Consider the following 72,089-nt stretch of genomic DNA (forward strand, 5'->3'; position numbering starts at 1 on the left):
TTTCATTACAAAAGAAATGTGTTAACTTCGGTAATTTCTCTGTTCAAATAAAATGTCCTTATTTTATGTAGAATTAAAGTCAAAAGTTGATTTTTCTTTGGTGCATTTTAGCTTACCCTAACCCTTTTCCGAACCATAATATAATTCTACTAACCTGCTAGGTTAATTATCCTAATCTGCTGCGTAAGTTCTCCTAATGTCACGCCCTGGTCGAAGTATATTGTGTTTGTCTTCATTTATTTGGTCAGGCCAGGGTGTGACATGGGTTTATTGTGGTGTGTTTTGTCTTGGAGTTTTGTTGAGTGTTGGGTGTGTGGCTTAGTGGGGGTATCTAGCATAGTCTATGGCTGTCTGGAGTGGTTCTCAATCAGAGGCAGGTGTTTATCGTTGTCTCTGATTGGGAACCATATTTAGGCAGCCATATTCTTTGAGTGTTTTGTGGGTGATTGTTCCTGTCTCTGTTTTCACCAGATAGGCCGTATAGGTTTTCACGGTTGTGCTTTGTTTTGGTCGTTATTTCATGTCTAGTTAATTTATTAAAGAACATGAATAACCACCACGCTGCATTTTGGTCCGCTTCTCCTTCGACAGAACCGTTACACCTATCCTGCTACAGCAGAAGGAGCCCCCCCCCCCCCCCCATCCACATCGACGGGACCGTAGTGGAAAAGGTGGAAAGTTTTAAGTTCCTTGGTGTACACATCACAGACATACTGAAATGGTTCACCCACACAGATAGCATGGCAAAGAAGGCGCAACAGCGTCTCTTCAACCTCAGGAAGCTGAAGAAATTTGGCTTGTCACCTAAAACACTCTCAAACTTTTACAGATGCACAATCGAGAGCATCTTGTCGGGCTGTACCACCTAGTGCGGTCTGCACAACCCATCACCAAGGGCAAACTACCTGCCCTCCAGGACACCTACTGTATCTGATGTCACAGAAAGGCCAAAAAGATCATCAAGGACAACAACCACCCGAGCCACTGCCTGTTCACCCCGCTATCATCCAGAAGGTGAGGTCAGTACAGGTGCATCAAAGCTGGGGCGGAGAGACTGAAAAACATATTTTATCTCAAGACCATCAGACTGTTAAACAGCCATCACTAACATAGAGAGGCTGCTGCCAACATACAGACTCAAATCTTTGGCCTCTTAAATAAATACACTTAATAAAGGTATCACTAGTCACTTTAAATAACACCACTTTAGTAATGTTTACATATCCTTCATTACTCATCTCATATGTATATACTGTATTCTATACCATCTACTGCATCTTGCCTATGCCGCTCGTCATCGCTCATCCATATATTTATATGTACATATTCTTATTCATCACTTTACATTTGTGTGTATAAGATAGTTATTGTGAATTTGAAGCACAAGCATTTTGCTGCACTTGCATTATCATCTGCTAACCATGTGTATGTGACCAATACATTTGATTTGATTTTGATTTGATTTAACGGCAAAATGTAATTTGACAAAAGCTGGATGCCTTCTGTCCATGAGCTGGCAGAACTCAGGGTGAAATAGTCCATTACAAATATGAACCAGTTCGTGGGTGATTAATGACACTTGTTTCTACTATTTATGATACAAACGTGGATTATATTAATACATTTATTGATTATGAATTATTATTTGGCTTTATGGATTAATTTACATATTTGGAGGCCTTGTTTGTGAACAATGTGGCCTCATTAACCTGGGCACAGTGGCCAAGCAAAACCCCCTTCCATCCCCATTTGCTTTGCAACTTTAAAGCTTCCCACATATTTTGCTGCTGCTGAACCAACCTACTGAAGCAAGACAGAATGACAGCAATGAGCTGAGCAACCCATGACAGCTCGAACCACCCAGTTTATAATTCCAGCTCACAATGCCCCTTGATGATGTGAGGCCTGAAGCATTTGCCTCTTCTGCCTAATAGTAAGTCTGCCACTACTTCCAAGCCTAATGATCAGAAAAACACACAAGATGACATCCATTATATCCATGCATTTTAGCATCCATTTGTGGTAAGAATGAGTTGGATTCTGTCAATTTGGTCAAAGTATCCAGAGGTGGATTTTTTTTGGTATGTATCTGCTGCTCAGAGGGAGAGTGCACTGCGTGTTTCAAGACTCGGGACGAAAGCGGTGTCCTGCTTTTTGCTCTCTGGAGCAGAGTGCCGCTTAAAGCAGTGATAACTGGGTTGGGGTTAAGTGTTAAGGTGGATCAATTGAAGTTGGGAATCCTTGGTGTCTGTGATGCACGCCGTTTGGTGTGACGCAGACCCGGTGGTGAGCACGAGACTGACGAGACCCTGTCTGTCCTTCTGAGTTTTGGTGCAGTGTTTCTAAAATCATGTTAGGATATTTAAGTTATCCTGTAAGAGCTTTTGTTCCAAACCCACTAAGGTGTTTCAGGTGCCAAGTTTATGATCATATTGCAGCAATATGTAGAAGGGAGATTCAGAGGTTTGAGAAGTGTGCAGGAGGGCATGGGGCAAAAGTGTGTTTTGGTGAAAGAATTGGAGAGTTTCAATTGTGGGGGTGGCCATGTTGCTGGGGATCAGAAATGTTCTGTGCAAGTGAGACAGATTGAAGTTTCCAGGGCGAAAGCAGTGTAATATGTGGTGAGGAAAGTATAGGATGGTCGGCAAAGGGTGAGGGAGCCTGAGTGTCACGTCGTGTGTATAGGTGGCAGGGATGTCAGACGCAGGAGAATCAAACTTGGTATCAATGGAGTAGTTTAATAACTTTACAAAAACACATCTCCAAAATCATAGTACATAATAACAGCAAAGTGGGTACAAGGACCCATCGCGCACCAATACAACCAACACGAACATCAAAAAATAAACAATCTCTGACAAGGACATGAGGGAAAACAGAGGGTTAAATACATAACAGGTAATGAATGGGATTGGAACCAGGTGTGTAGCGAGACAAGACAAAACCAATGAAAAATGGATCAATAATGGCTAGAAGACCGGTGATGTCAACCGCCGAGCACCGCCCGAACAAGGAGAGGCAACAACTTCGGCAGAAGTCGTGGCACTGAGAGGATCACTGAGTAGTAGACCAGTACAGAGGGACCCAAACAGTTTGTGCTTTAGTAAGGTTGGCTTCTTGGCGTTTATTGCTGTGGTCATTAACTGTACCTCACAGTTTTTATAAGGAACTCAGTCCAGCTTTCAACTTACTCTTGAAAGTTGTAATAGTAGAATTACATGTTTTTTATTGGCTAGTGCATCATCAGCTTTCCTCTTGTCATGTCAGTGATTGGGTACCTTAGAGGGCTATTTATTCAGTATATTTCTATATTCAGTGCAGTGTTCTTTATACAGTATTGTGCCCTCCACAGGATTAATCCCAGGTCAGGGATTAATCCTGTCAGGACCAAAGCCAGGACCAAAGTCAGGACCAAAGCTGTTGCTATTTTGACCACAAGAGAACAGCATAAAACTTGTAGAGCAAAGCCCGTTGATACGTCCCTGCTATTTATTCTTTGATAATATAACATGAAACATTAAAATAAAATAGTTTACAGGATAGATCAATAAACTGCTTATTTGTAAAGGTTGTCAGGACCCGGTTGCGAACCTGGGTCTCCGGAGTGAGAAACAGTCACTTAACCAACTGAGCCACGAATAGTCAGCAGAACCCAGAAGATGAGGCAGACACAGCAGTACTTAAGACGGTGTATTTAATAAAGTAAAAAGGAGAAGTCCTTCAATACAAAAAATGGCAAATCCAAAAGGTGGTAGGAATAGCACAAAAAAGCCTCAAGAGATACTCAAAAACAAAAACAGAATTCCACAAGAGCATCCACCGGAATCGACAAGAATACACAGAACACTAGGGCTGGGTGCTAACATACAAACACAGAGCACAGTACTGAGGGAAACTAAGGGTTTAAATACAATCAGGGGAAACGAGGCACAGGTGCAAATAATAATGGGGAACAAGGGAAAAAACATGAGGTCAAAAAGCACAATGGGGGCATCTAGTGACCAAAACCCGGAACAACCCTGGCCAAATCCTGACAGAATCCCCCCCCTAGGAACGGCTCCTGACGTTCCTACCAGCTCTCTCAGGGTGGAGGGCCCTGAACTGACGAATGAGGTCAGGGTCCAGGATGTCTTTGGCAGGAACCCAGGAGCGCTCCTCGGGACCGTAGCCTTCCCAGTCCACCAGATACTGCCAGGACCGCTGCACCCGGCGGGAATCCAGTATCCGATGGACGGTATAAGCCGGCTGGCCTCCAATGACACGAGGCGGAGGGGAGGTCTGTCTGCTGGGACAAGGGGAGAAAAAACAGGTTTTAACAATGAAATGTGAAATGTGGGATTAATCTTAAGGGATCTGGGTAAGTGTAGGCGATAAGAAACTGGGTTAACTCTCCTGGCAACTTTGAAGGGACCGATGTATTTTTGGGACAGCTTGCGAGACTCCACCCGTAGAGGTAAGTCTCTTGTGGAGAGCCAGACTCTCTGGCCGGGGCGCAGGGTAGGCCCGGGACGGCGACGTCTGTTGGCTTGTTGTTGGTACCTCTGTGAGGAACGCATAAGATTAAGACGGGTCTTCCTCCACATAAGCCGACAGCGTCTGACGAACTTCAAGGCTGAAGGCACTCTGACTTCTGCCTCCTGGTCCGGGAACAATGGAAGAGCATAGCCAAACTGACACTCGTGCGGGGACATACCAGTGGAGGAGGAGCGCAAGGTGTTGTGCGCGTATTCGGCCCAAACAATAAAGGATGACCATGTGGACGGGTTGTCACGAGTCATACATCGGAGGGTGGTTTCCAGCTCTTGATTCATCCTCTCTGTTTGGCCGTTGGACTCCGGATGATAGACTGGCAGAAGCCCCCATGAGTTGGCAGAAGGCCTTCCAAAACCTTGAGGCGAACTGGGGACCTCTGTCAGAAACCATATCTTGAGGAATGCCGAAGACTCGGAACACATGATTAATTACCAACTCAGCCGTTTCCTTGGCAGAAGGTAACTTAGTCAGAGGGACGAACCTGGCCGCCTTTGAAAACCTGTCGATTATGACTAGGATAGTAGTATTGCCATGGGATGGAGGAAGTCCAGTAATAAAGTCCAATGAGATATGGGACCAGGGTCTGTGGGGAACAGGTAAAGGGTGAAGGAGTCCTTGAGGGCGGAGGTGAGAAGATTTGCCCTGGCAGCACACGGGACAGGCATTGACGAAAGTGGCAACGTCTTCTCTTATGGTAGGCCACCAGAACTTACGCTGGATGAACTCCAAGGTGCGACCTACGCCCGGATGACAGGTGAGGCGAGAGGAGTGCCCCCACAGAAGGACCTGAGTCCTCACTGCCTTGGGGACAAACAACCGATTGGCAGGACCTCCTTTCGGGTCCGGTTCGCTAGCTTGAGCACGTCTCACGGTATCCTCAACTTGCCACGAGATCGGAGCCACAATCTTAGCAGCAGGAAGGACAGGCATGTCCGTGTCATCTCGAATGGCAGGAGCGTAGACTCGGGAAAGGGCATCCGGTTTGAGATTCTTCGACCCGGGCCGATAGGTGAGGATAAACTGGAATCGATTGAAGAAAAGAGACCATCTAGCTTGTCTAGAGTTCAACCGCTTCGCCTGCTGGATATACTCCAGATTTTTGTGGTCCGTAAGCACTTGAAACGGGTGAGAAGCCCCCTCGAGCCAGTGTCTCCATTCCTTCAATGCCATCTTAACCGCTAGGAGTTCACGATCCCCCACATCGTAGTTCCTCAGTCGGGGTAAGCCGGTGTGAGAAGAAAGCGCACGGATGAAGCTTCTTGTCTTCACCCCTCTGAGACAGGACAGCTCCAACACCAACCTCTGATGCGTCTACCTCCACCACAAATGGTTCATCCGTAGTCGGTAGTATCAGGATGGGAGCAGAGAGAACGCGCTGCTTGAGTCCTTGGAAGGCCGTCTCAGCTTCTCTTCCCCACAAAAACCTTGCATTGCCACCCTTGGTTAAAGCTGAGAGAGGGGCTGCCACCAAGCTGAAGTTCTTGATGAACTTGCGGTAAAAGTTTGTGAAGCCCAGGAAACGCTGAACTTCCTTAACGGATTTGGGGGTGGGCCAATCCGCTACCGCCCCTACCTTCCTGGGGTCCATTTGGACTCGACCGGGTTCCACTACAAATCCCAGGAATTGTACTCGGGAGGAATGGAATTCACATTTTTCCGGCTTAACGTACAGATGGCTGTCCAGGAGGCGTTTGAGTACTTGTCTGACATGCTTAGTGTGTTCTTGAAGGGAGCTCGAAAAGATGAGGATGTCATCCAAGTAAACGAACACAAATATGTTAAGCATATCCCTAAGCACATCGTTTATGAGCGCTTGGAACACCGCTGGGGCGTTGGTCAGGCCGAAGGGCATCACCAAGTATTCATAGTGACCAGTAGGCGTGTTGAAAGCGGTCTTCCACTCGTGACCAGGTCTGATCCGCACAAGATGGTATGCGTTCCGCAGGTCCAGCTTAGTGAAAACAACTGCTTCCTGGAGCAGCTCGAAGGCTGTGGCCATAAGGGGTAGCGGGTAACGGTTACGGACGGTTATGGCATTGAGTCCCCGGTAGTCGATGCAAGGACGTAATCCACCGTCTTTCTTGGCCACAAAGAAAAACCCTGCTCCCGCCGGGGAGGTGGATGGACGCATGAGGCCTGCTTCCAGAGCGTCCTTGATGTAGGTATCCATAGCAGCTCGTTCGGGTGGAGATAGGGAAAAGATCCGACCCCTGGGGGGCAAGTGCCCGGAAACAGGTCGATGGGGCAATCGTAAGGTCTATGGGGTGGTAGCATGGTGGCCCTCTGTTTGCTAAACACCAGTTTGAGGTCATGGTAACACTCGGGAACTCGGGTCAGGTCGATGGATTCTAAAGACTCGGGAGTAGAACTCGAGGAATTCTGGAAAATACAAGTAGCTTGGCACGTAGGACCCCACTGCTTGATAGTGCCCACAGACCAGTCGATGTGAGGGTTATGGCTGTGAAGCCAGGGGTATCCAAGGACGAGAGGGAACTCGGAACAGGAGATCAAATGAAAGTTCATCAATTCCTGGTGTTGTGAAACTGAAAGTCGCAAGGAGGTAGTGACATGAGTGACAAGTCCAGATCCCAAAGGGCTTCCATCCAATGTAGTGACCCTCATGGGTTCACTTAGAGGTTCAGAGGGAACGCCATTCTCCTTCGCCCAGACACCATCCATGAAGTTACCTGCGGCTCCAGAGTCTACCAAGGCTTGAAGGTGAAGCTTGTGGTTGTCCCAGGAGAGGGTGACTGGAATGAGCAGACGGGAGTTGGACGGATGGGAGGAGGTTATGTTTCCCGTTACAGTTCCCCGGTCTGTACGGGACAGAGCGTTTCCCTGGAGCCCGGGACACGTGGAACGGAAATGGCCCGGTTTGCCGCAATATAGACAGCGTCGCTCCCTCATCCGGCGGTCTCTCTCAGCCTGGGAGATGCGTCCAATCTGCATGGGTTCCGATGGAGCCAGCGAGGATAAAGGTGGGGACTCAGAGCTGGGACTGATAGGGGCTAGAGGTCTACGGTTGAGTTCTCTCTCTCAGACGCTGGTCAATGCGTGAGGCCAACTTGATCAGGGACTCGAGATTGTCCGGTGGTTCCCGAGTGGCCAGTTCATCTTGGATAGTGTCGGAAAGGCCTTTCAGAAAGCACACCGTGAGCGCCTCGTTGTTCCAGCCACTTGCTGCTGCCACCGTGCGGAACTGGATGGCATAGTCCGTCACGCTGCGCCAACCTTGGTGGAGAGTCAGGAGCTGTTTGGCTGAGTCAGAACCACTGCTTGGGCCTTGAAACACTCGTTTGAATTCCTCAGCAAAGGCAGAGTAGCTGGCACAGCAGGAACTATGGGCATCCCACACAGCAGTAGCCCAGGCCAGGGCTTTTTCCGACAGCAGGGTGATGATATAAGCGATCTTAGACCGGTCGGTGGGAAACGACGAGGGTTGTAGCTCAAAGGAGAGAGAACATTGGGTGAGAAACCCTTTACAAGCACTTGGATCACCTGAGAACCGTTGGGGAGGTGGAAGACGAGGTTCAGCCAGGGGGTTAACTGCCATGGGTACGTGAATCTGAGGTACTGGGACGGGAACTGTTGCCGGGGTAAGACGATCAGATATTTGCTTAATGGAAGTCAGCATCTCCGACAGAAGATGAGAATGTCTAGCCATTAAGGCCTCTTGCTGAACCAGGGCGGCTTCGTGGCGTTGGACAGTCTCCTGGTGGTGGGACAGCATGGCAAAAAGGTCCTGGGAACTGGCTGCCTCTGGGTTCATTTTTGGCTCTGTGTTTCTGTCAGGACCCGGTTACGAACCTGGGTCTCCGGAGTGAGAAACAGTCACTTAACCAACTGAGCCACAAATAGTCAGCAGAACCCAGAAGATGAGGCAGACACAGCAGTACTTAAGACGGTGTATTTAATAAAGTAAAAAGGAGAAGTCCTTCAATACAAAAAATGGCAAATCCAAAAGGTGGTAGGAATAGCACAAAAAAGCCTCAAGAGATACTCAAAAACAAAAACAGAATTCCACAAGAGCATCCACCGGAATCGACAAGAATACACAGAACACTAGGGCTGGGTGCTAACATACAAACACAGAGCACAGAACTGAGGGAAACTAAGGGTTTAAATACAATCAGGGGAAACGAGGCACAGGTGCAAATAATAATGGGGAACAAGGGAAAAAACATGAGGTCAAAAAGCACAATGGGGGCATCTAGTGACCAAAACCCGGAACAACCCTGGCCAAATCCTGACAAAGGTAACATGTACTTTCCCCAAGCCATTCAAAATCATTGCATAGAAATGTTTTTAATGTCATATTTATATATATATAACTCACACAACCACATTTATGGTGTCATCCAACATTTCTATTCCCCAGAGTTTTGTGATGAACCATAGAGAAATAACTCCCCTGTCCAGGTAACAAACCACTGTCAATCAGTCCATGAATTGAATTACCACATCCGTCCTGTGCCCTTGTCATAGACATAACATTTAAGTTGTAACTCCAGGTAAATCTACTGTCCTGTAGATCTGATGTGGTAATGTTAGTTAGTTGGCATATTTGGTTTGATAACATAAATAGTAGCAGGTCTGGAAAAGCTATCCCTCTCTTTCCCCTAGTATGCAGTGGAGGAAAAACCCATTGTCTAGTCATGTTCACACCAACACAATGGATCTGTGTGTTATTTATTTTCCTGACATTGGAGGCAGGGCAGTGTTGCTCTGCGGTGACACAAAGGCCTGGCTTGTACTTCCTGACAATCATAAAATGTATCACAGGAATGATATAAAGTTTTATGTTCCTGTGTTCCAGCCAGTGGAGGCTGCTGAGGGAAGGACAGCTCATAATAATGGCTGGAATGGAGTCAATGGAACTGTATCAAACATGTGGTTTCCATGTGGTTGATACCATTCCATTGCGTATTCTAGCCATTACTATGAGCTGTCCTCCCCTCAGCAGCCTCCACTGGTCCCAGCGTAGTGTTTTAATTCAATAATATGGCGGTGGGGTATATGACCAATATACCACGGTTAAGGGTTGTTCTTATGTACGACACAACACGGAGGGCCTGGACACAGCCCTTAGCCGTAGCATATTGGCCATATACCACAAACTCCCGAAGTACCTTAATGCTATTATAAGCTGGTTACCAATGTAAATAGAGCAGTAAAAATCTATGTTTTGTCATACCCGTGGTATACGGTCTGATATACCACATCTGCCAGCCAATCAGTATTCAGGGCTCGACCCACCCAGTTTATAATTCTAGTTATGTAAGGCTCAGCATGTTAAGTACAGAGATGGGGATGAGGCAGAGGGCAGGGCATGAGATCTACATTTTTATACAACTATAAATCATTTTCCAAAAGCCTTAATGATATGAGGTTGTTCTAGCAAGTGCTCAACGGGGTTCCATTTCAATTCCAGTCAAGCTAATCAAATCCATGGCCTGTGTGGTCCAGTGGTTACAGCGACTGACCCTGGCACTACACACGTATGCCAGAGTCGGAATGGGTTTGAATCCGTCCCACTACCTTTTGACTCACCCTCTCCCATCTTTCCAATCTCTTCAATAAATAAATAAATTACGAAAGGAGTGTCTTCACCACTCCTCAAAAAATACCTTTAGAAAGTAATCCAAATTCTAATTCCAAATGTTCCTAATTGAAAAGCATTATAGAGAATAGGAATTGGAATTTCAGTCTACTTCCTGAATTGACTCGCATTTCAGTGGTGCTCGTGCATTTTACCTGGTCGTGCAAGTGACAAAATTATCTTTCCTTTTAAGACTGCATAATATGTAAATGATCAATTATTCAAGGGTTTTTCTGTGGGTTGTACACACAACGTATTGCCAAAAGTTCAACTTTCCCTGCACAGGGACTCAATCTTCAATGAATGACTAATACAGTATAGATAAACTTCCTTCTTGACCTCACTGTTACAGTACATAAAGCTTTACATTTGTCTCAGAAACCATCACTCACGCCACTCCCTTCTCCCCAGCTTCATTGGTTTGGTCATGGTCCGATACAGAGGAAAGATTATATAGCCTTCACAGATACACTAAAATAACAGATAAAAAAATAGCAAAAGTAACCATGCTTAAGTGAAGTGAAGTGGTGAATCAGTTGACTCATAAGAACTCTAATCTTATTCAATATGCACAGGATGTTCAACCGCTTGATACAATATGTCAATTCTTTGGGTAACTTTATGAATGCACATTGTATTTGCCATTTTCCAAGCATGTTGTTCTTTCTGACTAAATATTTATTCTAATCAACAAATATTCTGACATTTCCTGGTCATTAATCTTATCGGGATCTGTATTGTTTTTGTTTCAGTGGTGTGTGATTCACATTTGAGGATTAGAAATCTGCTTAAATTGGCACTTTGCACAGGGCTGGCAGTCACTGTTACCCTTTGTCAGGTGTGGCTGCCTGGATGAGGTAAGGAACATTCTGCATGTGACCATTCTGCAGGATGTGAATGAAAATAAACATGTTCCTGTTTCCTCAACAATAAGCATTTATGAGGATCATTGAGAGGTAAATGTTAACACTATATGTTTACCGCTTTGACTACACCTATGAATGTTTGACACACACACACACACACACACACACATTTCATGGGAAATACCCCTCTATTGTTATTATGTCTTAGTTTAGTATATTTCATATAAACACATTTACCGGAGACTAAGGAGTCACAGTGCTATAAACATGTAGTGGTATTTCACATTGGGTTACAAATACAATAAGATTAAATACATTCACCTACAGTAAAATATGTATTATGTTAATACACTATACAGTTTACAGCAAAAGTGGGTGGTGAAGTATCCAATGTCATTTAAAGAAATCATGAGTCAAAATGCACATAATATAATATATATAAATAATAATCATCAAAAAAATAATGTAATATAATATACCGTTTAGCTGATGCTTGTAAGCGACATTTTACATAATGGGTGGTCCTGGGAATTGAACAATACGTTTTGATAGTAAAGGCCCCCAAAATACTGTGCTGTTCTGTATGGCCATATTGAAGAAAAAAAACATTCTGAGTGACAATAAGAAAAGGTAAGTTAAGGTTCCAGGTCATGAACTGACTGGAGGAAAGGATTTCACCAAAGTGTTACTGGTATTTGAAAGTAGAATGCATGTGCCATGCATAAGCTTTTCTGGCAGGTCGATGGTAAAACAGTGCCATGCACGGCTCTGGTTCCTCCTCAGCTATTGTCTGTTGTTGAGCAGAGATACTGATGCTAGGATAGATAACATGTCTGGTTGGAATAGAGCACGTTTTTTATTTTTTTTATCACCTTTATTTAACCAGGTAGGCTAGTTGAGAACAAGTTCTCATTTACAACTGCGACCTGGCCAAGATAAAGCAAAGCAGTGTGAACAGACAACAACAGAGTTACACATGGAGTAAACAATAAACAAGTCAATAACACAGTAGAAAAAAGAAAAAACATACAGTACCAGTCAAGTTTGTACACACCTACTCATTCAAGGGTTTTCCTTTATTTTTCCTATTTTCTACATATATGAGTATATTATATAGAATAATAGTAATAGAATAATAATAGAATAACAGTGAAGACATCAAAACAATTAAATAACACATGGAATCATGCAGTGAAAAAGTGTATGCACGTGCGTGCTTACAGGATTACGTACCTGCATACAGAATGTGCATGCATATGATGTGCACGTGTTTGTCCTGTAAGACAGTGAGCAAATCCTCCTAGAAACAGACAGTTACCCACTTGTGTCCTGTGTCTCGTGTCCAGCCCAGCAAGGCACATGTGGCTCTGCTCCAGGTGTTTCACCAAAGTGTTCTTGGTAGAATGACAGGTCGCTGGCATGTCAGTCCAAGTGCCATGCCCAGCTCGGGTTCCTTCTCAACTATTGTCTCTTGTTGAGCAGAGATGCTGATGCTTGCGTAGATAATGTGTCTGGTTGGAACAGGGTAAATGTTGAGGCCGTCTGCTCTCTTTTCAGGTCCTTACTACTGAATAGTGTCTGTTCCAGGTGCGTAGGAGTCAAAATAAGAATATTGGAGGCGATGGTGACCTGCAAAACAAATGTGTTTATTTGAACATCATGGTGCCTAAAAAAATCATGCAAGAAAGTGCATAAATAAACTTTTCGGCCTCAGGCCATCTTCAGTCCATCCTCAGCATCCGGTTGGAACAGGGCACATGGCTCCAATATTCACTGCCAAACACACATTTATATATACAGTATATCAACTACATAGACCAGGAATAGATTTTGTCTATTTAAAGTACTTTTTGTATTGCACTCTGTTTTAAAAAAGAAACAGAAAGCAGACATGGATGTTAGATATTTCCTGCCATTTTGTCTGTAAGTGCCCCAAGTAAAATCCATAACCTCTGACCTATAGCGCCAGTTCTTATCTGCGAACATTGTGTGAAAGTTCATTGGAACAGCTTAGGGGAACAGCTTTCTAATTAAATGCTGGTCATTACTAATATCACATTCCCTAACCAGTATCTAACACAGTAACATTTGTAAAATATTGACATGAAATACATTCTAAATATGAATTAGTACCTGAAATTATTCAACACGGATGTAGCATCAGCTTGAGTCAATTGTAATGAATAAGCTGGTGAGTTCTATGGTCCCTTATAGGAATTCCTAGACATTACAAATCAAACTATGCACAAACAGACATCAATATAGCACACTGATCGTATTATCACATTCAGAAAAAAGTATAGCATAATTAGCATATTGCTTGCTGGTAAACATTACGATGCTGTATCATTATTTAGTTACTCAGTGGAGGCTGCTGAGGGGAGGACGGCAAATGGAATAGCATCAAATACCTGGAAAAGATGTTTGATGTATTGATACCATTCCATCTATTGCACTCCAGACATTTCCACTAGCCCATTCTCCCCAATTAAGGTGCCACCAACCTCCTGTGATGGCACGAAGACCCATTTAATTCTATCGCAGTCTCAGATAAAGACGTAAAAACACTATACGTCCTCCAAGATAAGTTACAGTGTCATCCAATTTGTATGATATTGTACAACCGGGTAAGACATATGATACTATATACTTCCTCCAAATCTTATGACATTGTACCACCAATATTAATTTCACAATGTAATGTACCATAAAGTAACATAACATACTAATTGGAGGAATACAAATTTACATTCCAAATGCCACGAATTGCACTGAGGCCATTTTGCATAGAGAGGAGCTCACAACTGCTGAATCACATTAATATCCACAATCCGTAGATGGCAGCTAAAAATCGATGCACGAAAGGTGATAGTGTGTGTTTTTTGTTGTTGCGGGGTTGTCAGATGAGTGAGCTTTAGGTTGCTAGTACTGTTGTGGGCAGAATCAGCATGGTTACATTGCACTTCTAAATTAAATGCCTAAAATGAAACTAAAGTGTATTATAGCATCAATGTCACTCCTATTACCTCTATGAGGTGCATGCATGCATATGTGCTTACACTGTAAAACCATGAAACATGTGACACGTTTATAACCTAAATGTCTGTATTTAAAACTTAAACAACAGACATTTAGATTTGCCAATAAGTGACATTTTAGAATGGAAGATTAAAAAGATAAAAATATAGATGTGTTAAATAGAAACAACTCGATTAATCATAATTTTACAAGCTTCTATGAAAAGCTATATAAATCAGAATTATACAACAGCAGGACTGATCTTACTGCCTTAGACTCAACAACCCTAAAGCAATTATCAGCAGATAACAAAATGATCACGAAAAACAACGAGTTAGGGATAGGCGGGACGCAAATGTCTCAACTGGCCAATTGCCAGGGAAAATGCAGAGCGCCAGATTCAAATAAAATACTATAAAATTCAAACTTTCATTAAATCACACATGTAAGATACTCAATTAAAGCTACACTCGTTGTGAATCCAGCCAACATGTCAGATTTTAAAAATTATCTGATGATAGCACCAGCAGTAAACAAAAGGGTTAACATATTTCAACCCTGCAAGCGCGACACAAAACACTGAAATAAAATATAAAACATGCATTACCTTTGACGAGCTTCATTTGTTGGCACTCCAATATGTTCCATAAACATCACAATTGGTCCTTTTGTTCGATTAATTCCGTCCATACAGTGGTGCAAAAAAGTATTTAGTCAGCCACCAATTGTGCAAGTTCTCCCACTTAAAAAGATGAGAGCGGCCTGTAATTTTCATCATAGGTACACTTCAACTATGACAGACAAAATGAGAGAAAAACATCCAGAAAATCACATTGTAGGATTTGTAATGATGCTTATCCCCTACAGTTGAAGTCTGTGGCCCACGGAACTGTAATTAGCATAATTTAAAAAATCCACATAAACATGTCTCAACTTAAACTCTTTTTTTGTTGTATGGGCTGCGTCTCAATCCACTGCATCTGTGGATGTCGCCCTTCCGCATCTCTGGTGAAAGGTGGCAGAGCTAGAGCGGTGTTTGTTATCGCAAAAATCGGTCTTCGGCCTACAAACTATTTTCAGTTTTGCTCTACCACCCCCACAAGCTTCACCTGTTTGAAATTTACTGCTCGACCATACAGATACTTGTATGTGTGTGGTACATAGATGGGGTAGTCATTAAAAAAATTGTAAACACCATTATTGCACACCGTCACGGCAGATTTCCTCCTCTTCCTCTGAAGAGGTGAAACAAGGATTGGACCAATATGCAGCGTGGTAGGTGTCCATGGTTTTTAATAAGAAAAACTAAACATGAACACAAATACAAAATAATAAAGTGAACTGGTAAGGAAACAGTCCCGTGTGGCACAAACACTGATACAGGAAACAATCACCCACCAAAATACCCAAAGACCATGGCTGCCTAAATATGGTTCCCAATCAGAGACAACGATAAACACCTGCCTCTGATTTGAGAACCAATCTAAACCATGACTTACATAAACACCTAGAATGAACACAACCCCATAAATCGACAAAAACCCCTAGACAGTACAAACCCCCTAGATGAGACAAAAACCATACACCACCCATGTCACACCCTGGCCTAATCAAAATAATAAAGAAAACAAAGATAACTAAGGCCAGGGCGTGACACACACAGTCCATAACACAGGGGTTGAATACGTATTGACTCAAGATACTTCAGGTTTTCATTTTTTATTCATCTGTACAAATTTTGAAAAAGTTATTTCATTTTGACATTATATGGTATTGTGTGTGTGTAGGCCATAAAATCTCTATTTAATCAATTTAAAATTCATGCTGTAACACAACAAAATGTGGAAAAAGTCAAGGGATGTGAATACTTTTTAGGGACTGTATATCACCTAAGTGTTCAGATTTTAAACATTAGTGTTTACTTTCCCATTGTCCTGTTTAGTGTGCATTTCGTCATTAGAAATTAACATGACTTTTATTCTTATGATCTTTAGGAATGTCTGTCACCTTACCTATATTTCAGCACAACTGGAAAGGACATTTGATTCAAGAAATATTTTCAATCGCATGGTGTTATTGCTACTCGACTGTGTTGCATTAATTTCTATGAACTCTCTGAGTGAAAAATATGTGGGAGGGGCCAAATTGTCATATTTCCCAGAATGCTTTGTAGGTGGATTTTTTTTAAATAGTTTTGTTTTAATATTTGTTTCCTCATTCACACTGATTGATGAATTTATCTTATAAATGTATCTAAAATAATCCAATCTGTGAGGGGTTGGACTTATCGCACCTATTACTTGTTACAGTTTAGATGATTTAGGTAGTTTTACCACAGCAGTCATCCCGAGTGCAGGTTGTTGGGGATAAAATATTTTAAGTCATGGATGTTCTCCCTCTGGCTGGATTCCAATAGGAATTACCAATAACTTCACAAACCACTATATTGTGACTTGCAGGTCGGATTTGGCCCATGATACAATATTTTCAGACCACGATGTTGAGAATAACTAGGCCATAACTAAAGGCCTTATGAAATGTATAATATGTGGTCATAGAGGGGTACTTTAAATGTAAACACAATCACTTAGGCAGTCACTTGGTGAAGGCTTCAGGAATGGAAGGAATTAAAAGCAACATCCACGTAAAAAAACACTGTCATAGGAGGGTATCTCTGAAACGTGTTTAAAAAGTTTAACAGTCAGCGAATAAACATGTTCTGGTGTTTACAATCTAAACGCTGTGACACGTTTTCATTGAAATTCTAAATGCCTTGACGCGTTTAAAGTTACACTATGCAGAAATCACTCCGTCATTTTCTGGTTGCTAAACCTGACAATTTGCCTAATTTCAGTTTGTGACAAAATAAGATAGTATAATGTATAGAATCATTGTACCATCTTAATCTTTGTGAAATATGGTTTCCATAACCAAAAATGTTTCAGCTGCTTGAAGCTGGTGTACAAAACTGAAAATAAAAATAAGAAATATACCGCTTCTTCGTTATATACAGTATATAACTCACATTTTTTGGGGGAAATTGGTCCGGTCCCCCAAAAGGTTACATATTGCCACTTTAAAAAGTGTTACTGAAAATGTTCAGTTATGTGTTCAGATCCTCAACACTTGGTTTTACAGTGTGTGTGCATGCATGTGCACACACGTTATGTTGTCCCAATAAGACAGCGAGCAAATCCTCCCAGAAACAGCCAGTCATCCCCCTCGTGTCCCGTGTCCAGCCCAGCGAGGCACATGTGGTTCTTCTCCAGGTGTTTGTTGACATCCACTCAGGTCCTGACAGAGCTGACCTTTACAGATGGAGTCTGGGGGGAGGGGTCCTGGCATCCCTTCAGACGCTCCCAAAGCCTGCACCCCTCAGATCCAACCCCCTATCACCACCCTCACTTTGAAGAGACACCTGGGACTGTCTCCCCCATCTAGTCATGACGGGGGAAATTAGAACCGGATGACAGGTGTGGAGTGATTGCACATGCAGCAGGAGGATTTTTATTAGGAGTCAGATAAACAGAGCCAGAGGTCCATGGCAGCCAGGGGAAACAAAACAACTTGGCTCAGTTAGGAAGGTACAAATGGGGAAGGTTGGTATTAGTAGATTATTAAATCAAATCAAAATCAAAATGTATTTGTCACATGCGCCAAATACCTTACCGTACCGTAGACCTTACTGTGAAATGCTTACTTACAAGCCCTTAACCAACAATGCAGTTCAAGAAATAGAGTTAAGAAAATATTTACTAAATAAACTAAAGTAATAAATAAAATAAAAAGTAACACAATAAAATAACAATAATGAGGCTATATACAGGGGATACCGAGTCAATAGGCGGGTGTACATGTCCTCTGTATCATCACAACTTTTGGTGATATTTCAACAAAGCTATTTTGTGGTAAATTGATGAAAACATTTGAAATTTTTAAAATATACAAGTAGGAAAGCCTCAAGATAAATAATCCACTTGTTTAGACAAACATTTTGATACTTTTTGAGTAAAGTTGGATGAGTGTGTTGAGGGCAACTAGCTCCTCCCCCACCTACTAGGGGGTATCTGTTACTCCTTTATGGTTAGCGCTAGTTTACGCTAAATTGCTAGCTAGGAACTTCATTAGTAGTAAATGCTAGCCAGCTAGCTAGTTAGCATAAACTGCTAGGACGGCTAGCTAGCAACCTTACTACCAGATCGTCTGAGGTAAAATACATAAAGATAACGTAACATAATTGCAGTTGTAAATGTTTCCACTAGTGACTGATAGCTTTACAGTTAATGTTACTTTATAGCCTTTTGGTTATTTTACACAGAATTTTATATCCTATAGCTCGATAGCTAGCTACATTTTTAAGAGAAAGCTTTTCAATTGGCATCTCTTCCCCTGTTTTAAATCACAGGAGGGGTCTGGATTAGATGTGAGCAGTGCAGGAGGTGGGTTCGTGAGTTGTGCTCCAATTTTACTGTGGATAGTTTTATTTGTGACGTGTACAAATGACAAATGTGCAATAGCAGAGCATAAGCGAGTTGCCACATCAATGTTACACTGAATTAATTGGTTAAGTTATTGTTATTAAATGTTATATTCCAATGAATACTTTTTTTGTATGAATTAAAAACAACTGTTGAAAACCTTTTGCTCCTGAATGTCATTTTAAAGACTGCTGATATTTAAAATATTGTATTATACAAATAATATTTAGTGCAATTGTACATAATGGATTGTACAGAAAAGAAACAAGAAAGAAATAACAAAGACAATTAATGTGCAGGTGAGTTTAAAAAAAGGGACTTTACAAAAAATAGCCAATTATTTCCCTTTATAGTGTATTTGCCTAAGCATGACCTTCATCCACATACCATTTTTTTCCCAACCCTTGCTTTTTTGTGTCAGTGTCAGCAATTAGAGGGGGTGCTAGTTACCCCTCTAGTACCCTATGCCTACAAATTAATCGAAGAGTAAATCTAGGCCGAGCCTGCTGCCTACCCATTACCAAACCCTTGTTTAACTTTATACATTGATTTATTGGTTCATACTTAATACTGTACTATCCCCCGTTTCTTCTGTAATTGATTTATGTGGGTGGTGAACTGGGTGGTTAAAATTGACCGATGTAAAAATATATCGAAACCGTCCAATTCACTTCTAGACAAGGCATGCAAAGATGTATTCCCTTTAGCCTACAGCCCACCGCCCACAGCCAGGTACAAAGCGCCACCTAGACGATGATTTTGTTGTATATGCCACGTGTTTTAAATATTTATTCACGTGCACAACCGACGAACTCAGCGCAACCCGGATCGCTCCGGCGGGCGGCTGGTGTGATGACCGACTCCGCCTCTTCTCCCAAAGTATAAATTGTACTCACGCAGCCGATAGAGTGTAAAACAAGAGACTGGAGAGGAGACCAGTACCAACGAAAATAAATAGGTCAATAATCTCAGACATGGGAGACCAGATGCGCTATGCCATCAGTGTCCGGATTATTGGAGTGATGCATAAAGAGGCATCTAAAATCAAGGTAAACCACAATATACATGAATAGTGTAATGTTTGTGTATTATTCCATTTGTGTGTATATAAAGTTATAAATGTTTCCATATCTGCATTCGTTGAATTTTTACATAATTATAAATGAATGTCATTTTTTTAAATTATACAGATGTTTATGACCTCTGTTCTGTGGTCTGATGAGAGTGAAGTCATTGTCTACAGATCATTATTGGATTTTAAGGAGTTTCACGTAAGTTTAAAACTTAACCTGTACATCAATAAAGAAAATAAAAAAGGATTGATTCATCTTTATCAGCGGATGTGTTGACAATTAGTCATTCAAAACCACTATCCCTGCTCTTTTTTCAACAGAGGCAATTGAAGAAGAGGTTTCCCCTTGAGAATCCTTTCCGCAAGAGAGACAGAGTGATTCCCAAATTCAGAGGTAAACCAACATCAAAAAAAGTCTCATCTTTGCCTCACAAGATACCCCCAAGCAATTTCAACTCTCCTTCATCACTCTCCTCTCACCTCCTCCTCGGGTTCATGTTGTTCTTCTTCCTATTTTTTAAATATTTTTTGTAACCTTTATTTAACTAGGCAAGTCAGATAAGGACAGATTGTTATTAACAATGAAGGCCTACCAAAAGGCAAAATGCCTCCTGTGGGGGGAGGGCTGGAATTAAAAATAAAATAAAAATATAGGAAAAACACACATGACAAGAGGGACAATACAACACTACATAAAGAGAGACCTAAGACAACAACATAGCAAGGCAGCAACACATGACAACACAAAATGGTAGCATCACAACATGACAACATGGTAGCAGCACAAAACATGGTGGAAACATTATTGGGCACAGACCACAGCAGAAAGGGCAAGAAGGTAGAGACAACAATACATCTTTCAAATCAGCCAAAACTGTCGTAAGAGTGGCCATGATTGAGTCTTTGAATGAAGAGTCCAACCTGAATGAAAAAGTGTAACCCTTCAATTAAAAAATATAGAAAACATTTTCCATTCTTTCTCTTCACTAAATATGGAAGACATTTTCCTTTCTTTCACTGCAAATACTGAGTGCGGAGCTGACCTTTTTCATTTTCCTCTTCTGTCTACCCCAGCCATAGCTATAAGGAGAAAGATCCAGAAGAAGGATCCTAGTTGGTCAATGCGTCGGATGAATTTACTGGAAAACTACTGTAGCGAGCTGCTCAGGTGTGACCCCGTGGTGAGCTGCAGTTCAGAGGTCACCCAGTTCTTCATGCCCAAAGACCACGACCTGCAGGCAGACTTCACCAAAAACAGGTAAACACTTTACAAACATCCCTCCTTTTAATGTGGGCGTTTCAGCCTATCAAGTCATTCTTCAGCCTTCTTATTTCACTACACTTATTACTAAAATCGTACTGAATGAGACCGTCTACTCTACTTACTAAATGACAACAACATTTTATGCACCTAGCACTCAGGCCGTCTCATGAAAAATACTTTCAAAGAGTTGCAACTTGCAAGGTTGCCTCTGTTCCTCTGTCTAAAGAAACACACAGCAGACAGAGATGGGCACAATTACTAAATACAATTACAAAATAGAATAAAGATGCATAAAAATAAATGACAAAATACTTAAAATACAGAAATACATTTGCAAGTTGCCTGCCGAACAGCAACAACATTCTCAGTAATGGTTACAAGTCACTCTGGATAATTGTCTGCTAAATGACCAAAATGGAAATGAACTGCAAAGCACACTGGGTATTATTATTAGCCTTGTTCCGGGGCGAAGCTCATTAGAATACTACTCGGCATGCTTTGCAATTGTTAATTTTTACATATACATTTATATTTAGTTTAGCAGACGCTCTTATCACACAATAGTGGCACCCGAATTCTGATATTATTGCAGGGTGAATGGGGGGCACAATTGTGAACTGCAACAACGAAAAGTATAGAAAAGTATTTTGTATTTTGAAAATACAAATTACAGCTTTCGAAAGTATCTTGCTACAAAATACATTGGAATGTTCAGCCCAGTGTAATACAAATTACATAATACTCAGAAGTAATTGAAATACATATTTAAAATACAGGTAACATAAATACTGCCCATCTCTGCCAGCAGGTAAAAATGTTAACAATGTCTGGTTGTCTCCTCTCCAGTGTCATGATCCTACCATCGGGGGATGGGCTGGAGGACATGAGCGGGCAGCGTCTGAGCCTGGGCAACGTGACACACCCTTTTGTGAGCCAGTCTTACTGCTGTGTGGGGCCCTACAACACCAAGGACACTAAGAACAGGCCCTTTAAAGTGGCCTTGGATGAGAGGCTGGATGTGCTCATCAAAGACCCAGCAGGTTAGAGTCCTCTTTGATTTAGTTTACAATTTTAACATAGGTTAGCCCACATTTAATTTCTCCCTCCACTGTTAACCTTGGATAGGCTCCACTTTCAAGCTTTGTGTGGAGAATCATGGAAATCAAGACTAGTCTAATTAAGATACATTTATGGGATAATAGATACTTGCATCCTCCATCATTGTAAATAAGAATTTGTTCTTAAATGGCTTGCCTAGTTAAATAAAGGTTAAGTCAAAAATAAAATAAAGAAATATCATCGCATATACTGTCTCTGTTTATGTGTGTTCATTCAGGCTGGTGGCTGGTGGAGAACGAGGACAAACAGTTGGCCTGGTTCCCTGCTCCTTACTTAGAGATGTGTGAGGCAGAGAAGGATGGAGATGAATTGGATGGAATTCCCTTGGGGGGTAAGATACTTTTTCATCTATATTGATACACATCCTGTTCACAGACCAAACTAAATCACAGTAGATGTTGTGAAAGTTTGTTTACTATACTAAGCCTACGATGTATTACAGTTGGCTTATGGATAAAACCATTCCAGACATTCAGTTTTGTGGTTAGAAAATTCCACAGCCAGCCAGACACTAGGGGAAATGCTAGTTAGCTGCTAATGTGGCTATCAAACAGAACTACAAATGACATTATGATCTGGATGAGACTGTCGAGGCAAAGGTAAGAATCTCTGGATTAACTATCAAATGTTAACTAAATGTACAGTACACTGAACAAAAATATAAATGCAACATACCATAATTTCAAAGATTTTACTGAGTTACAGTTCATATGAGGAAATCAGTAAATTGAAATAAATCAATTTGGCACAAATCTATGGATTGCACATGACTGTGAATACAGATATGCATCTGATGGTCACAGATACAGTACCTTAAGAAAAATGGGCCTCAAAATGGGCCTCAGGATCGCATCACAGTATTTCTGTGTATTTAAATTGCCAATCGCTAAAATGCAATTGTGTTTGTTGTCCGTAGCTTATGCCTAACCCCACCACCAACATGGGGCACTCTGTTCACAACGAAGACATCAGCAAACCGCTCGCCCACATACCTCATTGCACACACGGTTTGTGGTTGTGAGGCCGGTTGGACGTACTGCCAAATTCTCTAAAATGACGTTGAAGGTGGCTTATGGTAGAGAAATAACCATGAAATTCTCTGGCAACATTTGACATTTACATTTTAGTCATTTAGCAGACGCTCTCATCCAGAGCGATTTACAGTAATGAGTGCATACATTTACATGTAATCTGTTACTCCCCAACCCTGGTAATGATCATGCAGTATAGTAAGCTTCTTGATATGCCACACCTGTCAGGTGGATGGATTATTTTGGCAAGGATCTAAACAAATTTGTGCACAATTTGAGTGAGATAATATTTTTGTGCGTACGGAAAATGTACCTGTTAGCAAAGGTGTCAGCAAGAGATGACATACAGGAGCTTTCAGGGATTTGTTGTTTAGCATCATGTCTACTTTGATGATAATTCGAATTTTAGAATCTGAGCGTAAATAGTGCCGAATATATTGATAAAAGTCACCTTGTCCGAGAGAGATTTGCATGCTTATCAAAATGTCATGCCAGGGCAAGTCTACACAAAACACAGGCCTTATTTTAAATGTTTCTAAAATCCCCTATGGGGAAAAATGAATGGTGGAAAAACAATTGGAACTATTTCCCTGTTTGACTGCTGTGTTTTATGGGTATTAATGACTCCACTGTGAGGCTCTATACGATTGCATGTATTTAAGTATATATTTCTTGTTGTGGGGCCAGTAACATTTATAATCTAAAACAATTCTACTTAAAAAAAACTTTTTAATCTATTTTTCATTTTACATATTTATATTTAGCTCACATAATATAATGTAAAAGTATGCATTAACGTGACTGTAATAGAATACAGTTGGCAAAACGAATGTAGACATGAGTAAATGCATTTCTATAGTTTACAAAATATGCAGGCACGGTGACTCCAACACAGCGCCTCCTGTCAGACATGTATTGTATATAAATCATGGAGAATGACAGACTGACGTTGCATTCCAGATTACAAGATTGCATTACAAGACATTCTGTCATGGTTTTGAGATTCCTCAAGATCCAATATCAATAAATGCCCCGAAGGCTTGCTGTAGATGATGTAGAAAGGAATCTTTGTTGTTTTAACCTGCTTCCTGGTTTGTCCCTCAGGAACTCTCTACTGCGCTGTGAGGAGTTACTCCACTAAGAAGCATGACGAGGTGCCTGTTCCTATTGGCTCTGTGGTCGAGGTGCTGAGGAAATCCGACGACGGATGGTGGCTCATCAGGTCTGTTAACTTGTAGCCTGACTATCTGTCTGCCTGTCTGCCTCTCAGAATGCTACACAGACAAAGCAACCAACACTGTGTTTCATTGTCGGGTCTGTAATACAAGACAATGCAGACAATGTACAACCTCTCATTGTCTTAGCTGAGATAGTGTGGCAGCAGGTATGTGGGAGGAACTGTTGAATGCATTGTCGCTACAAACGTGATTATGGCCACCAAAAGTTAATACCTGAAATAAAATGACATAAATCAGGGAATCCTGTGGTTTTCTTACAGAGGTATTTGGTAACTAATAACAGTAAGGAGAGTAGGGATAACATAACACTTGTTGGTGGATCCCTTTGACAAATGACGATTGATGGTGACGAACGGCGCCACTTTCAACGTTCTGACATGAGGGTCATGACCAGAAGATGTCCTCTAATCAAAAACAAACTCTTTGAACCCTGAGTGACAACTCTTTTCCCCTCCAGGTATAAAGGCAGAACGGGCTACTCTCCCTCCATGTACCTGCAGCCTTACAACAACCCACGTGCTGGCCTCCACAACCTGCAGAGAAAGCTGCACAGCTCCTCTCTCAATCTGGCAACCCACATGGACAGCTCTACTCTCAACTTGGCATCCAGCAGAGACAGCCAATATGGCAACTGTTACCCACCCACACTGTATGAGGAGACAGGGCTGCAGCAGCACACATCAACCCAGACCAGGGATGATCCGTACCGGGCCTCCTGTCTCCAGAAGACCCGCTCTCTGGAGCTCCTGTCTGAGACCCGTCCCGACATGGCCGTCCATCCATCCCAAAGAGAGAGAGAAGACCTTGAGTTAAATCCGGATTCAGCAATCCGCAAGAGCAGCATCAGCTGGACCAAGTCCTCCTACTCTGACATCAGCTCGTCAGGCCGGAATGTCAGGACGTCTTCTTCCAGCTGCAGTGAGGAGGAGCCCCAGAGCCCCCCAAACAGCCCCAGGTCTTCACCCCAGCTTAGGGAGAACAACAATGGCTGCAGCATCCCAGAAAAGAGTCTGTCATCCAGCCCTATCTCCAGGTCTGAGACTGGGTCCTGTAAGATGCCCACCACTGCACCCAGGGTTCCCCCTCGACCCAGAGCCCAGGAGATCCTGACCCGGTGTACCACCATGACCCGCAAGGCTGCCTTGGCCTCCAGAGGGAGGCTGTTCTCCTTGCAGGACCCCGTCCAGACCCACTAGAAAGGCTGGGAGCGGTGGCGGGGGACCTGGGAGATGGGGTTATGGGGAACCGTGGGTGGTGGAGAGTGGGGTTTTTGGGGTTACATTATTCTCTCCAGGTTGACTTTACATGAAGCGCAGTACTTTGAGTATGGCTTGCAATACTAGGGTTACATTTGCATAAAAATGCCTATTCTGTATGTTACGTTAACCATAATTCCATCCAACCATTTTTATACAAATAAAGTACCTGTTGAACAAAAAAATCACTACAGGACTGATGGAAACGGTATAATCATTAGTAAACTTTCTAAATCTTGACAGAACAAAATACATAAAGCAGGGGAATACATTTTTGTCTGTGAAATACACTCCATGACCAAAAGTATGTGAACAACTGCTTGTCGAATATCTCCTTCCAAAATCATGGTCATTAATATGGAGTTGGTCCCCCCTCTGTTTCTTTACCAGCCTCCACTCTTCTGGGAAGACTTTCCACTACATGTTGTAGCAGTACTTCCATTCAGCCACAAGAGCATTAGTGAGGTCGGGCACTGATGTTGGGCGATTAGGCCTGGCTCACAGTCGGCGTTCCAATTCATCCCAAAGGTGCTAGATGGGTTTGAGGTCAGGGCTCTGTGCAGGCCAGTCAAGTTCTTCCACACTGATTCCGACAAACCATTTCTGTATGGACCTCGCTTTGTGCACAGGGGTATTGTCATGCTGAAACAGTAAAGTGCCTTCCCAAAACTGTTGCCAAACAATTGGATGCACAGAATCGCCTAGAATGTCATTGTTATGTTGTAGTGTTCAGTTTTCCCTTCACTTAATCTAAAAACAGCCCCAGACCATTATTCCTCATCCACCAAACTTTACAGTTGGCACTATTGGGGCAGGAAGTGTTCTCCTGACATCCACCAAACCCAGATAAGTCCATCGGACTGACAAATGTTGAATCGTGACTCATTACTCCAGAGAACACATTACCACTGCTCCAGAGTCCAATGGAGGCGAGTTAAACCACTCCAGCCGATGCTTGGTGATCTTAGGCTTGTGTGCGGCTGCTCGTCCATGGAAAACCATTTTAGTTATTGTGCTAATGTTGCTTCCAGAGGCAGTTTGTAACTCAGTGAGTGTTGCAATCAACTGAGGACAGATGATTTTTACGCGCTTCAGCACTTGGCAGTTCCGTGCTGTGAGCTTGTGTGGCCTACCACCTCGCGGTTGAGCCATTGTTGCTCCTTGACGTTTAGACTTCACAATAACAGAACTTACATTTGACCGGGGCAGTTCTACCATGGCAGAAATCTGACAAACTGACTTGTTGGAAAGGTGGCATTCTATGACTTCCACGTTGAAAGTCACTGAGCTCTTCGGTAAGGCCATTCTACTGACAGTATTTGTCTATGGAGATTGCATGGCGGCGTGCTCGATTTTATACACCTGTCAGCAACGGGTGTGGCTGAAATAGCCAAATCCACTCATTTGAAGGGGTGTCCACATACTTTTGTATATATAGCGTAGATCATGCACCAAATGCAGTGGAAATGCTTTAATGTGCGTTTGAGGAATAATCCTCATGTGGCAGTAAACTTTCAGTCACGTGATGTTATGTTGTGTAGTCCTCCCACTACGACTTGGAAAAGCACACAGTTTATTAGTCTACAGATTCAATTAGTAATGATGAACCTCACAGGGTGGTGAAAGTGCATGGTGATGATGAGCTTGATACTCCTTAAAATATCCTAATTTTATGCTGGTGACATGTTGATCGGGGCTTGGCTGTCAATTGACAAATAAATATGATCTTGCGTTTATCCATAATCAGATTTAAAAGATGGGATGGAAACACATTGTACTTATTTATTTTATTAGTTAACTGAAAAATTATATGACAAAGTGATTTTTATGTGCACTACGTAATTACGCACAGCTTTTCACTTTCATGAAGCCAGTCTTTCGACAAATTGATGGAACTTTAAAATGTGTAGACAACTTTCTGATGTTATTTATAATTGATAAACTATTGCTATTTAATTATACTTATTTAAATTAGCATGAAATGCCCACAGGTTATAAAGGAAGAAATGAATTGGCTACTCGTCTTAACCTTTTAAAGCCACACTCCTTCATTTGTGCATACCCTTAAAGAGTAGGCCCCATACAAAAAAAACATCATTTGACATGCAAATAATACTTATTTTACTAGTCACTACTACTACTCCTATTACTACACGGTAACAGCTGAAACAAGCACACAAATGTTCACAAAAATGTCCCATTTCTATTTTGAGAACATTATATTCTGATATTTTCAATGCACCTTTCCTGTCTGATTTTAATATGAAGGAATGAGACATGGTTGTCTCTGAAAGATACGGGATGACACAGAATTAAATTTAATATGTGTGTATGATATAATTTGTATCTACTTTGCTTTATTATTGTAGAATGATTTTCATTATGATGTTGAAATTGCGCATTTGTTTCTCGAGGGGCATTTTCAAGGGGGTTCAGTTTCAATGTATTATTGAAATGCATGGAAATGCTCTCGTTCTACCCCTTTAGAGTTGATCAATGACTGGTTTGTTTGTTGTAGCCTACATATCATTCTTCTATTGGTGTCTGAAGTCACTGTTATTCCATACTGGAATTTACTGTAAGTATTTATCATTACTGTCTATATGCCTTATATGCAATCAACATTATCCTATAAACTTAATTCAATGTATTTGTCTTCTCTCTTTCCAAGTCTTATTTTTTTTACAGTGGTCATGTTTCATATCTTCCAGCTGTATAGTAATTATGTATTGTATTTTACAGTATTGTATTGTACTTATGTATTGTAGTGGTCCTGTACATGGCTCAGTTCAAAAGAGCATGGCGCTAGCAACACCAGAGTTGTGGGTTCGATTCCCACTGCGGTCACATACCAAAATGTGTTCACTGTCACTTTTGATAAAAGTGTCTGCTACGTAATGGTATATATTACGGTATTACAGTACCATGTTGCCCCCCACCCATCAAACAGGCCCCAGCAACTTCATTTTGGACACATGTTTACTTTATAGGGGATGCATTTCTTTCTTGTTGTGGACTTCCTGGATAATTGGCGTATTGGTATTGTATTACTGCGCTATAGGAGCTTTTTGCTGCACCTGTACGAGACCAATAAACTTTGATTTGATTTGTTACATGTTTTGATTTGTTACAAAAAATATCAGTTTTTTTTTCAACTTAATGAAAAGTCAAATCATAGTCGTAATCGTCATAGTAGTACATTCAAGTATATACAATTGAAGTCCGAAGTTTACATACAGTTAGGTTGGAGTCATTAAAACTAGTTTTTCAACCACTCCATAAATGTCTTGTTAACAAACTATAGTTTTGGTAAGTCGGTTAGGACTACTTTGTGCATGACAAGTCATTTTTCCAACAATTGTTTACAGACAGATTATTTCACTATAATTGACTATCACAATTCAAGTGGGTCAGAAGATTACATACACTAAGCTGACTGTGCCTTTAAACAGCTTGGAAAATTTCAGAAAATGATGTCATGGCTTTAGAAGCTTCTGATAGGCTAATTGACATAAATCAATTGGAGGTGTACCTGTGGATGTATTTCCAGGCCTACCTTCAAACTCAGTGCCTCTTTGCTTGACATCATGGGAAAATCAAAAGATGTCAGCCAAGACCTCAGAAGAATTGTAGACCTCCACAAGTCTGGTTCATCCTTGGGAGCAATTTCCAAACGCCTGAAGGTACCACGCTCATCTGTACAAACAATGGTACGCAGTTATAAACACCATGGGATCACGCAGCCGTCATACCGCTCAGGAAGGAGACGCGTTCTGTCTCCTACAGATGAACATACTTTGGTTCGAAAAACTCAAATCAATCCCAGAACAACAGCAAAGGACCTTGTGAAGATGCTGGAGGAAGCAGTTACAAAGTATCTATATCCACAGTAAAACAAGTCCTGTATCGACATAACCTGAAAGGATGCTCAGCAAAGAAGAAACCACTGCTTCAAAACCGCCATAAAAAAGCCAGACTACGGTTTGCAACTGCACATTGGGACAAATATCGTAACTTTTTGGAGAAATGTCCTCTGGTCTGATGAAACAAAAATAGATCTGTTTGGCCATAATGACCATCATTATGTTTGGAGTAAAAATGGGGAGGCTTGCAAGCCGAAGAACACCATCCCAACGGTGAAGCACGGGGGTGGCAGCATCTGTTGTGGGGGTGCTTTGCTGCAGGAGGGACTGGTGCACTCAAAGCGATTGAGGATCTGAGATTCTGATTCACATTACTCACTTTTTCTTGGACTCTTATCTTCCCAAATGAGTTCAATTCCATTAATTTCAAATGGAAGATTACTTACATGTTCAAGGACCCTCTTATCCAGAGTGACTTACAAGAGCAATTAGTGTTATGTACCTTGCTCAAGGGGTCATCGACAGATTTTTCACCTAGTCAGCTCAGGGGTTCGAAACAGCAACATTTTGGTTACTGGCCAAACACTCTTAACCGCTAAGCTACCTGCTAGCTTGCTTAAACTGAATAATTAAATGCATTCCTTAAATGCAGCAATAGGGATTGCCATGACACTTTCTGGCATTTTAATGTGAGATTGTAGATTTGCTTCTAATTGAGGTGAGAATAATAGTATGTTATGTAACTTGGTTGTTTTAGGCAGGTAGCCTAGTGGTTAGAGTGTTGGGCCAGTAACCAGAAAGTTGCTGGATTGAATCCCTGTGCTGACAAGGTAAAACTTGTTCCTTGTTGTTCCCTTGGCGCTGTGGATGTCGATTACGGCAGCCCCCCCACACTTCTCTGATTCAGAGGGGTTGGGTTAAATGCGGAAGACACATTTCAGTTGAAGGCATTCAGTTGTTCAACTGACTAGGTATCCCCCTTTCTCTTTGATCTCTACCAGTCTTGTCTGTCATAAGGATTAAGTCTCCTTTGCCTGGACACTGCTGGATGATAAATGAGTTTGTCTCTCAAGTTGTTGTTGTTGGTAAATAACCTCTCTCTGCATGTTGAGAAAATGCCTTTGTTAACATGACTCATACTACAGTAAAATGAATTCTTATATTTGGACATAAATGTCTCTTAAACCTATCATACTCAATATAAACCTTCACGGACAATATATGTTTTGCTCTTCAAAACAAGAAAACGAAAAAGCAGTTTGACCCATTTATTAGTATGTTAAATAATGAAGGTATTCTCATAGTTTCTCTCTGAGAAATAGAGTACTCACAGCAGCAATCCATGCCTTATCACAAGCAGATTATAGTAGCCCACTATATCTAGATAGTGAAAAATCTGTCAATAAAACAATAAAGGAAATATATAAAAGAGAAGAATGTGGAGTTTCCAATTCATTACATCTCTGATTGCGTCTATAATTCCCACTATTGCTACTAAAGCAAATCAACAGTGTACTTTAGGAGTGGCATTTGCGGTCAGTAACAAAGGGTTAATTGTGTTGACATTATGACTCCTTCATCCAAACACAAGGAAGAACACTGATAAAACATGTAGATGCTGGGAAGAGTAGATACATTTGGTCACTTGGCATAGTGCCATGCTTGCTTATTGCACACAGGTGTTGCTAAAAGAATGACGGCTTATTGGGCAAATATGAACATATTTAATGGAAAGTGACGGCAAAGACGAGGGAACCTTCCTGGCGGGAATTGTTTAGGGATCAATGATTTACTGGTGGGAATGTTTTGAAGGAAAGGTTAAGACTGTAAGAAAGATAATAAAGATTTGTATGCATCAGGAGATTATTCAATTGAACTTTAACCTGACTCATTGCTGATATGTAAAAAAGCATTCCCATGTCTCCAATTTACTGGATGCCTGTAACATTTTTCCAGTAAGTGAGATCAGTGCAACGTACTCAAAGCATGTCACAAGTTGGCATCCATTCAATTAAGAATAAAGGAGGGATCAGCATACATGTGGCGCTTAAGAAAGGTGACTTAATAAGACCAGTCAAAGCATCATCTCAATCATCTCACTCGACAGGCCAGGTATCTGCAGATACCCGTCACACAGGCGTCAGTAATAATCAGTATCCATAATTCTCACACTACCAACATTGCTGAGTAACAACTTCGCCCCGTCTCCATCCTTACCAGATGTTTAGAAACATTTAGCCAGTAAGTGAGACCTGTGCATTGTCTTCCCAAGCATACGTAGCAAGTTGGTGTGTTTTCAAGATTCATAAGCCACATAATAATTTACATTTACGGGATTATTTTCCTGCAGTAGCAAACTGGCTTTCAAATATGCAAAATAATAGCACACTTTTAAAAACCTTGGTTCTCATGAAAACCTTCAGCCAATGTCACAGACAAAAGTTCTGAAATGCATGATATATAAAGTAAACCACAAAATGAAGTTGGCTGTTACTGCCTTTAAAAGGCCATTGAAATTGAAAGTGTACTTTTTATTGAATAGAGACCTCAGCTGAGTTCTGAAAGAAGCCCATTCAATGTGGCAGTCAGTCAGAACAATAGCTAGAGAATGTGTTTGGTTTGGAAGCTCTTGAGCCAGCCGCCATTCAAAGCCCTATTTCCGTTTCCATGGCAACATCTAGTCAAAGCAGTAAAGAGTGGTAGAGAAAAAAAGACCCAGGTGGTGAAATCACTAGCTCTGGACATTATCATGAGTTTTGAGCCAAACAGTAAGTACTATAGTGTGGGCCCTAAAACTTCAGAGAAGAGGAATGACATGGAGCTGAATGATTACTGGTCAGTTGATGTCTTATTTCCAGGGTGTTTTAGCAGTGTATTGTTGTGGCTCGGCACTAATGACTATTTGTTTGTGTATGTGTTTGTGCCGTTGACATGTAGGCTAGTCCTAACTAAGGGAGTGAGGGGCTGAGCTGTGGGAATGAAAGCTGAGCTATGGAAATGAAAACAGTGGCAACTGTGACCTCATGACAATTGAAAACAGAGCAGTGAAATATGGTGAGTTAGGAAATGTAAATTATAATGAACAGTGACTTTACGGATGGAATATGGATTATGATTTTCGAGAACAACTTTGTGTCTAGAGAGTTACAGGTATCCAAAAATACATCTGCTGGTTGATATTGAATGGGGTCATTGAAAGGAACACATGGAAAAGAAAATATAAAAAAGTGCCTGGATGTTGTAAATCGTCATTGTTGGGGGGGATTTGATTCTTCCTGTGTTCCTTTTCACGGATTCTGATTTATTACAACAAAGTGGCTTTGATTGGACTAAGTTACTGCTTTTGACATTCCTTTGATTCAGAACTACCTAAAGTATTGTGTGTGTGTGTGTGTGTGTGTTACGACGTGGACCTGTTTGTGGACGGTCCAGACTATGATCTGCTCTGCACCATCTGTAGATCTGTCCTGAGGTATCCTGTCAGAGTGGCCTGGAACCATGTCTTCTGCAAGATCTGCATCCTACAGTGGCTCAGGAGGTCCAGTACACTGGGTCATGTCCTCAGTGTAACCTTAACTGGATTATTCATAAGAAAAGGGAGTAGCTGTGTTATTATGAAAGGTATGAAGCAACCTGTGTTTCTAGGACACAAAATGTAGATTTTTGGCACTGAGTTGTGCTGTCTGTTGAGGATCGTCATTCTCCCAAATCATCCTATAATAATAAGGCCACATATGCCCCCAACAGGCCTAGATTTTAAGGAAAGCTTAACAAGCGAACTGCTCCAACCTCCAATCTGAGAAACTGATCCTAGCGCACCTAGAACCTAACGCTTCATTAGAGCCCAAATGTGTCATTTCATCTTCAAAATGTAGTGCCTTTAGAAGTGGCATAAACACAGGTACAATGTTTCAATCTGATTAGGCGACTTCAAAAGTCTCCTGTAGGCATGTGCACGTTCATCCAAAATACAATTCCTACATCCTCAAAATGGCTTGACATTGATGCCCTAAAGACTCAAGTGCGCTAGTCCAGTGTCACTTTGATTATGCTGCACATCATGGTTCACCAGCAGCCCCAAGCATCTAAAGAATAAGCCAAAGACCAGCCGATACAAGCCTGTAAGAATTGTGCTTAAATTCTCCCCTTGTGGGATAAAAGAGTAGAATGAATTGAACCTGGTCTGGTCCACAGAGTTATTATGGACTCCAGATACCTATCCAAATATTTTTTATTTGTTAGAGATGTTCACCACCATAATACCAGAGCCAGAGACTCGACTACTCACTGTTTAAATCCATCTGGTAAGAACACATTTTTATAGACCAATTTGTTGAGTGGAACAAACTACCACAGTAACTCAAAGCCATACCAAAATCTGGCTAATGAGTGAACAGTATAACCTTTTTGTCTGTATCTATGTAATGTGTCTGTATCTATGTAATGTGTCTGTATCTATGTAATGTGTCTGTATCTATGTAATGTGTCTGTATCTATGTAATGTGTCTGTAATGTGTCTACATCTATGTAATGTGTCTGTATCAATGTAATGTGTCTGTATCTATGTAATGTGTCTGTATCTATGTAATGTGTCTGTAATGTGTCTGTATCTATGTAATGTGTCTGTATCTATGTAATGTGTCTGTATCTATGTAATGTGTCTGTATCTATGTAATGTGTCTGTATCTATGTACTGTGTCTGTATCTATGTAATGTGTCTGTATCTATGTAATGTGTCTGCGTCTATGTAATGTGTCTGTATCTATGTAATGTGTCTGTATCTATGTAATGTGTCTGTATCTATGTCATGTGTCTGTATCTATGTAATGTGTCTGTATCTATGTAATGTGTCTGTATCTATGTAATGTGTCTGTATGTATGTAATGTGTCTGTATGTATGTAATGTGTCTGTGTCTATGTATTGTGTCTGCATCTATGTAATGTGTCTGCATCTATGTAATGTGTCTGTAATGTGTCTGTATCTATGTAATGTGTCTGTATCTATGTAATGTGTCTGTATCTATGTAATGTGTCTGTATCTCTGTAATGTATCTATGTAATGTGTCTGCATCTATGTCATGTGTCTGCATCTATGTCATGTCTCTGCATCTATGTCATGTGTCTATGTAAATAATAAATAATAGGGACCACAATGGAAATAAGTTCCCAATGTTATTGTGCAATCCCGATCACTTAAAGAAATGTTTGTACTGTGTGTATATACAGTGCCCTCCTTAATTATTGAGGTAGTGAAGCATTTTTTTTATTAAACTCCAAAAGTTTGGATTTGAAATTATACAATGACTACGAGGTTAAATGGCAGACTGTCACCTTTAATTTGAGGCAATTGTTCGTACATGTTCGCCCCAATTTTAGGGGAGAAAATTGTGAATATTCATGAGTGAGAAAGTTACCAATGGGGGTATGATATTAGTGCCTCTGTAACTTTCTCACTCATCATTATTCAAAATTAATTCAGGATTATCTGTAATCATGGCAGCATTCACATTTACAGTGCCTTGCGAAAGTATTCGGCCCCCTTGAACTTTGCGACCTTTTGCCACATTTCAGGCTTCAAACATAAAGATATAAAACTGTATTTTTTTGTGAAGAATCAACAACAAGTGGGACACAATCCTGAAGTGGAACGACATTTATAGGATATTTCAAACTTTTGTAACAAATCAAAAACTGAAAAATTGGGCGTGCAAAATTATTCAGCCCCTTTACTTTCAGTGCAGCAAACTCTCTCCAGAAGTTCAGTGAGGATCTCTGAATGATCCAATGTTGACCTAAATGACTAATGATGATAAATACAATCCACCTGTGTGTAATCAAGTCTCCGTATAAATGCACCTGCACTGTGATAGTCTCAGAGGTCCGTTAAAAGCGCAGAGAGCATCATGAAGAACAAGGAACACACCAGGCAGGTCCGAGATACTGTTGTGAAGTAGTTTAAAGCCGGATTTGGATACAAAAAGATTTCCCAAGCTTTAAACATCCCAAGGAGCACTGTGCAAGCGATAATATTGAAATGGAAGGAGTATCAGACCACTGCAAATCTACCAAGACCTGGCCGTCCCTCTAAACTTTCAGCTCATACAAGGAGAAGACTGATCAGAGATGCAGCCAAGAGGCCCATGATCACTCTGGATGAACTGCAGAGATCTACAGCTGAGGTGGGAGACTCTGTCCATAGGACAACAATCAGTCGTATATTGCACAAATCTGGCCTTTATGGAAGAGTGGCAAGAAGAAAGCCATTTCTTAAAGATATCCATAAAAAGTGTTGTTTAAAGTTTGCCACAACCCACCTGGGAGACACACCAAACATGTGGAAGAAGGTGCTCTGATCAGATGAAACCAAAATTGAACTTTTTGGCAACAATGCAAAATGTTATGTTTGGCGTAAAAGCAACACAGCTCATCACCCTGAACACACCATACCCACTGTCAAACATGGTGGTGGCAGCATCATGGTTTGGGCCTGCTTTTCTTCAGCAGGGACAGGGAAGATGGTTAAAATTGATGGGAAGATGGATGGAGCCAAATACAGGACCATTCTGGAAGAAAACCTGATGGAGTCTGCAAAAGACCTGAGACTGGGACGGAGATTTGTCTTCCAACAAGACAATGATCCAAAACATAAAGCAAAATCTACCATGGAATGGTTCAAAAATAAACATATCCAGGTGTTAGAATGGCCAAGTCAAAGTCCAGACCTGAATCCAATCGAGAATCTGTGGAAAGAACTGAAAACTGCTGTTCACAAATGCTCTCCATCCAACTACACTGAACACGAGCTGTTTTGCAAGGAGGAATGGGAAAAAATTTCAGTCTCTCGATGTGCAAAACTGATAGAGACATACCCCAAGCGACTTACAGCTGTAATCGCAGCAAAAGGTGGCGCTACAAAGTATTAACTTAAAGGGGCTGAATAATTTTGCACGCCCAGTTTTTCAGTTTTTGATTTGTTAAAAAAGTTTGAAATATCCAATAAATGTTGTTCCACTTCATGATTGTGTCCCACTTGTTGTTGATTCTTCATAAAAAAATACAGTTTTATATCTTTATGTTTGAAGCCTGAAATGTGGCAAAAGGTCGCAAAGTTCAAGGGGGCCGAATACTTTCGCAAGGCATTGTATGTAGAAGTGTTCAGAAACACATTATATTCTTATTTACAATAAAAGTGACTCCGAAATGACACAATACATTATTTACCATCCATTCTAAAACATCATCCTAAGCACAACCAAAACAAACAGAAAAATCATCCAATAGATTTGTAGTCACAAGCTTGATGTAGTCATTGCATGCTATGAATATGCAAATACTTAACTTTAATAAAAATATAAGTGAATTTGGCCCAATAATTTTGCTCCCCTAAAAGTAATTTGTCATTTATAAACGGTTCACCCAATATGGATGAAAAGACCCTCAAATTAGAGCTGACAGTCTGCACTTTAAATCCAAACGTGTCAAATATAGAGTCAAATGTACAAAAAATACTTTACTGTCCCAATAATTCAAATTGTTGAAAATGTGATTTCCTCCTCGTTGAATGTTGTGTGCAGCCGGCTCTGATCGTAGTGTAAATGATACAGGAAAGGAGACTGAGCTCGTTTGTTCTGGTTGGCGAACCCTCAACGTTCTAGCCTGTAGCCCTGCGTGACATTGACTGCGCCACAGAAGTGGTAAAGTTGATATCCACGTTTATAAACACAGGGTCGCTACAATTATTGTTATTTGGGGTCATAAAAATGAGCACATTTTTTACAGTGCAGTAGAGTACAATGGGAGGGTCGTGAAAATATGTTTAACATTGTTTTGTTTTGTTTCCTATGACACCTTAAGCTGGATCAGTCCCCCCCAAACTGACCACAATCTTTGACTTGCACTTTCCCACAGTCTTCCACTTCCTCTCCTCTCTCCCCTTCTCACTCTCCCATGCAGTGTAACAATGATGGTTGCTCGGCCACCTTCCCTCTGTCTGAGGAGTTCCTTGGTGCATCGGTCAGCCCTGGAGCCAGCTCTGCCCCATAGACTGTGGTGCTCTGCTCACACAGGCCACCCAGAACCAACACAACTGCTTCAGTTTGGATTCCACGCTAGAATTTCCCCTTGACAATATACAAATGATCTTGGTGTAAATGGATGAATCCTCTTTGATGATTATTATGGTTACCCCAGGTGGCTGAAGCAGCAGGTGGAGTCCCAGAGGCAGAACCACAGAGCCATCGCTAGCGCCCTCCGGAGGAAGATGAGAATGCAGACACAAGTTAGGAGGCAGGTGGCTGTCATCTGTGAGAGTCTAGATGTCATGGGAGAGGCAGAGGAAGGACAGGAGGGTGAGGGAGAGGAATATGGAGAGGGGGAAGGAGAGGTGTATGAGGGATATGGAGAGGGGGAAGGAGAGGTGTATGAGGGATATGGAGAGGGGGAGACTACAGGGGAGAGTAACACAAGCAGCAGCTCCTAAGATGGGAACAGGGTTTATTTTTGTATTTTACAAATGATTAATGACGTTTTAAATGACATAAGGGTTTTTATATAAAATAATAATTATGCGGAACTATAAAAATTAAAGAGGTTTGTATTTTAATTAAACTTTTAATTTCATTTTGGTGTGTTTTGTACAGACTGCAGATGTATTCTGATGGAATGTTTCATTTTCATAATGTTTCTATTAGGTTGATTATTGTATTCTGGCAAATCCAAATCTTGAATGATTAAAAACATGACATAAAAACATTTCTATATGTCTTGGTTTTATTCAACGATCGTTTTCATCTTTCACGTATTAAATATGGACTGTCTGATCAAAAGGACATTGAACTGTAAAAAAATTAAATCCACACGCAAACACACATCGCTTTACTGTTCCTCACATGTAAACATTGACCAAAGGTATCACTTAAAGTCTGTAATATACAGTATCTCACTACATTTGGTGGCACATCTATACTGAACAAAAAAAACGCAACATGCAACAATTTCAATTATGTTGCTGAGTTGCAGTTCACATAAGGAAATCAGACAATTTAAATAAATACATTTGTTCCTAATCTATGGATTTCACTTGGTGGGCTGCCAGGTCCAGCCAATCAGAATGAGTTTTTCCCCACAAAATGGCTTTATTACAGACAGAAATCCTCCTTTATTTCAACTCATGAAACATGGGACCAACACTTTACATGTTGAGTTCATATTTTTGTTCAGTGTAGTCCAAGTCCAAGTCTGCAGCAGTATTGTCCTGGGAGATCCTCTCGATGGACTCCATGGAGGAGTGTTGTGAGTGTGACGACTGGGCTGGACACTCCTCCAGCAGCCCAGCTGGAGGACTGTCCATCCCAGAATGCATCAGAGGCAGGTAGATATCGTCCATGTTGGGCAGCACAAATACTTTCTGGAATGGAGAGAAGATAGATTAATTGTTTTATTGGGGATAGATTGTCTTACTTGGGATTTGGGGGGAAGGGGAGGCAGGGGAGAGTAAAAGAGGAAGAGCTGGATGAGAAAAGACAAGGGAGGGCGAGAGGTGAGAGATACAAGGGTAGGAAATGGAGGGGGGGAGAGAGAGATAGAGGAAAAGAGGAGGTGGAGCAGCAGGAAAGGAAAGAGAAGTCTAACCTCAAACTCATCCTGCAGCTTCTTCTCAATCCACTCGGTCACGTGACAGAAGGTGACCTCCCTCTCCCCCAGCTTGGGTCTGACACGCAGGTCCAGCTTGGGAGGCACACAGAAACTGTACCTGGAACACACACACACATGCACAAATATAGGACCCTATCAGGACCCTATCTTTCAAAGATAATGAGTAAAAATCCAAATAACTTCACAGATCTTCATTGTAAAGGGTTTAAACACTGTTTCCCATGCTTGTTCAATGAACCATAAACAATCAATGAACATGCACCTGTGGAACGGTCGTTAAGACACTAACAGCTTACAGACGGTAGGCAATTAAGGTCACAGTTATGAAAACTTAGGACACTAAAGAGGCCTTTCTACTGACTCTGAAAAACACCAAAAGAAAGATGCCCAAGATCGCTGCTCATCTGTTTGAACGTGCCTTAGGCATGCTGCAAGGAGGTAAGAGGACTGCAGATGTGGCCAGGGCAATAAATTGCAATGTCCGTACTGTGAGACGCCTAAGACAGCGCTACAGGGAGACAGTATGGACCACGTGTAACAACACCTGCACAGGATCAGTACATCACACCTGCGGGACAGGTACAGGACGGCAACAACAACTGCCCGAGTTACACCAGGAACGCACAATCCCTCCATCAGTACTCAGACTGTCCGCAATAGCCTGAGAGAGGCTAGATTGAGGGCTTGTAGGCCTGTTGTAAGGCAGGTCCTCACCAGACATCACCGGCAACAGCGTCACCAATGGGCACAAACACACCGTAGCTGGACCAGACAGGACTGGAGAAAAGTGCTCTTCACTGACGAGTTGCGGTTTTGTCTCACCAGAGGTGGTGGTTGGATTCGTGTTTATCATTGAAGGAATGAGCCTGTACTCTGGAGCGGAATCGATTTGGAGGTGGAGGATGCATCATGGTCTGGGGCAGTGTGTCACAGTATCATCGGACTGAGCTTGTTGTCATTGTAGGCAATCTCAACGCTGTGCGTTACAGGGAAGACATCCTCCTCCCTCATGTGGTACCCTTCCTGCAGGCTTATCCTGACATGACCCTCCAGCATGACAATACCACCAGCCATACTGCACGTTCTGTGCGTGATTTCCTGCAAGACAGGAATGTCAGTGTTCTGCCATGGCCTGCGAAGAGCCCGGATCTCAATCCCATTGAGCACGCCTGGAACCTGTTGGATCAGAGGGTGAAGGCTAGGGCCATTCCCCCCAGAAATGTCCGGGAACTTGCAGGTGCCTTGGGGGAAGTGTGGGGAAACATATCACAGCAAGAACTGGCAAATCTGGTGCAGTCCATGAGGAGGAGATGCACTGCAGTACTGTACTTAATGCAGCTGGTGGCCACACCAGATACTTACTGTTTTGACCCCCCTTTGTTCAGGGACACATAATTACATTTCTGTTAGTCACATGTCTGTGGAACTTGTTCAGTTTATGTCTCAGTTGTTGAATCTTGTTATGTTCATACAAATATTTACACGTTAAGTTTGCTGAAAATAAATGCAGTTGACAGTGAGAGGACGTTTTGTTTTGCTCAGTTTACATTTTTCATCAATAACGTAGAGTAAGAGCTGTGAGTCAGAGCTAGAAGGCTGTTTGAATTGGGGAGGTGGGGGGGGGGGGGTAAACAACATGGTCTTGTAGTGGATGCAAGCCTCGAATGGAAGCCAGTGGAGTGGTGTGTGGCAAAATGGGGTGAGATGAGAGAACGTGGGAAGGTTGAATACCAGGCAGGTTGCAGCGTTCTGTAAAAACACCAGGAAGTCAGCTCCAAGAGATTATAATTTTGGAAATCTGTTCCCAAGTACTCCCGTGCATAACAAAGAGACACGTGATTGTATACAAATGTAAGCAAGGTTTGAAATTATTATGTTATAGTCAAATATTATATCTGTTTGGGCTTCTTCCGGTCAATTTGTAGTCTACAAATGATTTGCAATTATGTTCAGGCCCCCTGACCTTCTGCTCAAGAAAAAATCATCCGGCTGAATCGAGTTCATGATCTGTGTCATAGAGTAACTTTGAGTGAGAGTGGGTCATACCATATTCTATCAGTAGGGGGAGGAGGGAAAGGGAGTGTTGGCTGTACCATATTTTATCAGTAGGGGAAGGGATATTGAGTGTGGTCCGTATCATATTCTATCAGTAGGGGGAAGAGCGATATTGAGTGTAGTCCGTACCATATTCTATCAGTAGGGTGAGGAGGGATGTTGAGTGTGGTCCGTACCATATTCTATCAGTAGGGGGAGGAGGGATGTTGAGTGTGGTCCGTACCATATTCTATCAGTAGGGGGAGGAGGGATGTTGAGTGTGGTCCGTACCATATTCTATCAGTAGGGGGAGGAGGGATGTTGACAGCCAGTGTCCCAGAAAGCTCCTGAACCTCCACTGCCAGCAGCAGGGGCGTGTTGGACATCTCCTCAATCTTCTTTTTGATGTACTCATTCTCTGTTGCCTTCTGGAAGTACTTAGACTTAGCAATTTTGTCTACAAATCTCAAAATCCGCCTGCCTGTCCTCCCGCCACCAGCAGCAATCCTGCAGAGGGGAGGAGAAGAGGAGAGAGGACTTATACATGAGAGGACTTATGCCTTCAGAGGTAAATGTTACACCGGTCACAAATGAAAACAGCAATGCTATGACCTGCACTGCTATGATCTAAAACTAAGGGCCCTATTCAATCCATAGCACTGAATATCCACTTCATAGCGAGATTAACAATTCTCATATTTTAATAGAGATCTTTTGCGATACGGATTGAATCCAGCCAGAGTAGCTTAAATGTAAGCTATATTCTGGGAAAGTGATGACAAAGTACAGTGCATTCGGAAAGTATTCAGACACATTGACCTTTTCCACATTTTGTTACGTTACAGCCTTATTCTAAATGAATTGTTTAAAAATCCTCATCAATCTATACACAATACGTCATAATGACAAAGTGAAAACAGGTTTTTACAAATGTTTGCAAATTACATAAGTATTCGGACCCTTTGCTATGAGACTTGAAATTGAGCTCAGGTGCATCCTGTTTCCATTGATAATCCTTGAGATATTTCTACAACTTTACTGGAGTCCACCTGGTGTAAATTCAATTGATTGGACATGATTTGGAAAGGCACACACCTGACTATATAAGGTCCCACAGTTGACAGTGCATGTCAGAGCAAAAACCAAGCCATGAGGTCGAAGGAATTGTCCGTAGAGCTCCGATACAGGATTGTGTTGAGGCACCAATCTTGTGAACTGTACCAAAACATTTAATTCTACATTTAAAATTCCCAAGAACACAGTGGCCCCCATCTTTCTTAAATGGAAGAAATTTGGAACCACCAAGACTCTTCCTAGAGCTGGCTGCCCAGCCAAATAGAGCAATCGGGGGAGAAGGGCCTTGTTAACCAAGAACCCAATGGTCACTCTGACAGAGCTCCAGAGTTCCTCTGTGGAGATAGAAAAACCTTCTAGAAAGACAACCATCTCTGCAGCACTCCACCAATCAGGCCTTTATGCCAGAGTGAACAGAGAGAAGCCACTCCTCAGTAAAAGGCACATGACAGGACTCTCAGAACATGAGAAACAAGATTCTCTGGTCTGTTGAAACGAAGATTCAACTCTTTGGCCTCAATGCCAAGTGTCACATCTGGAGGAAATCTGGCACCATCCCTACGGTGAAGCATGGTTGTGGCAGTATCATGCTGTGGAGATGTTTTTAAACTTAGTTAAATTAAGAGATCTTTGATGAAAATCTGCTCCAGAGCGCTCAGGTCCTCAGACTGGGACAAAGGTTCACCTTCCAACAGGACAACGACCCTACGCACACAGCCAAGACAACACAACAGTGGCTTCGGGACAAGTCAATGAATGTCCTTGAGCGGCCCAGCCAGAGCCCAGACTTGAACCCGATCAAGCATCTCTGTAGAGACCTGAAGATAGCTGCGCAGCGACACTCCCCATCCAACCTGACTTGAGAGGATCTGCAGAGAAGAATGGGAGAAACTCCCCAAATACAGGTGAGCCAAGCTTTTAGCGTCATACCCAAGAAGACTCTAGGCTGTAATCGCTGCCAAAGGTGCTTCAACAAAGTACTGAGTAAAGGGTCTGAATAATTATGTAAATGTCATATTTCAGTTTTTTTTATACATTTGCAAAAATATCTAAACCTGTTTTTGCTTTGTCATTGTGGGGTATTGTGTGCAGACTGATGAGGAAAATGTTTTACTCAACTACAAACCCTTGTCTATTTTTTGAGGCTACCAGACAGCCCGTTTCATTATTTGTAGCAGCCATAAGGCAATGAAATCAGCAGACGGCAAGGCAGGTTGAAGTGCTCGGAGTGTAGATTTATTTACAGGTGATCCATGGTGAAAGCGCCATATACAAACTATACAAGGACAATAGGCCAAAAGAAATCGCCCTCTGTATCAGGTTCAACCTGTCCTATCTGAATGGACAGGTAGAGGGCAGGACTGTGTAGCCTCTCCTTGAGAAACCAAATGGAATCTGTCGAACAGAAGCTCAAACATTATATGATATAATCACTTGGTCCCCAGAACCATACAATTACCCAATTGGCAATTACAACCCATAAACTGGTTCTACAATGTAAAAGGCCATTTCCACTCCCATTGTTTACATTCCTTTTAATGAAGATGAATGATTGGTAATGATATTTCAACACCAACAATCAATTTCTCTTATTTAAGGTTCTGACTCCAAAGCGTGGAGCGCAGACAGACGGAAGTCCGACATAACCCGGGAAATATGAAATAAACAGAACCTCTACCAGATAAGTCTTGTGAACGTTCATGTGCACAATAAACGGTACAGAGATGGAATGATGAAACACTATCAATTATTGTAGTATTAGATGGAATATAGATTTACCAGATAGCACTTTAACATGTGAAAGCAACAGCAAACACTTCAACAAGAGAAAAAAAGCAGTTTGGAGAGCATAATGAAGAGGTGCGCAATGGTGCATCTTTACCACAGTAATAATACAATTTAAACAAATTCCAAAGGCAAGTTTCATATGTAGATTATCAATTTAAAGCTGTTGCATACCAGCAGGCCTATGCTAGCAACTGTTGCCCCATTACTGATGAGCTCGTAGTGTTCTTAAACACCAAGACATTTTTGTAGCTGTATATGTATTAACGGCAATCCTCTCTTCTATAATTTAACATTTGCGGTGCACCTGATCCTATAGCTGTACAGCAATTTAGCAATCTGTTCTCTAGCTCGTCACCTGGCCTGTGTTGATTGACAGCTTGCTGGTCCAATCACAGTGCCGAGTGTGTGTTTCACAAGCCAATCTGTTGCAGGTTTTTTTGCAAGGGCAATGCTGTGCTGCTGTCTCTGGCTGGGTGTACAGTAATCCACATAGACTCTGTGCCACAAAATGAGTGACAAAACATTACAAATCCTGGCCAGATAAGTTCAAGTCATCAGTCTCGAGTCAAAGCCGAGTCCCAAGTCTTGAGGGTCCAAGTCAAGTCTCAGGTTATTTTATTTTCTATCAGGTTGAGTCTAAAGTCATCAAATTTGTGACTGGAGTCAGATTTGAGTCCAAGTCATGTGACTCGAGTCCTCAACTCTGGTTGTGACTATAGAAAATGATATTAGGGCTCGAAGCGCTTCAGCTTGAAACGTCAAGATCATTTCCGATGAAGCCAACATATGCAGCGTTTACCGTGAATGCAGTCTCTGCTAGCGTGGGAACATTGCCTTGAAATGTAAAACGAGCGACAAAACCGAATGTCATCGCTGCGGATTGAATCGAGGCAAATACAGTACAAGGTCATAGTCAGGTCACAGTCAGGAAAAACTCCTGGCCGCATCATTCTACATGGCCGACTATATTTGGTGTGTAAGAGAAAGAGACATCAATTACCCTTCAGCACCAGGTAGAGTCCCCTTTTCTCCCACAATGCTTTGGTGCTCTGAGAGCAGTACTTCCTCCTCATCTGAAGAGCCGGCGCTGGAGGACTCTTCATCACTGTCAGCCAAAACACTGAGGACGGGTCTGGACCTGGACACAAAACACAATAACACAGGTTTCCTGAGTGTCTCGTGTGGCTCAGTTGGTATAATGTGGCACTTGTAATGCCAGGGTTGTGGGTCCACTTCCCATTGGCAACTAGTACAAAAAAGAGTGAAAATGTATGACTGTAAATCGCTCTGGTTAAGCATGAGAGCAAAATGATTTCAGCTCTCACTGAGACTAACCTTAATCCTCATCTGAGTTCAGCCCCAACCCTAGCTTTATCCACAAACCTGATAGAGACATTTTTTGGATTTGACACCTAAATAAAACCATACTCAGCAGAGCCAACCATACTGTAAAAACAAGCTCATACATGCTTAACAAAAAATATCATATTTTTATGACAGAACAAGGATCTATTGTAGGAATCCATTTAAATCTGGAAACAGACCAACTAATCAACATAATGTATAGAGAGCTCTGTCATGTACAGAGAGCTCTGTCATGTACAGAGAGCTCTGTCATGTATAGAGAGCTCTGTCATGTACAGAGAGCTCTGTCATGTACAGAGAGCTCTGTCATGTATAGAGAGCTCTGTCATGTACAGAGAGCTCTGTCATGTATAGAGAGCTCTGTCATGTATAGAGAACTCTGCCATCCACAGGCTCTGTTCAAAGATTCACTATTAGAGGAGTTTGACAGATTAAGAGGGATTTTGTAGGTTGGTCTCTTAATTATCATTAATTGTCTGTCCCCTCTGACAGAACATAGCAGCTAATCATTACCAGGATGTCAGCATAGATTGTCATGAAACTCGTCGAAGATGGTGCCTCTTCCTGTTCGGGCGGTGCTCGGCGGTCGTCGTCGCCGGCCTATTAGCTGCCATCGATTCCCTTTCCGTTTGTTTCTGTTTATTGGGTTTAATTGGGTTCACCTGTTTTAAGTTAGTGTTTGTTTGCAGGCTATTTAAGGGCACTAGGCCCGCTGGGTATTGGTGCGGGCTTCTGTTACAACTTCTAACAATGGTGAGTGGAGGTGTCAAGCGCAGAGAGCAGGTAATTCTGTACGTGGATATTTTATTCCAAAGACTGTGGAGCCACGGACATGCAAAACACCAGGGCGCATGAAACAACCCGTCTAAAACTGTCCGGAAAAATATAGATAACACTCATACACCAGATAACAGAGAACAAGCCCGCACAAATACCCAGTGGGCCTAGTGCCCTTAAATAGCCTGCAAACAAACACTAACTTAAAACAGGTGAACCCAATTAAACCCAATAAACAGAAACAAACGGAAAGGGAATTGATGGCAGCTAATAGGCCGGCGACGACGACCGCCGAGCACCGCCCGAACAGGAAGAGGCACCATCTTCTGCGAGATTCGTGACATAGATGCCGCAAGGCAGTGGTTATATTGTAGCCTGAAATCCAGATCTGTTTGGTGCAAAAATTCCATAATAGCACAAACAGACTGGAACCCAGGCTAGTAATTTTGCAGTTCAATTTACAATGAAATAATAGCGTTAGTTGTACTACGTAAAATGCATGTTGTTCAGTAAACCATATATTTTCTTTTAGATGATAGTGCAGTATTAACTGTAATGTGACTGACCCTAGGCTGCCAGTATCAGTGAGGCTGTCTGTGTCCAGGCTTCCCTCCTTGCCCTCCTTGCCCTCCTTGCCCAGTTTGGACAGGTTGATCTTGGTCTCCAGGGTCATCTGCAGGGCCCCAGTATATACCACCTCCAGCTCCAGCCACAAGCCTGGAGAACACACACACATATGTGAGAATGCAAGCACGCACACACACACACTGACGCATGCGCACACACACACACACACACACACACACACACACACACACACACACACACACACACACACACACACACACACACACACACACACACACACACACACACACACACACACACACACACACACACACACACCAGCACAGAGATTAAGAGACAGATCAGATGATTGAGAGGGAGGAGACGGTCCATTGCTCATGTCATCTGATTATGATAGAGTCCTGAGCATCAGATGAGTCGATATTATTACAGTAATCTGTTGTAATCTCAGTGAGCCAGGGAGCTGTTACCTCCTGCTGGGGACGTGCAGCATATTGGTTTGGTGGTGGTGTGTCTGTGTGTGTGTGTGTGTCTATGTGTGTGTGTGACTATGAGTGTCTATGTGCGTGTGTGTCTATGTGTGTCTGTGTGTGCATCTGCGAACGCATACACACGGGGACACTTATAGTGCTTGGACAGGATTTGCTGGCTTGTCTTTAATAGTCTATTGACGCACCCGTGCGTTAATCTAAGTAACATAATAAAAAGAAATCCCATCAAAATCTGTCAGATTATAATAGAGATATCACATCTCATTTTGTCAGATTATAATAGAGATATCACATCTCATTTTGTCAGATTATAATAGAGATATCACATCTCAATCTGTCAGATTGTGATAGAGATATCACATCTCAATCTGTCAGTTTATGCTAGAGATATCACATCTCAATCTTTCAGATTATGATTGAGATATCACATCTCAATCTGTCAGATTATCATAGAGATATCACATCTCAATCTGTCAGAATATGCTAGAGATATCACATCTCAATCTGTCAGATTATAATAGAGATATCACATCTCAATCTCTCAGATTATAATAGAGATATCACATCTCATTTTGTCAGATTATCATAGAGATATCACATCTCATTTTGTCAGATTATAATAGAGATATCACATCTCAATCTGTCAGATTGTGATAGAGATATCACATCTCAATCTGTCAGTTTATGCTAGAGATATCACATCTCAATCTTTCAGATTATGATTGAGATATCACATCTCAATCTGTCAGATTATCATAGAGATATCACATCTCAATCTGTCAGAATATGCTAGAGATATCACATCTCAATCTGTCAGATTATAATAGAGATATCACATCTCAATCTCTCAGATTATAATAGAGATATCACATCTCATTTTGTCAGATTATCATAGAGATATCACATCTCAATCTGTCAGAATATGCTAGAGATATCACATCTCAATCTGTCAGATTATAATAGAGATATCACATCTCAATCTGTCAGATTATAATAGAGATATCACATCTCATTTTGTCAGATTATCATAGAGATATCACATCTCAATCTGTCAGATTATGCTAGAGATATCACATCTCAATCTGTCAGATTATAATAGAGATATCACATCTCAATCTGTCAGATTATAATAGAGATATCACATCTCATTTTGTCAGATTATCATAGAGATATCACATCTCAATCTGTCAGTTTATGCTAGAGATATCACATCTCAATCTTTCAGATTATGATTGAGATATCACATCTCAATCTGTCAGATTATCATAGAGATATCACATCTCAATCTGTCAGAATATGCTAGAGATATCACATCTCAATCTGTCAGATTATAATAGAGATATCACATCTCAATCTCTCAGATTATAATAGAGATATCACATCTCATTTTGTCAGATTATCATAGAGATATCACATCTCAATCTGTCAGAATATGCTAGAGATATCACATCTCAATCTGTCAGATTATAATAGAGATATCACATCTCAATCTGTCAGATTATAATAGAGATATCACATCTCATTTTGTCAGATTATAATAGAGATATCACATCTCAATCTGTCAGATTGTGATAGAGATATCACATCTCAATCTGTCAGTTTATGCTAGAGATATCACATCTCAATCTTTCAGATTATGATTGAGATATCACATCTCAATCTGTCAGATTATCATAGAGATATCACATCTCAATCTGTCAGAATATGCTAGAGATATCACATCTCAATCTGTCAGATTATAATAGAGATATCACATCTCAATCTGTCAGATTATAATAGAGATATCACATCTCAATCTGTCAGATTATAATAGAGATATCACATCTCAATCTCTCAGATTATGCTAGAGATATCACATCTCAATCTCTCAGATTATGCTAGAGATATCACATCTCAATCTGTCAGATTATAATAGAGATATCAAATCTCAATCTGTCAGATTATGCTAGAGATATCACATCTCGATCTGTCGCATCCGCCTATGTTGGCCTTCTACAGTGAAAGGTGGCCGAGCTACAGCGGTGTTTGTCAGACCATGAGACATCTCGAAAATCGGTCTTCTCACAGAAATATCTGTAGCGTCTGAACGTTATGACCCTTCTATGGAAAGGGCAGACTCTCAGGAACACGATGGTGTTCTCAGTTTTGATATACGAACCACAGAATAGTCATGGGACTCGTCTGAAGGAAACCCATACAAACAAATGGAAGTATAGAGGTAGTTTTGTGTCCGAAAAAATAAGGGGTAAAATATGTGTAAATATTTCCTTTCTTATATCTGCTACATATGGGACAGATACTTCAAAACCTTATTCCTTATGATAATTTTTTTTAACTATATTTTTTGCCATTTATGAATTCAATCTGTTTCTATCAGTGATAGTAATAAAGGCCAAATTAAATATTTTTGCAAATATTATTATTATTATACCTAAAAGGGTCCTAAAACAGCTAAATGATCCATGGTATGACCATCTTAAAACAATTCCATGTGTTAGTTTAGTACCTACAGAGAGGGTTAGTCTGTAAGCCCTTTCCTCTGCTCGCATCACAATTTGCGCAAGGCAACACGACCTGCGTCACATCCATGCCTCTCTAATCACACACCATCCCATTTATAGATTCATACAGAGCTCCTCCTGCACAGTCCACATTTGTCACCATCATTCTTTTGGGGAATTATAATCTGTCGTAATTTGCTGTAATTTGCAGACCTTCATAATCAGGACAAATCCATTTAATCTGCTTCTAAGTACCCCTCCAGAATCTAGATTAGACTAAGTATGACACACTGTCATTGTCTTTCACTAATTGGTGCTCTGAGAGTTTCATGTACTGTATGCAGAGTGGGCTGATTCGCTGTGTCATCATTAGGGTCAGGAGTTATTCCTGACAATATTTGGGCCGCAGAGTTTCTCCTGGTCAGGTCACATGGTCTGGAAAACACCCGGCCCCAGTCATCATCGCAGAAACATCAGAGAGAGTAAAAAGGAAGAGTGAGCTTTTTAGTTGACACTCGCCTCTGCTGTTGACTACAGGTCTGGACGCACTGGTGATTTGGGGCAGACAGGAGCCCATATCCAGTTCAGTCAGAGTCAGCTCATTCATGAAGTAAGGCAGCTGCACACACACACACACACACACACACACACACACACACACACACACACACACACACACACACACACACACACACACACACACACACACACACACACACACACACACACACACACACACACACACACACACACACACACACACACACACACACAAAGAAATTTAATTTCGCTCCTCTGTGTTGCTTGTTTCCACTGGATTTTGTGGTTATGTTGGCTATATACTACTAGACAATTACCAAATAGAAACATTGTACAAGCTCCCCTTACTTCTGAAGAGGGGATTTTACACTGTGAGAGCTCACACACTCACTCTGATTTTGCTCAACTTTTTCTGGATCTTTCTAGAGACAATGTCCGTCCAATATTTCTCACGCAGGAAGTCCCAGAATATTCGACCAATCAGTGCATTGACCCAGTCAGTGCTGTCCTCCACCGGGAACTCTGGGAAATCACAGGTGCACTGTAGGGAAATATATATGCCACTACAGATTAACACACTATTTAATTATATAATCTATCTGTTTCTAGATTTTTCATTCAGGTGGTCAGCGGAACTCACCCTCACTTTGTTGGTGGGGCTTGTCTCTGTGCTGTTGAGGGGTGGACTGGGCAGGGGGCTGGGCTGCTCTGAGGGCAGGAAACGAGCCATGTAGGTGGGGTAGTCCAGCAGTGGAGAGCCCACCCTGGATGGTTGGATGGAGGGGGCAGAAGGGGGAACGGGGAGGTCCTCTTCAGTGCTCCCAATCCTGCTGGAACTTCTGCTGTCCTGGGACCGTCTTGATGGGCTCACCCCTCGCAATACCGGCACATCTAGATACAGAGATGACAGCTCAGTCGGTTCACAGATTTGACATTGTTGTGATGATTTCTTTTAAGTGTTACATGAGAGTGCATCTGTAAGGAAATGTGTAATATTCTCAGCGATAGATTTAGCTTCAGGGGACTTAGTGGACTGTCTAAGACGTACGACAACACTGTTCAGTTTATACCAGGACAGACCAGAGCTGGGACAGAAACATGTGTGGTTAAGTGCTTTGAGAGCATCACGACAGTACTATATTCTCCTACATGTCCACACATCTGTAATCTACAGTAGCATTTGCTTGATTTATCCTTCCCTTTCCACATGTATTGCTAGTGCATTATATTTTCATGGCCAATATATGTACGGTGAGGATTTGTCATTACATAAAAAACACAAATAAAATACTAACGCAAAGTCAATTAAATGAGGGAAAAAGGCAACCATACAACCATACAAGACAACAAAAACAAACAAAAACAGTTTATCCTACCTGATCTGCAAACACATCTGCCAGGCCTCTCATTCTCCTTCTCCTTCTCCATTACCATGGACGCGGACAGGAAGTGATGAAACCACTCCTCCTTCTCTCTTCCTGTCCGTCCGAATAGGTATAGGGTTGTGGGGAGGTTGGCTGCTGTTTTGGGGTTAGAGGTGGGTCGTGTTTGGAGTTGGGGGTCTCCCCCCTGCTCCTCTTTTGGGGTCTCCACTGTGCCCCTCCCCTCCTCCATGACCCCCTCTCCCTCTGCCAGCTCAATACAGATAGGGTACTTCAGGTTCCACAGCCTCTTACGGGCTAGCTCAGAGGGCAGCAGGAACACCTGGTATTACAACTAGACTTATTAGAAACCTCTTATAACACAACATTAATACATCTGGTTATTATGCTTTCAGATCATCTCAAAAAACATTGCAAGCGCCATGCTATTCCAACTGGGCTACAGAGGACCACTACTGCCGCGATTATTGTATGTAACACACATATAAAATACATTTGAAAAACATCTCAATGTTTTATGATGTCAATGAATAAAATATAAAACCTTGCATCCTATTTCCTCAAATGAAGCGTTAAGCTTTGAACAGCGAGGGTAAGTTGACAGACCAGGCAGACAGACCTTGCTGTGTCGTAGCTGGAAGCAGCGTGTGCTGACAACCGCAGCCTCGGGAGGCTTTTCATCGTAGGTGGCTCTGCGGCTGATGTTGTTCCTGGGGTAGTCCAGGCGAAGGCAGTGCCCCTCCAGGCTGGCGAACACAGAGTGGGTCAGGGACAGGTGGTAGGTCTCTGGGTCGTACTCAAACATCTCGTTCAGCCAGCCCTGAAACCAATGGGAACATACCCAGTTATATAGTGAGACAGTAAGCGAATACTAGAACGTCACATGGGAATACACTGAGAGCATGCTTCAATGACTACGACAAGCTGTTGTGTAACACGCTATTTTATATGTTGATAATAGCTTGTCCTTTAGAACACATGTCAATGCAGTTAGTCAAAGAGTGAACATACACCATGACACAGAGAAAGCTACAAAGCAAAACATCTATCAATATTAGACTTAAACTCTTCGGGGAGCCTAGGTCATTTAAATGGTGTTAGTGTTAGAGAGGAAAAGTCTCAAAACTCCCTCGCACTGATGTCCACGACTAACTGTTCACCCCAAGGCTCAGTCTGACATCCACTTTCCAAACAAACCCACAAAATAACCAAGGGAATTATCCCTCCTCACGAAGATAACATCTCTTTCCCCCTGTGGCGCTACACTTTACCACTGATAAGACTGCCAATGAACCTGAGAAATTACGCAGCCCCAGCTTCTCTGCTCAGTTAATTGCCTCTGGAGCTGACGACGCTGGGTCAGAGCTGTACCCTGCATCTGGCAAGGCTGTGCTCTGCTCTTCTGTGCTCTGCCCTGCTGTTCTCAGCCAAGGGAGACAACACTAATGAGGCTCTGTATCTCTTTAAGTTTGGAGGAACTTTTTTATTGGGCGACGTTAATTGCATCCCAGGCACTTTTAGCTATCGCACAGGCACCACATTAGAAAGAATTCCGGCTCAGAGAGGGAGAGAGGGGGGAATGGAAAGTGCTGACTTGTTTTAGGAAGAAAAGTTCTAAGAGGTGCATGCCACATTATGTAGGATTTAAAAAGATTGTTTCTATTCAGCCAATTCTTGTGTCAGTGTCAAGATCTGTAAAGACCAAGGCCATTTTCTGACTCCATGGTTATAAGTTCCCATTCAGACGTAGCTTGTCTTTTGTGCTGAGAGAAATGAACTGTACAAAAAGGAATTCACCTTCAGCCTCTTATCTTTTTGGGGAGAATTTATTTTCACTATTGAACACTATCTTACCTTGAGGACGTCTGATTCGTTGCCGAGGGCATCAGCTTGCTTAACAACCTCAGTCAGGGCCTGAACGTCTCTGTGTGGATGTGGCTGAGCTGTGTGTCTGGTTGAGCCCAACCTGATGAGCAGCAGCCCCAGCAGGAAGCCAAAGGCCATGCCCAGAGCCAGGCCTGATATATAGGGGCCCAGGGGAAGGATGAAGTAGGCGTAGGACAACACAGCCACACAGAACAACACCATGTGTGGTGGAGGAGGTGGAGAGGTGGGTTGAACAACCACACGATGGGGTCCTGAGGAGATCAGCGAACCAGGCAATCTCTGCGGGCGCCTGTGATGATGACTCTCAATGGCAACAACCTGCATGACTTCATCGTAGGTGCAGATCTCCAGTTCCTCTGAATTGTCGTTGGGTTTGTTACCGTGGTGATCGTGGACAGAACATGTTCTAGTGGGCAGACCCTTCTTTGGGTGTTTGACACACGGCCAGTCAAACACCGGCGGAGAGTCACCATCCGTTCTCTTGGCGCTCCGCAGCGGAGACTCTGTGATGCCCACCTCCGTGCTTTCCATCCTCCCCACATAGACACCTCTGGAGCTGGGGGAGCCAGCTGAGTGAGTCCCTGTAGCTCTCTGGTGCTTGGGGCTGCCTGCTGCTGCATTCTCCTTCTCATCCCCCATGATCTTACTGAAAATACTGATAGGTTTACTGAACATAGGCTCCTGCATGGCCTCAGAGAACTTCCGCTTCGTGTCCTCCAGCTCCATCTTGAAGAAGCCCGCCTTGGTGCCCTCGGACGGGGATAGAGCGATGGGCGAGGGTGGCGCGGTACGGGAGTCTCCGTCACTCCTTCCCTTAGGCTGAGTCAGGTTCTTCCACTGCAGGTGCAAGTTGAGGCGGGAGTCAGACTTGGACTGCGACACCTCTGGCTCTGAGCGGGAGATCTCAGTAGAGATGGACTTGACTAGGCTGAGGAAGGGCCTGGGTCTGAGGGATGAGCCATGAGGGAGCTCCAGTTCCGTGGACAGGGACTTGACCAGGCTAGCCAGTGGTCGGTGGGTGGGGGTGGCTGGGCTGGGGGAGAGGAAGCTGGGGGCTGAGTTGGAGCAGTCCCCTAGGGACCCAGGTGAGGAGGGGGAGAGGGGTACGTGGAAGGCTGGGGAGTGGAGGTAGTGTTGGTTCTCCTCTTCCATGGAGTTCTGTCTCTCCTTGGAGAGGGAGATGTAGGGAGTCTGGTCGTCATAGTCGTTGTGTTCAAGGGGGAAGATGAGCTCGTTGTCATCCAGACTGTCCCACTCACCCTCTGTGCCTGTTAGCTGGATCACAATGCCCCTCCTGAGCCCGACATGGTGGGCCCTAACTGGGGGAGCAGAAAAGGGAAAGTGGGCAGGGCTCTGGGGGTCATGAGGTTGCCTTAAACCTCCCACTCCATCATCTCCTTCTTCTCTTCCTCTTGCCACATTTTCTCCTATCTCTGCCATTTATTGTCTTATCATTGTAGACCCGAGGCACCTAGGAGTCAGCAAAAGAAAGATCAACCCAGTCAGCTACTGTTCATGATTAAGTCCCAAGAGAAAGGGAGAAGAGAAATAGAGAGAGCTTCTTTTCATATGTTACGCCTCATTTTCATCATTAGCATTCCTTTCAGTGAGAGTCTGCCCTTCGTGTTCATGCAAGGAGGTGTGAATGCAGCTTGGCAAGCAAAGGGAAATGATATCATTTTAAATCTCTGTGTTGACGTTTGCCTACATCTGAATTAGGCCCCCGAAAACAACTTCTCCGTCTCCCGCTGCCATCGCTTCACATTTCAAATCAAATGACATTTTATTGGTCACATACACATGGTTAGCAGATGTTAATGCGAGTGTAGTGAAATGCTTGTGCTTCTAGTTCCGACAGTGCAGTAATATCTAACAAGTAATATAATAATTCCACAACAACTACCTAATACACACACATCTAAGTAAATGGATGGAATAAGAATATGTACATATACATATACATATACATATGGGATGAGTAATGCAAGATACATAAACATTTTTAAAGTGGCATTATTAAAGTGACTAGTGATTTGTGTGTGTGTGTGTGTGTGTGTGTGTGTGTGTGTGTGTGTGTGTGTGTGTGTGTGTGTGTGTGTGTGTGTGTGTGTGTGTGTGTGTGTGTGTGTGTGTGTGTGTGTGTGTGTGTGTGTGTGTGTGTGTGTGTAGGTTTGTGCTTGGAAAGTAGGGCCTATACAGAAATAGATAAGAGAGTTTCCTCCCCAAATGTTGTTTAAAGTAGGGCAGAGCACTGGGCTTGAATCCAATGCTGTACTTTGGGGGCCTGTTGCTCCAAATACCATGCAGATTTGGGGTGGAAGAAGTACTGATTAAAATGTGAGATTACACTCATTCACAAGACTAATATATTAATAATTTCATGTATATGAACAGGGAAAAGACACATTTATCATATAAGCCTGATGTAAACACTGTTTGTAGAGGTGTTGGCCTATCACATCATAGAATAAGCATATGTGCACTTTAGCTCTGACCAATCGTATGATTGGGTATCTATTATACACACTTCTCTGCATTGTTGCCATGCAACCAAGTGATTTTTAGATTCACCTCAATCAAGGCACTTCAGATGACACTCTCAGAGAAAATAAGATGTACTGTATGTGCCTCTCATACTCATCTGTCTAAGAGACATCAGTTGGTTTTACTCTGATCCCTGCCGTCAGAACCCAGAGCAGTCCAGAGCAGCCCGCCAACACGATCTGATGACTGCTTCAGCAGCTTAAAGAGCAGCTTATGTAATACTAAGATGAATGGTAACGGTAGTCAGAAATGCTTTCCATCACCTCCTCCGGGCAGCCATTTAACATCTATTCTACACCATGGTACTAAAGAGCTAAATGGCAGAATTGACAGTAGGCCTGGCTATAACATTATAGGCATTAAAGGCAGCTAGTAGTCCAAGTCAGTCCAAGAAAAGAGCATGTGTAGATCAGTGGACAGGAGGAAGATGATGATCAGGACCCTATGAGATACCCTACAGTGCATTTGGAAAGTATTCAGACCCCTTGACATTTTCCACATTTTGTTACATTACAGCCTTATTCTGAAATGGATTAAATCATTTCCCCCCTCATCAATCAACACAAAATACACAATAATGACAAAGCAAAAACAGGATTTTAGAATATTTGCAAATGTATAAATAAAAAAACTGAAATATCACATTTACATAAGTATTCAGACACTTTACTCAGTACTTTGTTGAAGCACCTTTGGTAGCGATTACAGACTTGACTTTTCTTGGGTATGACGCTACAAGCGTTGCACACCTGTATTTGGGAAGTTTCTCCCATTTTTCTCTGCAGATTCTCTCTAAATCTGTCAGGTTGGATGGGGAGCTTCGATTCACAGCTATTTTCAGGTCTCTCCAGAGATGTTCGATCGGGTTCATGTCTGGGCTACTCAAGGATCTTCAACGACTTGTCCTGAAGCTACTCCTGCATTCTCTTGGCTGTGTGCTTAGGGTCGTTGTCCTGTTGGAAGGTGAACCTTTGTCATAGTCTGAGGTCCTGAGCGCTCTGGAGCAGGTTTTCATCAAGGATCTCTGTACATCGCTCCGTTCATCTTTCCCTCGATCCTGACGAGTCTCCCAGTCCCTCCAGCTTTAAAACATCCCCACAGCATTATGCTGCCATGTTTCCTCCAGATGTGACGCTTGGCATTCTTTTTTAAATTTTTTTATTTTACCTTTATTTTACTAGGCAAGTCAGTTAAGAACAAATTCTTATTTTCAATGATGGCCTAGGAACAGTGGGGTAACTGCCTTGTTCAGGGGGTTAACGACAGATTTGTACCTTGTCAGGTCAGGGATTTGAACTTGCAACCTTTTGATTACTAGTCCAACGCTCTAACCACTAGGCTACCCTGCCGCCCCATTCAGGACAAAGAGTTCAACCTTGGTTTCATCAGACAAGAGAATCTTGTTTCTCATGGTCTGATAGTCCTTTAGGTGCCTTTTGGCAAACTACAAGCATGTGCCTTTTACTGAGGAGTGGCTTCCATCTGGCCACTCTACCATAACAGTCTGATTGTGGGAGTGCTGCAGAGATGGTTGTCCTTCTAGAAGAGTTACCTGGTTGTCCTCTCCGTCAGAGTGACCTCCTGGTCACCTAACGGACCAAGGTCCACGCCCAATTGTGCGTCGCCCAACGGACGCAGCCGCCTGGGCTCGAACCCAGAGACTCTGGTGGCACAGCTAGCACTGCGATGCAGTGGCTTAAACCACTGCGATGCAGTGCCTTAGACCACTGTACCACCATGTTTTTCATGGTTTATGCTAGGCCCCTCACTTCCAGTGAAGGGAAATCTTAAGCTACAGCATATAATTACATTCCAGAGGATTCTGTGCTTCCAACTTTGTGGCAACAGTTTGGGGAAGGCCCTTTCCTGTTTCAGCATGACAATGTCCCCATGCATAAAGCGAGGTCCATACAGAAATGGTTTGTCGCGATCGCTGTGGAAGAACTTGACTGGCCTGCATAGAGCCTTGACCTCGACCCCATTGAACACCTGTAGGATGAATTGGAACGACGACTGGGAGCAAGGACTAATCGCCCAACATCAGTGCCTAAACTCTCTAATGCTCTTGTGGCTGATTGGAAGCAGGTCCCGGCAGCATGTTCCAACATCTAGTGGAAAGCCTTTCCTGAAGAGTGGCGGCTATTATAGCAGCAAAGGGGGGACCAACTCCATATTAATGACCATGGTTTTGGAATGAGATGTTCGACGAGCAGGTGTCCACATACCTTCAGTCATGTAATGTATAAACAGGGAATAAGATACCATTTCAGATGCAGACTAGGTCAATTACTCTGTGAGTTAAACTCCACCATCTGTGGTTGGTTATGTAACTGCATTATGATGCTATGGCACAAATTCTACAGCATCTGGAGGCAGATTCTCTGTAATCCCTTCAGCCAAAATGGTCTGGAGAGCCATCAGATATTAGAGTCACAGAGTCGCAGACAGCATTAGACCTGCCTCCCAGCTTGGGGACAGGGGGATAGAAGGCAAGTTCTGCAGGGTGAATGGGTGCACAGTGCATTTACATGAATAGTAGAAATAGACACAGGTGCATGAGTGCACACACACAAACACACACACAAACACACACACAAACAAACTCTACAGATGGTCATACTAACAACCAACTATCTGTTGATAAGTAACGGCTTGCTAAGGTTACAGTTAGGGTGAGGGTTAAAATAAGGGTTAGGGTGAGGGTTAGAATAAGGGTTAGGGTAAGGGTTAGAATAAGGGTTAGGGTGAGGGTTAGAATAAGGGTTAGGGTGAGGGTTAGAATAAGGGTTAGGGTGAGGGTTAGAATAAGGGTTAGGGTGAGGTACACACACAAACACACACACACAAAAACACACACAAACACAGATGGTCATAATAACAACAAACAAACTTTAGAATAAGGGTTAGGGTAAGGGTTAGAATAAGGGTTAGGGTAAGGGTTAGAATAAGGGTTAGGGTGAGGGTTAGAATAAGGGTTAGGGTGAGGGTTAGAATAAGGGTTAGGGTGAGGGTTAGAATAAGGGTTAGTGTGAGGGTTAGAATAAGGGTTAGGGTGAGGGTTAGAATAAGGGTTAGGGTGAGGGTTAGAATAAGGGTTAGGGTAAGGTTTAGAATAAGGGTTAGGGTGAGGGTTAGAATAAGGGTTAGGGTGAGGGTTAGAATAAGGGTTAGGGTGAGGGTTAGAATAAGGGTTAGGGTGAGGGTTAGAATAAGGGTTAGGGTGAGGGTTAGAATAAGGGTTAGGGTGAGGGTTAAGTTTAGTGTTAGGACTAGGATTACAGTAAGGGTTAAATTTAGGCTTAGGATAAGGGTTAAATGTAGAGTTAGGGCTAGGGTCAGTAGATAGTTAGTTAAATGTTACTGATAGTCTGTAGAGCATCTACCCAAATAAAGCGTTACCACATATTCTGAGAATAAAGCCCCTTCCTCAGTCTGTAGTAATCTATGGCCTAAACCAGTGGCATCACTGTACTGTGACAGACATGTCTGCATCCCAAATAGCACCCTATTTCCTTTATAGTGCACTACTTTTGACCAGAACCCATACAGTGCCTTCAGAAAGTATTCATACCCCTTTCCACATTTTGTTGTGTTACAACGTGAGATTAAAATGGGTTTAATTGTATTTTTTTGTCAACAATCTACACAAAATACTCTGAAAATGTCAAAGTGGAAGAAAAATTCAAAACTTATGAATTTATGAAAAATATGAAAAATTAAACACTAATCTTGATTAGATTCATTGCCCAGAGTCAGTTAGAATCACCTTTGGCAGTGATTGCTCAGTTTGGTCGGGCGGACAGCTCTAGGAAGAGTCTTGGTGGTTCCAAACTTCTTCTATTTAAGAAGGATGGTGACACTGTGTTCTTGTGGACCTTCAATGCTGCAGAAATGTTTTGATACCCTTCCTCAGATCTGTGCCTTGACACAATCCTGTCTCAAAGCTCTACGGACGATTCCTTCAAACTCGTGGCTTGGTTTTTGCTCTGACATGCACTGTCAACTGTGGGACCTTATATAGACAGATGTGTGTGCCTTTCCAAATCATGTCCAATCATTTGAATTTACCACAGGTGGACTCCAAGTTGTAGAAACACCTCAAGGTGGTCAATGGAAACAGGATGCATCTGAGCTCAATTTCGAGTCTCATAGCAAAGGGTCTGAATACTTAGTAATGTATTTCTGTTTCAAAGAAAATAGGAGAAAGAGGGGACAGCAGGCCCCCATCAACATCGACGAGGCTGCTGTGGAGCTTAACATGGTCCACATTAACCTGCACAGTCGTAAAGAGGGCATGGCAGCGCCTCTTCCCCCTCCCCCTCAGGAGACTGAAATGATTTGGCATGGGCCCTCAGATCCTCAAAAGGTTCTACAGCTGTACCATCGAGAGCATCACCGCTTGGTATGGCAATTGCCCCGACCTTGACCGCAAAGCGCTACAAAGGGTGGAGCGGACAGCCCAGTACATCACTGGGGCCGAGCTCCCTGCAATCTAGGACCTCTATATTAGCTGGTGTCGTGGGAAGGCACAAAAAAATGGCAAAAACTCCAGCCACCCAAGTCATAGACTGTTCACTCTGCTACCGTCCTGCAAATGGTACCAGAGCATTGGATCTCGGACCACCAGGCTCCGAGACAGCTTCTACCCCCGAGCCATAAGACTACTAAATAGTTCATTAATGGTACCCTACTGTCTGCACTGACTCTATCTTACACTGACCCTATGCACACTCTCTAGACTATATATACACACCATATACACAGTAACTCACACATTCACAAATACTACACACACACACGCATACCGAGACAACACAAACACACATACATACACTTTTACACTCATCATTTGCTGTTGCTGCTGTTCTTTATTTAACTCTTATTATTATCTATCCGGATGCCTAGTCACTTTACCCTGCCTTCATGTACATATCTACCTCAAGTACCTCTGCACTGTGATCTGGTACTCCTTGTATATACTGTACCTCCATTATTGTGTATTTAATTTAATTGAATGTGTTAGTTACTATTTTATTGTGTATTATTATTTGATCAACTCTGGATCGTTGGAAAAGGTTCGCAAGCAAGCATTGCACTGTATAGTCTACACCAGTTGTATGTGATAAATACAATTAATTTGATTTTGAATACTTATTGACTCAAGACATTTCAGCTTTTGATATATTATTAATTTGTAAAAAGGTCTAAACATAATTCCACTTTGACATTATGGGGTATTGTGTGTTGGCCAGTGACATTTTAAATTCAGGCTGCCACACAACAAAATGTGGAAAAAGTCAAAGGGTGTGAATACTTTCGGAAGGCCCTGTAGGACTCTGCCCTATATATTACTAAAATGGGTGCCATTCGGGCAGCGTCCATGGTTATGAAACACCGCAGCATTATCTATCAATCAGCATTATCCTAGACAGGCTCAACCATGGCTTGGCTAATATAATGCCTCTGATCCTGTCAACTGCATGACACACAATGATGAGGATTTGACGTGCCAACTCGGCGCGTGATGTAAAGAGCAAGAAGGAGTACATCCAGTCAGTGGCACATGCAAAGTGCGGCATTATGCTGGTGCACACTGGCAGTACAGAACAAAACAAATGATTACGAACTAGTTTACCAGTTTCAGTAGTACGTGGATTTTCTATTGTGGGGTTGACCCCTCAATAAAAGTCAAATTCGACATAAAATTGATTCCAAATCTCATGTGTACTGCACTATTCAATACAGGCTCTAGAGGAAAATTTCAGAGGCAGCAGCAAGTATTTGCCCTGTTAATGTGAGATTTCATTCTGTCTATATAGGAGTTATGGAGGATGACTGTTATTCTACTCCTCCTAGGGCAAGTCAATATTCTCCATCGCAACGAGAGAATTATTGCACAGATCAAGCCAGACAGACAAGCAGACAGGTCTGTTCCTACTGCTGCTCTCCTCTCAGACCATGCAGTGTCAATACATCTCTCTGAGTCTGATCAGACAGGGGGACAGTGCCAGACAACCGGATTAACCATAATGCAGGCTTTCACTGTAAAGTCAGACAAATCATGCTACGAGGATTATGGACAAAAATAATAACGGATATGTTTGGAATCTGGAAACGTGTTTATGCATGATGACTTTTTTGCTTTATGCAAACATCACTGAGAGAGATGAGTGACAGCAGTAGGCCTATAGATATCTTCCAAATAAACTGGAAGTGGTACAGGATAATGACTAGCGAGCTCATTGATACATGCATGGTATAAATAAATGGTGATCAGTTATGGTTATAAATGATGCTCTGTCTAAAGACAAAAGACAAAACGTTGCTGACTTGTTGTTATGACATTCAATTAAATAAAGCATTTCAAGAAATAGGTTTATGTTTATGTTTTAATAGTTCTTAAAGAGTAAATTTAAAAAAATCAAAAACCAGATAGGTAATTTGATGAGGGAAGTCAGTTCAGAACAAATTCTGATTTACAATGTCAGCCTACCCCAGGAAAACCTTAACGACACTGGGCCAATTGTGCGACGCCCTAAGGGACTCCCAATCACGGCCACTGCGCCACTCAGGAGCTCAGCTACAGTGAAACACGTAAATCCTGGTCTTTATTTTGACAGTTTGTTGAAAATGTGACATACACTGAGTGTACAAAACATTAGGACCACTTTCCTAACATTGAGTTGCAGAAGCCACTGCTCCAAAACCGCCATAAAAAAGCCAGACTACAGTTTGCAACTTCACATGGGGACAAAAATCATACTTTTTGGAGAAAACAAAAATAGAACTGTTTAGCCATAATGACCATCATTATGGTTGGAGGAAAAAGGGGGAGGCTTGCAAGCTGAAGAACACCATCCCAACCGTGACGCACAGGGGTGACAGCATCATGTTGTGGGGGTGCTTTGCTGCAGAAGGGACTGGTGCACTTCACAAAATAGATGGCATCATGAGGTAGGAAAAGTATGTGGCTATATTAAAGCAACATCTCAAGACATCAGTCAGGAAGTTAAAGCTTGGTGGTAAATGGGTCTTCCAAATGGACAATGACCCCAAGCATATTTTGTGGCAAAGTTGTGGCAAAATGGCTTAAGGACAACAAAGTCAGGGTATTGGAGTGGGCATCACAAAGCCCTGACCTCAATCCTATAGAAATTTGTGGGCAGAACTGAAAAAGCGTGTGCGAGCAAGGAGGCCTACAAACCTGACTCAGTTACACCAGCTCTGTCAGGAGGAATGGGCCATAATTCATCCATTTTATTGTGGGAAGCTTGTGGAAGGCTCCCTGAAACGTTTGACCCAAGTTAAACAGTTTAGAGGCAATGCTACCGAATACTAATATAGTGTTTGTAAACTTCTGACCCACTGGGAATGTGATGAAATAAATACAAGCTGAAATAAATCATTCTCTCTCTTATTATTCTGACATTTCACATTCTTAAAATAAAGTGGTGATCCAAACTGACCTAAGACAGGGAATTTTTACAAGGATTAAATGTCAGGAATTGTGAAAAACTGAGTTTAAATGTATTTGGCTAAAGTGTATGTAAACTTCCGACTTCAACTGTACATACCTGTGTATTTGTTTATCCTTTATTTACAGTATTCACCCCAAGCCCACACATTTCTAACTCTGAAAATTGAAAGCATACTTGTGAGAGGGATAACCCTGGTCGTAGTTGGTTTTATACTGTACCCAAAAGCAATCTGTGAGTTCATTTGACCATTGGAAAAAGATCCACCTTGTAAATACAGCAATGCAGGTTGGATTGAGCCCCTAATCTTAATTTTCAAGGTGATGATAACACTTTTCTTCCCAACACAATACATGTGAGTCCACATTTCAAATATATATTTTATACCCCGTTAGCGATTCGAATGTAGACCTCAAGTGGCAACAGACGTCAGGAACTCCGCGCCTTACCACTGTGAGCTAACTGTTCAGGGGGTCTTTTGCTCGCGACGCACACAATGTTATTATCAGAGAGTGTCAGTGGACTTCTGCTTAGTATGTCTACTGAGAAAGTTTTGGGACAGGTACATCTACGTTCACCCACCAACGAAATTAATATTTATTAGCAATTCCTCCCACCCACAACTTCTCACCTGAGATGTTGTGTTTGTGTCCGGGTCAAATGTACATTTTGAAGGGGTTGGGCAAAGGCTGAAATTGGGGTTGACAGTTACCCTTTAAAGTATTTGAACTTGAAATTAAATATTTCGAGGCTCCAAAACATATTCAATTAAAAAGCAATAATATCAAGTACCAAAACTGAATTCAATTTACCTGGTTATCGCTGCAGCATAGACACAAACCACACCACTTCTTCTGTATTGTTCAATTATCACTGACACATCGAGAAGCGAACTCCAGTCTCCACGTTTAACTTGCCAATACGACTTACAATTCGCTAGTTTTTTTTCTCCAAAATAACGGTGTGTCAAGGTTGTCAAATGCGACCTAGAGAGATGTCCTGCGAAATGCTCACAGTGCGCGCTTGTCACATCACAAGCCTGGTTTGCTGCGCCCACTTGTATCAACAATGTTAATTCTTCACGGCGGACCGCAGTAAGAATAATTGACGGTTGTTCGTGTTCAGTGATGTGTAGTGACTGTCTATTAAAAAGAGAAAGGTGCGCTTCCCACTGATCTTTTAATAGAAAATATAGTGTGACTCTAGTTCCACCACACGCTGCGCTCGTGCACACCTCCCACTTGCGGACTCTGTTCTAGATATGACATGCGCTTCCAGCCTCATCAGCAGAAGCTCTCGAGCTCCTCTCACCAATCTGATTATAAAAACCATGGCCGCAGTGCACTTTAATCCAGATTAAATACTCCAGCCTCAACACACTCTCTCCGAACGTTCTCACTCTCACACACACACGCACACACACCTAGAGTGAAACAGAGATGCTCAGTTGGTGTTGCTTCTAAAGCCTACCTCTCTTTTTTTTATAGAAGGTTTAGCTTTATTATATAAATTCAAACAATTGTGAAACCACATATGAAATGGCCAATATATTATTTCACAGAAGCAAGCCAATAAAAAAAAATATACAATCACATTTAGTCTATTTTTCACAGGCCATGGATGCTATGACAATGCTCTCAAACCCATTCTATAGAAACCTTTATTAACTTGTCCTATAGATAAAATGAGCAGGAGTCAGCTCTCTGGCCTGGAGCAGGAGAACACTTATGAAAGCAGGGGAAAGGGAGAAAATAATGAATAGGGCTGTCCATCTATCTTGGCCTAGATACAGAAAGCTCTGGAAATGACAAGGAGCAGGGCATAGTGTTCAGACTCACTGCTGCAGCTGGGGAATACCCCCCCCTCCCCCTCCTCTCTTTCTACCATCTCTCTCTCTCTCTCTCTCTCTCTCTCTCTCTCTCTCTCTCTCTCTTTGCCTCTCTCTCTTTCTCTTGCTCTCTCTCTCTTATTCCCCTCTTCTAGGATAACCCCCTACTAGAGGATCTCTCCTGCTTTCTCTCTTCTTCTCTTCCACTCTCTCTCTCTTCTCTCTTATTCCCCTCTCTCTAGGATAACCCCCTACTAGAGGATACCTTTCTCTCCTGCTCTCTCTCTTCTCTCTCATTCCCCTCTCTCTAGGATAACCCCCTACTAGAGGAAACATTTCTCTCCTGCTCTCTCTCTTCTCTCTCATTCCCCTCTCTCTAGGATAACCCCCATACTAGAGGATACCTTTCTCTCCTGCTCTCTCTCTTCTCTCTCATTCCCCTCTCTCTAGGATAACCGCCTACTAGAGGATACCTTTCTCTGCCCAAAGGAACAGTTGTTGTTGTAGCTATTCTCAACGATACTGTGACATCATACCGTTCGTCCCTCTCCTCTAACACAACACTGATGTCACTGATGTTTTTTTCTTACCATGGGAGCAGAGCCAACATACTGAATACATAATCTACATCAAGCAGAGTCATCTCTTTCAAGTCCCATATAGACACGGGCTGCATCTTAAATGTCAGCCTTCTCCCTATATGGTGCGCTACTTTCTGCCAGGGCTCAAAAGCAGTGCACTATGTAGGGAATAGGGTACCATTTGGGACGCAGACATGGTCCAATTGGCTTCTTCAGAGGTCCATGATATAAATGAGTAAAGACACATTTATTCTGAGGGGGACATTAAGATATCATTATAATGACTGATTTACATAAGAATACATTTGCACTGACTATATTTAGAAACCTGCTATCAGATAGTACATCTAGCAACATATGAATTTATTAACATACGATACTATGATAATGAGGTATTATCATACAGCAATTAGACAACTCTATATTGTAGTATATTGGCCTAATGACTGATTTATCTACAAATTGTATTCAGACAATGTTGTTCCGACTTTAGACTTAATAATATAATACTGTAGATCCATGGTCTTATCTGGCATATAGGCATTATGATAATTAGACTAGTGTATAATACTGTGCATATTATATAGTGAAATTAAATGAGCACTTGGGCCCAGGGGGTTCTCTAACTAACCACTCCCCCTCCATCCATGTGTGTGTTTATGGGTCTCCCCTTGCATACCTTGCCATCTGTTGACATATGCAGCTGTTCAAAAATAGCCCTCTCCATGGCACCAGAAACTTCCCTGAGTAGCCAACAGATAAGCACTAGGCTAAGGGGTAGTTGTGTGTTGCGAGTGTGTGTCTGCACAATGACCATGAATTTACTACCAACTCTACTCAAAATAAGGAAGACACCGTAAGAGCTTTGGATAGAGGGCCACTGTACACCTTTTGTATGGTTTCGGTTGGGAGTGTATTATTTGATTCAGATCCACAGGCAACAGGCCTACTCTTTAGGCATATCATTTCCACTGAAGCAGCTGTATCCAGTCCACCAAGTCACTTTGTGACATGGAACCTTTACCTTTTCTTGACCAGTTTCAGGAATTCCACCATATCCATGGAACCAACGTGCGGCTAGACCCTACGGGGACCCAGGCTACCCGAGTGGAAAGCTTTGCCAACGGGGTGTGCTTCAGCAGAGAGCCGCTGAGTCCTGGGGAGATCTTCCTGGTGGAGATCGAGGAGAAGGAGCTGGGCTGGTGTGGCCACCTGCGGATCGGGCTGACCGCCAGAGACCCTCTGACCTTCGAAACGGTGCCTGAGTACTCCCTGCCGGACCTCATGGACCTGGGGGACAGCTGGGTGTTTGCTATCACACGAAACCACAACCGGGTGGTGGAGGAGGAGGCTGTGGCGCCTGAGGGAGTGGGGGCAGGAGATGGAGCGTTGGCCGGGGGTCATAGGTTAGGGGATGGTAGGGAAGAGGGAGGTAGGAGGCTACCTAGGCTGGGGGGTGGTGATGTGGAAGAAGAAGCGATTAATCCCAAACCCAAGACGTTCTTCACAGACTCCCACCTGCACATTGAGAAAGTTAATATCCCCATGGACAAGCTGGTTGGTCGGAGTCGACCCGGACGCTACAGCCACATCTTGGATGACCTGTACAAGACCAATGCCCTCCCCCCCACTGCCAGACGTAGTCGGATAGGGGTGCTGTATGTGCCCAAAGGACAGGGCCTGGCTGACATGCATGTTGTCATTAACGGAGAGGATATGGGTGCATCAGCTAAGGGCATCCCAATGCTTCAGCCTTTGTTTGCTGTGGTTGATGTGTACTCTGCTACAAAGCAAGTTCGCATTGTCCAGGTGGAATATGGATGTAAGTGTCAAGTGAATGAAACCAAAACATATACAATATACACATACAAGTATTTCAGATTGAGGTCGTTGTAGTTTCTATTAATTAGTTTTAACAAGGCTTTTCTCTCTTTCTTTTCTCATCCCTTGCTTCAGTTTCCTCCCTGCAGACTCTGTGTAGAAAGTGCATCCAGAAAAACATAGTCCACAGGATGGCTCTGGACTGGCTGGAACTGCCTGAGAGACTCAAACACTACTGCAAGTATGAGTGACAGACAGCGCACTTTGGACTGAGCACCTCCTGAAGAAGCTTCTCACGAGAGCCGAACTTAAGATCCAAGTGGTTTCTACATTTCAGAAAAGATAAATGTACTTAATGTGTTTATATTTTTGAGATCTTCTTTACAATGAATCCCTGGTCTCTTACCAGTTATGTTTTTAATTGATGATTGACCTAATATTTTTTGTCTGTCAGAGATGCCTTTTTGGAAAACTGGTAAATAAATGGATGACATCAACTTCTTATGATCTATTTTCCTCCTATATCTACCATACAGTTATGTGTGTCCGCTGTTCGTGTGTCCCGAAGATTATTATAGATGTATCACTTACTTAGGCTTCTTGTAACTCACTTGCTTCGCCAGGACTTTCTCCAAGTCACTTGTTGTCTCACTGTTTGTCCAACACTGACATCTAGTGGTCAAGATTTGAACCGTGGGCAGGGCTTGCATAATACAACTTGGTCACATGTGCGGAAGCTTATCTTGTAGCCCGATCCATTCTGTGCTGGCAGTCTATTTAAGTGGTGCTGTCAAAGCTCATCTCCACAAATAGTGTTCTTCCTTTACATTCAGAATGTCTTTTTGCTCCTTTTTTGATGGCGAGGTCTATAAAGACCATTTCAAACCTGGTGAGTATTTATGTGATTAAGCACATTTTTGCTTTGATTGGTGTTGTAACTTGCTCTTGTTTCAGGATTAAATACTACTGAACGTTACTACAGGCTAATTAATCAGTTATCTAAGCTGCAGGTTAGGCTACTACTCTTATGTGTTATACAAGGTTTGTATAAAAACCTCACTACATCTAAAATAGCCATTACATATATTATAATGCAATATAAATATCTTGTTATGTACATAATGTGTATCTTTCCTTAATGATGACGTAACCCTCTACACCCCTCTACCTGGTTCTCTCTAGGTATGTATGTGTGTTCTCAGTGCAACAACCCGCTGTTCTCCAGCAGGTCTAAGTTCCCCCACTCCTCCCCGTGGCCTGCCTTCACTGAGACCATCAAAGAGGACAGTGTCACCAAGATGATGGAGTCACTCACAGCCTTCAAGGTAGGCTGTCTCTCCTAGAGATTTACATGAATATCCCAGATTGTGCCTCTAAACCCTGATATTTAGCTGTAAATATCAGAGTTGACCTTTAATGGGATTGTTTACCCCAAAATCAGTGTCTCTTCTTACCTCAATAGTGGTGTAATGTTGTGGTAATGGTGTCCCAGGTGCTTTGTGGGAAGTGTGGTAACGGACTGGGCCATGAGTTTGTCAACGACGGTCCGGAGGAAGGCATCTCACGATTCTGAATATTCAGCAACTCGCTCAAGTTTGTCCCAAATAAAGGTAACGTGCCAAAAGAAAAAATAACTGTTTGGGTTATGTGTAGTTGTGTTAATATGAACCTAGTTGAATGAGGATTTGCCTTTGTCAAAATAAAAACGTCCATATTTTGACTCACATTTGCTTTTCTATTTGAGTGTGTAATGAAATGCACTCTCCTCTCTCTCTTTCTCTTCGCTCTCCTCACCTTGCTACAGACAAACAGTAAGTCGAGTTGAGGAGCCCAAGCAGGTAGCTGTAGCCTCACATCACAGCCCTGTGTAAGGGACTGGTCAGTATGTGACGTGGACAGGAACAAGGCCCAGGAGGGACACCCTGTACACTGATGACTCTATGACCAGCCTGGAATACAGGGACATTCTAGAGAAACATTATTTTTCCCCAAGATAGTTGTTCTATAGACGTGGTAGTGTTTTTCAGTGCATCACAGATCTAAAAGCATTCCTTGAAAACCTCTTATAATAAGCATGCAGATCTAGTTAATCTTTAAGATATAGGTTACGTTAAGATATAGGTTACGTTAAGATATAAGTTACGTTAAGATATAGGTTACATTGAGATATAGGTTACATTAAGATATAGGTTACGTTAAGATATAGGTTACATTAAGATATAGGTTACATTAAGATATAGGTTACATTAAGATATAGGTTACGTTAAGATATAGGTTACGTTAAGATATAGGTTACGTTAAGATATAGGTTACATTAAGATATAGGTTACGTTAAGATATAGGTTACGTTAAGATATAGGTTACATTAAGATATAGGTTACGTTAAGATATAGGTTACATTAAGATATAGGTTACATTGAGATATAAGCCTATGGTGGATTATATACTTTTTATGCTAATCTGCATTCCATTGCTTTGTAGCAGTTCAAGCATGTGAAGCAATTTGAGTTTTTTTTTTTTTGGTATTGAGTTATTTGATTATTTATTTGAATATACTTACCATGTATTCTGTAAGGAGGTGACACAGTTGGTGCAAGGTGTCATGTTCTTGAAAAAAACTCTCACTGCAATTTAGCCAAAGACATACGCAGGCTTGCTATCACATCTATGCATTTGATGTACATGTATACTACTCATTGAAATATCACTTCCTTATATTATGTAGATAAATATTGAACAATTAGCTGAATTTTGGTTGAATGGACCATTTGTGATTTAACATTGCTACCGTATATTTGCACATTGAGCCATGTGAAATGGCATACTTGAATTGACTAGCATGATTGCTTATAATTTTTATGATCTCGTATGTCATTTATGACTTGGAGTCTTCTGTTGTGTGATTCCCATGACATTCTTTTAATTAATACATGTTCTAACTGGCAATGCAAATGGAATAAACAATGATTTTTCTGGTATTAATACAATTGCACTGATGAAATGCAGATGCTTTGTTTATCGGTCATGATTCTATTATACTGATAACAATAAATGACTATAGTTTACTAAAACCATTGTCTCTGTTACATTGTCTCTCATTATTTATTCAGAAATTGAGAAATCCATTCGAATTGAGGAAATAGACATTTGCAATTCATGTCCAGCTGGAGGGGCGATCTCTCTGTAAATGAGCCACTGAAAGCACCCCCCAGCTTGGCGCATCGGATTTTGCATGCCTGGTTGTGGGAAAGGAGTATTTTAAAGTAAGGAAAACACTCACCTGAATTGGCCAGATTTAGGTTGGTGGAACTCGAGGTGTAGATTGTTTTCACAAAAAATGTAGCTGAACATTATACACCGTACTGTGTTTAACGTCTTCGTGATGCAGTGTGTCACCAACATTTTGGCAGCAAGCTGCTTTTTAGTTATTTGATTATGTACCAAGGGGCCAGGGCTGGTCTCTTTCTCTGTGCCCCAGCTTGAAGTCATTCTGTGGGCAGTGGCACAGACGGACCCTGTGGGGGAAGGAGTGGCCCTGCAGACCAGCTAGACTCAGAGGGGTATCATTTACTGTACCAGCACTACTGACAGACACACTTCCCTCTTACGCATCACATACTCGCTCTTGACATGTTTCTGAAGCAGTTCCTACCCTGCTGTATGTGTCTTGAGGGAGCTGCTGTGTGTTTTTGTGGATTTCACCACAAGTGTAATGCTTATTTTCTTTAAAAAGATTGATCCTTGTAGTGAACATTTACTGTATGACTCAATGTTTAAGAGAGTGTACTAGAACCCATTAAAACAAAGCAGAGTTCAGACATTTTTAAACATATATAATCAACACACTGAAGACCTAAACATGAGTATAAATGCATACATTTTGACCTACGTATCCCTCAGTTATGCCCTTTGAAAACCAACATATGATCTCAACTCCATTAGGGTTAAACTGTCTGACCTGGCTGTTGTCATTGTCGTCAGAAAAGAAGAGGAAGACAATCTGTTTCCCTCCAGCAGGTGGCGTTTTTTCGTTGTTTCGCCCACCAAGCAAGGAGTGTTTGCATGGAGGTCAATGAGTGTTGAATTTGGCTAATACTTGAGGTTTATTTGATCTAATAGAAGTTCCGTCATGCTTAAGTTGTTATGAGAGTACTGATATAAGTAGGACACAAGACATCCCAGCAACTTTGAGAAAAACACTTTATATCGGACTTGTCTCGAGGTAGCTATGTATATTCATAAAATGAGGCTAGTAGCATCTCTCGCCATTGACGTCAACAACCCTCATTGAATATTCAAAAATGGATGACAATAATTAGATGTATCCACCAATCAAAATAAAGGATAGGCGGGAGCTAGACTGCCCGCCGGGCCACTTTGTGGACAACAACCATTGTTAGAGCGGAGAGACATGTATCTTGT

General features: G+C 42.2%; 4 protein-coding genes and 1 long non-coding RNA gene across 6 annotated transcripts; 4 read left to right on the plus strand and 1 right to left on the minus strand.

The window, feature by feature from the left end:
- The first annotated feature begins 19,420 nt into the window (after positions 1-19,420).
- noxo1b (NADPH oxidase organizer 1b) lies at positions 19,421-27,368 on the plus strand. Its single transcript, XM_064950482.1, has 8 exons — positions 19,421-19,543; positions 19,685-19,765; positions 19,888-19,960; positions 20,641-20,824; positions 21,677-21,870; positions 22,167-22,280; positions 24,085-24,202; positions 24,676-27,368. The coding sequence occupies exons 1-8, from the start codon at positions 19,469-19,471 to the stop codon at positions 25,412-25,414; spliced, it is 1,578 nt and encodes a 525-aa protein (XP_064806554.1). The 5' UTR covers positions 19,421-19,468; the 3' UTR covers positions 25,415-27,368.
- A 4,658-nt stretch (positions 27,369-32,026) lies between these two features.
- LOC135523667 (uncharacterized) lies at positions 32,027-37,871 on the plus strand. 2 transcript variants are annotated; one of them, XR_010452857.1, is made up of 4 exons: positions 32,027-32,172; positions 32,275-32,391; positions 32,798-32,958; positions 37,291-37,871. It is a non-coding gene; the product is annotated as an uncharacterized LOC135523667 (long non-coding RNA). The 2 variants fall into 2 exon arrangements; XR_010452856.1 differs by having other exon boundaries at positions 37,528-37,871.
- Positions 37,872-38,080: 209 nt separating this feature from the next.
- Positions 38,081-54,858, minus strand: tex2l (testis expressed 2, like). Its single transcript, XM_064952874.1, is given in 11 exon segments — positions 38,081-38,743; positions 38,968-39,088; positions 41,317-41,532; positions 44,888-45,019; positions 46,596-46,746; positions 50,129-50,228; positions 50,541-50,657; positions 50,727-51,040; positions 51,526-51,853; positions 52,151-52,351; positions 53,386-54,858. Coding segments are annotated over 11 exon segments (3,369 nt in total). The 3' UTR covers positions 38,081-38,527.
- An 11,750-nt stretch (positions 54,859-66,608) lies between these two features.
- On the plus strand, positions 66,609-68,069 carry neurl2 (neuralized E3 ubiquitin protein ligase 2). Its single transcript, XM_064952875.1, has 2 exons — positions 66,609-67,668; positions 67,803-68,069. Exons 1-2 carry the CDS (start codon positions 66,858-66,860, stop codon positions 67,916-67,918), a joined length of 927 nt encoding a protein of 308 aa, XP_064808947.1. The 5' UTR covers positions 66,609-66,857; the 3' UTR covers positions 67,919-68,069.
- A 339-nt stretch (positions 68,070-68,408) lies between these two features.
- msrb1b (methionine sulfoxide reductase B1b) lies at positions 68,409-70,753 on the plus strand. Its single transcript, XM_064952876.1, has 4 exons — positions 68,409-68,556; positions 68,850-68,992; positions 69,160-69,277; positions 69,472-70,753. The coding sequence occupies exons 1-4, from the start codon at positions 68,502-68,504 to the stop codon at positions 69,480-69,482; spliced, it is 327 nt and encodes a 108-aa protein (XP_064808948.1). The 5' UTR covers positions 68,409-68,501; the 3' UTR covers positions 69,483-70,753.
- Positions 70,754-72,089: the final 1,336 nt, after the last annotated feature.

This window comes from Oncorhynchus masou, chromosome 31 (genome assembly GCF_036934945.1).
Source record: "Oncorhynchus masou masou isolate Uvic2021 chromosome 31, UVic_Omas_1.1, whole genome shotgun sequence".
In the NCBI taxonomy this organism is placed as follows: Eukaryota; Metazoa; Chordata; class Actinopteri; order Salmoniformes; family Salmonidae; genus Oncorhynchus; species Oncorhynchus masou.

Bases quoted from the DNA above. Each gene is read 5' to 3' on its own strand.
- noxo1b (XM_064950482.1), top strand. From the start codon at position 19,469: ATGGGAGACCAGATGCGCTATGCCATCAGTGTCCGGATTATTGGAGTG. The intron at 19,544-19,684 runs GTAAACCACAAT...TAAATTATACAG, and splicing joins AAGAGGCATCTAAAATCAAG to ATGTTTATGACCTCTGTTCT. The intron at 20,825-21,676 runs GTAAACACTTTA...TCTCCTCTCCAG, and splicing joins GCAGACTTCACCAAAAACAG to TGTCATGATCCTACCATCGG.
- neurl2 (XM_064952875.1), top strand. From the start codon at position 66,858: ATGGAACCTTTACCTTTTCTTGACCAGTTTCAGGAATTCCACCATATC. The intron at 67,669-67,802 runs GTAAGTGTCAAG...CCCTTGCTTCAG, and splicing joins TGTCCAGGTGGAATATGGAT to TTTCCTCCCTGCAGACTCTG.